The sequence below is a fragment of the Gavia stellata genome, chromosome 1 (assembly GCF_030936135.1).
Source record: "Gavia stellata isolate bGavSte3 chromosome 1, bGavSte3.hap2, whole genome shotgun sequence".
Taxonomy (NCBI): Eukaryota; Metazoa; Chordata; class Aves; order Gaviiformes; family Gaviidae; genus Gavia; species Gavia stellata.
Window position 1 is genome coordinate 23,201,446 of NC_082594.1, and position 60,948 is coordinate 23,262,393.

A 60,948-nucleotide genomic window follows, 5' to 3' on the forward strand; every position below is an offset into this window, starting at 1 on the left:
AAGAGCACTGTAAGAAGTGCTTTCTTTCCAACCCTGCCTATTATAGCTGGGTGCAGGAGCGCCGGGAGGCAAATAATGAGTCCAGATGTTATATTTGGCATCTGTCTAGTTGTCTTCAGTCCAGCTCAAGTGCTAGGGATCGGTGTCGTGGTTTAAGCACTAGTGCACTTTTGTGCCAAAACCAGCACAATCAGCAGATTGGGAATGAGCAGTTAGAAGTTTAAACTAAAGAAGGGTAGATTCAGACTAGATATAAGGAAGAAATTTTTTACAGTGAGGGTGGTGAAACACTGGAACAGGTTGCCCAGAGAGGTTGTAGATGTCCCACCCCTGGAAACATTCAATGTCAGGTTGGACGGGGCTCTGAGCAACCTGATCTAGTTGAAGATGTCCCTGGTCATTACAGGGGGTTTGGGCTATATGATCTTTAAAGGTGCCTTCTAACCCACCCCATTCTATGATTCTATGAAGCACACAAGACCTTTAAGAAAGGGTATGATGCACTTTTTTTAATTTGAGGAATTGAATCAAAACGTCTACCTTGACCAATAGGTTAGATATTACATTAGATAGATTATCTATTGTAGACAGGCAGATTACATTAGATATTACCTTAGGTTAGATATTATTATAATTAGAGGAAATTAGGAACAAAAGGAAAGTTATTCCTGTTACCTGCCATCTTACCAATGGTTAATTGGACTGGGGCCTGCTGGATGCCACAGATCTGTAACTAGACATCCATGTGAACATGAAATGAGAATCTTCCATGAGTTTTCATCCTCTCTTTTCCCGTACTTCCCATACTTCGAAAGCATCTGCAGGGGGATCCAGTGGGTATCATCCCAAAATAGATGATACTTCCGTTTAGAAATACAGGGCTAGAAAGGGATTCCCAGGTCTCTGACTCCAGTCTCCTGGCAACAAACTATTTGCTTTAGTGAATAGCTCAAATTTTTCCTGTGCTTTTGCAAGCAAGTGTTTGTCTCCATCTTTCAAGGAAGGTAAGTTTGACTTCTAAAAGTGCCAAAAACTGAGAATGGAATTGGGGGCACTGCAGAAGCTGAGACATTAGTTAGAAGAAACTGCCTGTGTTCACCTGAGTCACAGCACAGCAGAACATGCAGATGAGAAGGAAGCAGCTCCTCCTCATCAACGAGAAGGGGAATGTCCTGCTCCACCAAGGAGTTCAGCTGGAGCAAAGCCCAGAGGGCTGCTAAGGCTTCCAGGAGAGTTTGGCCCCATCTGTCCCCAGAGGTTCCTGACACTTCTCTGCTGTGGCTTTCACCCAGTAACCAGAGCTGTTTCACTAGGGAGCTTCCTGGATTGTTCCTGTGGGTCGTCCACACACCTCCCGGGCACTTGTCCTCTGCTGCATCAGGCCACCCTTCCCATGCCCTCTCATGCCAAGGTGGCCTTGTTTTCTTGCCGAGCTACCTGTGCAGCTGGACATGCCTTTGGCAGACTCGTGTCCTGCTGGCTTTCCTTACCACTTATAAGCTGTTTGTTACTGGAAGACCTCCAGCGCTGCTTCTTTCGCATCAACTCAACTTTTGCTTTCAGCTGTAACTGCTCTAAACTTCAGCACATAGCTCCATTACCAGGATGGGACCCAGGAAAAGTATTTGGTCATGAATTTTGGCTACGAAGCATTGCATCTAGCAGCATTCTGTCAAAAGAAGTGTGAACTCTGTGATTTCCTCTTCCACTCCAGCTGCTGATGGAGAAGCGGGGAGAAACCTATGGCTTCGCACAGCCCTCTGGCGCCAGGATTTAAGTTGCCCATAGCAAAACCCCCCTCAGTTTCTGAAGGACGGGCTCTGCCCCCTGTTACGTCATTGAGATGTGTGCTTCTAGCCACTTCTTCACCCACAAGTGGTAACAGCCTGCCTCATCAAAGCCACTCGCATGGGCAAAACGCAGGGGGGGTCTCTGAAGTTGTTGCTTACTGCTGATTTTAGGTATGGTTTTTTTTACTTTTTACAAAGCTTGCTGTCTTTATACTGCAGATCAGAGTGCTTAGCTATCAGGCTGAGGGTACATAATGTGCCCCTAGAAGATGCTCGAGATCAGAGAAAGCCGACATTCACTTTAGGTGCCATCCAAGTCCTCTGTCTAAGGACGTGACTGTTCTCCCCATGGTGGGCTATGACACATATGGTCATTTCTTGCCCAAAACCCAAAGAGCTTTCTTGAGAAACTCTTATATTTGGATAAGAGCTAAGCCAAGAGAAGGGATCCCAAGTGCTTTCTTATTGTACGGTGATAGGAGCAGGAAAATCTGTCAAGAGAGGGAGAACAGGGGTCTTATGTCACTCTCTGCCATCCTGCAATTTTGGGGCCAAACCTCCTGATTTCCTGGATTTTACCCAGCCTGGGCAGAGGCTCTCCAAGGACACCCGCTCCAGCCCCTGCCAGGCAGGCAAGGTGCAGAGGCTCTGACCCACCGTGCCCCACCAGTCCGGCTCGGCTCGCTGCTGCCGGACAGTGGGGAGCTCTGTGAGGGGTGAAAACACCCGTGGGTTGGGCAGGGCATCACTACAACTAGCTCACCTCTCCCAAACGGTGCTTCTGGTTCAATGTCGTGGTCCAGCCACTGGACTGATCCAGGTGCCTGTAAATATCCCCCCAAATAAACAAGATATCCAGTTTGTGCCTTTTTACACTCCTTTATGGTGCATGAGGAGTATAAAGGAAGCCGGAAGGTTGGTGGTTTATTTGTTTGGGGATGGGAGGGGGGAAATGTTTGAAATTGGGTGTGGGTATAATTTGTTTGGTCAGTTCCTTTTTACACAGAGAAATTCCAGCTCTGCATTGGCATCATCAAGAACTTGAAGAGAGCTCAGAAAATGAATGTTTGCTAGCAAAGAGGGGAAGATAGATCTGTAATGGGGATGTTTAAAATGTGTTGGGCTTGTTTATATGTCTCTAATGAACTTTTTGGAGACATGAAACCTTTGTGGACATCAAGCAGTTCACCTCAAGGGGGGCAACTCTCTTTCTTGAAAGTCCTGCAGGCAAGAGATGGAAATCTTGATACTTTCAGTATTAAAAACAACAAGGAGCACACTGCTGACAGGTTACAGGAACTATCCCAAATGCTGCCGTGCTCAGCATGATGCTGGGGATTGCTGCATGCCACCGTTGCGGTGGGGAGCCCTGGGCTCTGACAGCCCCATGCCACCCCAGCCCCACGGGCATGGAGAAATGCCAGCAAAACCATGCCAAGCAGCATCTCTTACACCCCCAGATCCTCTGTGATTAATTTACTTATTGATGGTCTTTCATAACTCCGTGGTCATCTTTTTTTGCGCTGCCATTAATTATTCCTGAAAGCAAATAAAAGGGCCCACCGATATCTCTCCCTCCCTCTTGCCGCAGCCAGCTTTTCCTTAGGGAGAAAAAACTTGTGCTCGTTTGCAGTGGGACAATGCCGACTTTTGAACCTCTAACCACTAAACAAACAAACCTTGCGCTCTGCTCCACAATCCAAACAGGGTTTATTGACAGGCGTATCGCAGCAACGCGTAGCAACTCGGGCAGCAGCCGGGCCGGGGATCAATGCTACGGGGGCGGCCCCGGGCGCCAGAGGGCATCCTCGAAGGGACGGCACCGCCCGGGGCTGTCCGCGCCCCGGCTGCCAGCACGGCCGCTGCCCCCCGAGAGCCCTCGCGCCCTCTTGGGGAGAGCGCAGAGGAAGGAGTAGGTCATGGTGCCTGCAAAGCCCCTTTCACTTGGCCATCCCCGGTGCAACTGCTCTCCTGTGGTTTAAGGCTGGTGCTGCAGAGCCGAGCCCCTCAGTTTGGGTGCTGCTCAACTTTAGGTGCCCCCAGGGAAGCAGCTTCTCCAGAAAGATCCAAGGACCATTTAGAGGCAAAGAAGAATGGATCTGGCTCCTGCCTCCCGCTGGTCCAGAGCGAACCACGGACATTGGACCCAGCAGGACATGGTGTGTGTCAAGCCCATGTGCAATGAGCATAACTGCCTGGGTGCTGCACCCATGTCTCCTGGCCAGACCTGCTTCAGCAACTATGCACGAGGCAGAAAATCAAGCAGGCTCCCTGCACTGGGGAGGTGCTGCCTCCCACCATGGTCTTCCCCCAGGTGCAGGAGCCCTGGATCAGGTTTGCACGGCCACACATCTGCTGTCAGCCTGCTAGCCAGCACCCAGCCCCTGGCCCAGCAAGCCATGGAGCTACATGCAGCCAAAACGCAGCATGGAGGCTTTGGGGCTGGTGCTCACCATTTCCCCAAGCTCTCTCAGGCAGAGAGAGCTACCTTGTCCGTGGGGCCTGGCCCTGGCAAACAAATCCTCCCCGTGCAGTCCTGCAGATTCTGCTGGCATTTGGCTTTGGCTTTCAGCAAAAAGATGAGAACAGGGACAGCAAGGAGAAAAACAAAGTGCCGCAAAGAAGGCAAATGGAATATCTTAAACAAATTTGATGAGAAAAAAGGAAAAACATGGGGCCAAATGCTGGAGAAGCCAGAAACCCGCATGACATGTTTTGGGCTGGACAGTGCTCCCACCCCTGCCGGGGCCCAGGCCCTCACAAGCTGGTCCCACACCCAGCCCCGGGTGCTGGGTGAAGCACGGCCGCCCCAGCCCCACTGCATGGCCTCACTTCTCAGTGGGGTTTCTCCTGGCCGTAAGAAGTACACACAGCAAACAGCCAGGGCAATCTGGCCAAATCAGCTAGACTTCTCTAGTTTTCATCTCCAGGTTGGTGAGTCATTTGGCATCTCTATCCTGGTCCCCACCATTTAACCAGCACGTGGAAATGGGCCACAGCCTGTGCAAGGTGGGCTTTGGTACAGCACAGGGCTCTTCTGAGGATTTCTGCTCCTGGTGGGACTGCAATGAAACCTACGTAAAGCTGATAAAACCAAGGAGACTTTGGAAAACTAACTGCAAAAAAACTCCAAACAAGCCAAGAATTGTAAGGAGGTAAGAAACAGCAAATAATTTAACCGATGGGACATTGCACACACAAGCAAGGCACTCCAGCATGACAGGACACCTTTTCAGAGGAGACTTCATTCTTCCAATTTCTCTGCACTGTGGCTAATAAATCTGGCTGGATGATTATCAGCACTGGATTTATGGGCTCTTTTACAAGTGTCTAACATTAAGCAATTCACTTCTGAACGTTTAAACAGTGCCTTATCTTGTCTGCTCTGCCCTTAGGGCAGGATGAACATTTTGCATATTTATGGTTACATGAAAAAAATAAAATAAAATATAAAATAAAAAAATGTGCTTTAATTTTTTTTTTTCCTGTTAAAATTCATCGTTAGCCCAACAACATTTCTAAGGTGTTTCGGACCGATCCCTGAGATTCAGCGGGGGTGGACTGGCAGGCAGTGCCCCCCTTTTATCTAACAGACTCCAGGGTAAAAAAACCCATCCAAACATAATAATAATAATAATAAAGCGATGGCCACGCTTCCCCCGGACGACGAGACACATACACTGTACATCTGTACACACGGCCGGCCCCGCGGGGCGGAGTAGTGCATAGGCGGGGGGCCGCTCCCACCGTGCCCCCCCGGCCCCGGCCCGGCCCCGCCGCGGCCGCGGCCTCCAGCAGTCCCTGCGCCGCGGTCCCCCGGCCGCTCTCACTGGGGGACGGCGGGGCCCAGCCCGGCGGCGGCCGCCCCGGCGGCGGGACCCTGCAGCGGGGCGCCGGGGCTGAGCGGCTCCGCGCCGCCGGGCTGGGCCTGCTGCAGCTTCTTCTTGTTGATCTTCCTCTCCTTCGCCCGCCTGTTCTGGAACCAGATTTTCACCTGCCGGGGAGGGGGGGACAGGGGAATGAGGGGGGTGGTTCCTCGGGGACGTCCCCCCTCCCGGGGGGGACGTCACGGAGAACGCATCCCTACTCCGCGCATCCCGGCCCCGCGCATCCCCACCCCGCGCATCCCGGCCCCGCGCATCCCGGCCCCGCGCATCCCGGCCACACGTGGCGGGCGTGGGCAGTGTCGCTCGTGGGACAGACCTGCCTCTCCGACAGCCCCAGGTTGGAGGCCAGCTCCGCTTTCCTCCGGATGGTGATGTAGCGGCTGTAGTGAAACTCCTTCTCCAGCTCCAGCCGCTGGTGGTCGGTGTACACGACGCGGTACTTGTCTTTCGTCCTGGTTTTAACTGCGGAGAACAAAGCCGGGGTTGGGAAAGCCGAAGCCAAAGGGCCTGGGTGAAGGGCGGCTCTCCTCTCCGCGGGTGCAGGGCGAGCAGGATCAGGCCTCCCCAGTTCCTGCTCCCCTCTCTCTGCCCGGGGCTTCAGTGCGAAGAGAGGGGAGAGGAGCAGTCCCACAGTTCCTTGGGGACGTGGGGCAGAAGCCCCCGGCGTGCCGCCTCCAAGGGCAAGCCGAGCTCTCGGCCCCGGCTGCCAGCCCCGGCCCCGCCGCACGCCCGCGCGCTGCGCTTGGGACACCCTTCTTGTGCACTTGCTGTTGGGTTTCGGTTTTGTTTCGCCTTCCCTAGCGAGAACAAACTTTTTACAAAGAGGAGGGAAAAGGGAAAAGCGAAGGGAAAAGGGAAAAGAAAGAAAAGCCCCGTTCAGGGCACGGCGGCTTCGTTTCTAAACGGGGAACACCGATCTAAGTGCGGGGAACCGGGAGCGGCCGTCGGGGGCCCCTCGGGGCCCGGCCGGGCTCCGGTCCGGCTCCCCCCGCTTCTCCCCCGGCCGCTGGCGTCGGGGCAGCGACTAAAGCGACTTCTCGGTGACTTCAGCGCTCAGAAAAAACCCCGAAAAACCAAACCCAACGAAATCCGAAGGCGAATGCCAGCGAGCGGCCGGCGAGCGTGCATCGCCGCAGCCGCTGACCTCCTTTCTCCGAGGGTTTCTCGTTTAACTGGTTGTGGTCCCGGCCCTCCCGTTCCCCAGGGAGCCGAGGCGGGGAGTCTCTGCCCCCAAGGTGCTTAATGGCTAGCAGGCTGACTTTGTTCAGGTAAACTCTCTGCAAACCACAACAAAAGCACCCTGTAAAGATACAAGCCTGATCAGAGAAAACTCCCCAGAGCCAGTGAATAGGGAACACAATCCCAAACAATGCAGGACAAGGAGATCTTATCAAAGAAAAACCCTTCTCAAAGCCTTAATGACAGCCACATTCTGTTTGAATTACCACTACTGAACAAATGGCGGCAGGCCCTTTCATCCCCCCAGCCCTGTACATTAACATAAACACTGGCTCCAAAGGCAGAATTTGAATGGAGACAAGGGACCGGCCACCACCGCACAAGCCCAAACTGTGGGAACACTACGGGCTGCTGTGGGAAGCGCGACGGGCCTGGGAGAGCTCCTCCGCCATCGCCACCCGGGGCGTAGCTGGTGCCAGCGGCCGGCACCGGGGCACCGGGGCTTCCCCCGAGGCGCGGCGGCCGCGGGCGTGGCCGGGACCCCCACCCCACGCCGCCCGGGAAGCCCCCGCCGGCCCTGCCGTCCGTGGCGCAAGGCAGGGGATAAGAGAGGAATGCCAAAAATCGTTGTTTACTGCGAAAGTCGCCACCCTTTTTTTCCAGCCACTATATACAAACATTAAAAAAGACCACAAAATAAAAGAATAAAGGAAAAAGAGGAGGCAACAGTCGCGGAAGGCGTATATCAAGGCGGGGGGAGACGCATCTCCCCTGGCAGATGCGGGGGGGGGATAAAAGAGAGGGTCTGCAGGAGTATTAACATCACAAGGGAGCTCGGCGCCGGCCACGGCCTGACGCGTCCTGCCCGCCGCAGCCGCGGCCGGCCTCCCGCCGCCGGGGGACGGGGTGGGGGGGCACGCCCTCGCACCTCCCGGCCCCACCGGCCCGGCCCGGCCCGGCCCGGCCGGGGGCGCAGCCCGCAGGGGTCGGCGGGCAGCCGCAGCCGCCGCTCGGAGGCCCGGCGGCACGGAGACCTTAATAAAGGCCAGGCGCCCAGTGACTCAGAAACAAATGCGGAGCGACACCGGCCGATGATTTATATGACTATAATTGGTTATAAAAATCTTCTAAGTGGCTATAAGCGGACGAGCGGAGCGGCGGGAGGAAGACCGAGCGTTTCCTCGGGATCCCGGGCCCTTCCGCCCTGCTCTGCCGGAGCGCACCCCGAGGCACCGGCCCTCCGGGGCCGGCTGCGGCCGCTCCCCGGCGGAGAGCCGCTCCTGCCGCTGCCCGCCCGGCGCCGCGGCGGGGCCGTCCTGAGCAGCGCGGACCGGCTGTCGGCTGAGCCCGGCAGCCCCCGTTCTTCCGAGGACCGGCCCTCGAGCGGGTTTGTTTCGGAAACCCCCCTCGCCGTCGCGTTGTCCGGCGCACGGTGACCCGGCGAGCCTGCGGCGCCCCGGGGGAGCGGTCGGCGGGACAGCCCCCCCCCCGCCCGCCCGCCCGCCTGCCCCCGGCCCGCGCTTACCCTGGCTGCTGAGCGGGGGCTGCGTCGGCTTCCTCATCCACTCGCAGAGGCCGCGGCGCTGCCCGCCGGGGGACAGCGGCTCCGGGGCGGCGGCGGCGGCGGCGTTGGCGGCGTTGAGGGGCTGCATGACCCCGGCGGAGCAGTGGGGCGCGGGGCCGGCGTGGTGGTGGGCGTGCGGGTGGTGGTGGTGGTGGTGGTAGTCGGCGGGGCTGTAGGCCATGGCGGCGGCGGGGGAGCCGCCGTTGAGGCCGTGGACGGCGCCGGCGGCCGGCGGCGCCCCTTGGCCGTAGGCGCCCCAGTCGTCGCGGAGCGGGGCGGCGTAGGGCGCGGGCCAGGCCGGGCCGGGGGACTGGGCGCTGTCGAGGTTCACATGGTAGCCGCCGTAGTCCGCGTACTGCGGGGCGCCCACGAAGTTCTGCGCCGCCAGGTTGAGCCCCCCCGAGTGTCGCACCGGGCCGGGGTACATGGGCCCGTCCTTCTCCAGGAGGTAGCTCACGTACATGCTGGCGGGGCCCCGGCGGCGGCTCTCCGCATGCTGCTCGGGGCTCTCGCAGCGGCGCGCCTGCTGCCTGGGGACGGGCTGCCCGGGGCGGGGAGGGGGCAGGCGGAGGGGCCGCGGCCCCGCGCTGCGCTCCGCGCTCCCGGCTCCCGGTCCGAACCCAATGGCCGGCAGCACTTACATGATTAACGATTGTTTACAAGGCTCTATTAGTAATGGCCCAGACACACCAAAGGCAGGTGACGTGGAGAGGCGCTGGGTATATAGCTACTACCCCTAAAAGACGATTTGCATTTAAAAAGATAAGGAGAGGGCAGCGACCTGATCACAGCTAAATATTCAAGCCTTTATTGTTTAAGAGCTTCCTCCTTCCATTGCAACCTGGTGCACTTTAACCTCCAATCACAGGTTCAAAGGATGAAATCAAGAGACTTGCAAAAGACAGAGAGGGAGATCTAAGGGCGAGGGTGGGAATATGGGAGCCGTGTATCGCGGCCGATCTGTAGGCAGCACTTTAACCAGCTCTTCTCCGTGCTTGGGGCTGGGGGGGGGGGGGGGGGGAAGGGGCGGAGGAGGAGGGAGTTTTGATTAAAAATCCACAAAGCCATTTTGTCGTGGTTGTTTTAAGCAACAAACCCCACCGCGACGGCCTACTGCTTTTTCTAACGCGCTTCCCACCCGCTCCCGCTCCCACTCGGTCACGGGCGATGAAGGAGAGGTAAGAGGAGAAATCCCCCCTTCCGAGGGCGCTGCCTCCTTCCCCCGGCGTGTGCCTGCAGAGCTTCGAGGTCAGGCGCTGCCCACCCTCCCCGTCCCAGCCTGGGCCCCGGTGCCGGGAAGGGACACGGACTGGGAGTGCCCAAAACACCCAAACACCCGCTGCCCTCGTACCCACCGCTGGAGCGAGGCCGGAGCATCTCTCTGCCCGCAGCGGCCTGGGTACCGAGCCAGGGGATGGTCCCCGCCAAGGGGGGAAGCATCCGCCTCCTCCCGGAGCCTGCCACCTCGAGGAGCGATTCCCTCGCTGTAGCGCGGCCGAGCCCCCAGGGAACCCGGCGACTTGCCCCTCCACGCACACTCGCTTTTTCCCACCCCGACGCCGTGGAAACCCGCTAGAAATGCTGGCCCTGGAAGGGCGTTCCCGGGCGAGCGGCAGCCGGCTCCCCCGGCCCAGCCAGCCCCCTTTGAAGAGGCAACCCCCTCTCAGCTTCCCCCCGCCGCTTTTATGCTTTAACTTTTCACCCTGAGCGGGGACAATGCCAGACAACGTTTGCATATTCGCATCTTTTCGCGTGACACAGCGAGGAAACCTTTCACCCGCCGAGAAAAAATGGATGGGGACGGGAGCGTGCCCCCGTTTTCCCAGCACGTTTCGCCGGAGCAGCGCAGCACCGGCCGCCCCCGCCGGCTCTCCCGGGCCTTGGGGCGGGTGTGGCTGGGTCCTGCCGGGGCTCCTCCACGGGCCCCGCGCTATCCCGGCTCCGCGTCTCCCGGGTCTTTCGTGGGCAGATCCGCGTGGCCGTGTCCCAGGGGTATTTTTCCTTCCCCGTGAGTGGCTGCTTTGCAGACCGGGGAGTGTCCCTCCCTAGGTCACTGAGACGGGGCGTTTTGCAGCCGAGGGCGGATTTCAGCTCTGCAGATGCAGATCTCCCGATCCGCACTCCCCGAAAATCTCCCTCTCCTTCCCCCCCTTCCACCGAGCCCTTTGGTGCAGAGCGTGGGGCTGCCGCGGAGCTATGCTTTAACCCGAGTGGGAATAATTCAGCGAGGTCTCCCAAAGTATCCGGGAGGGTCCCCTGACAGTAGCCCGGGGGGACCGGGACGCTGAAGGGGGGAAGGACAGAGCATCGCTCCCGGGGAAGAGGCCACGGACGGCCCCCTCGGAGCCGCTGTGGGTACCCCGGCTGCGAGGAACGTCGTCCCCCTACCCTGCACGCAGCCGGTAATGCAGTGCCTGCTCCCACACCGTCACTTGTCGTTCGCAGACTGTCGCTGACGGCCGCGGTTGCGACCCTACGGTAACAGCAGCACAACAGCAGGGATGCGGGGACGCCTGCCAGCCGCCTTCTCCGGACGGGATTTCTCTCTCCGCTGCCCACTCCCGCCATCACGCCTTACCCCTGCCCCTCCGGCGGGGTAACCGGGAGAGGGAGCGGGGCTTGCAGCCCCCAGCGCTCTCTGAGCGGGAGGCTGAAATGTAACTCTGGAAAAGAAATGCTGCGTCCCTTCAGTGCAATCGCCTCTCCCGATAAGCACCAACACAGCCGATCTATGCGGATGTGAATTTGATGATGCCATAAACGGAGGAAGGGGCCATTAAAATGACTAAACTCTGAACGTATTGTATTAAAACGCACCCAACCCCTGACGAACCCCGAGACATCCCGGTTCGGTGCCTAAGGCTCCATCCATGAATCCCTGGCAGGCAGGTGGCAGCGCTTTGGGGTGAGACCCGACGCCAGCCCGAGCTGGCGAGGCTGGGGGCCGCCGGCCGCGGGGACGGATGAGAGCCCCGGGGCTCCCGCGGAGGAGCGGGACGAGGCTCAGAGGCAGCACCGCGCCCGCCCGGACTCGCAGCGGGCGCACCGCTCCGCTCTCCCCCGGCCCGGCTCTGCCTTTGCCCGTCGGACAGTGATCCCAGCTGCACCCCGAGTGCGGGGAGGGCTAAGGAGACCGGGCCCTGCCAGCCGTCCCCCACTACCCGCGGCCCCCGCGGAGGGATGCTCCGGAGCATCCCCCGCCGCACAGCCGCCCCCCGCTCCCGGCCCGCCGCAGCGACATGCCCGGCTGCTGGGGCAGGGGATGCTCTGCCCCCGGGACCCTCCTGTCTTAAAATAAGCGGGACCCCCAGCCGCGCACACCCCGAGCCTCCGTGTCTGGGGGCTGGCCGGGCTTCCTTTCGTTGCGACTGGGGCAGGATTTGTGCCCCCTCTCGCCCCCCAGCCACATGGGCTTCCTGAGGGAATTGGGGAGAGGAGGTATCTCTCTCAGCTGGGTTTCCCCCCTTTTCTCCCTGCGGTCCTGGAAGCGGCGACCAAGGCGGGAGGTTTCCCGATCCGGCCCTGGCAGCTTCCCGCTCCTTCCCTGCCTCCGTCTCGGGGCTTTCCGCCGACTCCGTCCCAGAGCCGCAGTCCCGGGAAAGGAGCGGGGACCCCGGGACCGGACCCCGAGACCGAAGCGCGGGCGAGTCCCTGATCTCTCCCTCTTTGCTTCCTTCGTTTTTTTCCTGTGTCGTGAGATCCTGAGCGGGAAAATGCGATCCAACGCCTTTCAAGCTGACAAATGCCTGATGGGGGCTACAGTTTGCAGGGAAATACCTATTTTTCTTTTTCCCCCTCCATGCTGATCCCTGTATTTTCACCGAAGGGCCGTTTCACCCAGGACTCCGGCAGACGCCGGGCTCCCCGCCTTCCTCCTTCAACCCCAGACTTACTTCTTGAGCTGAAATAATTATTTCCGAGGGGATTTGCCTACCCCGGGGGGAGTCAGGTCAGCGGCATGATGGCGTGAGAAACGACGGGGGCAGGACGCCGCTGCCCGCTGCCCGCTGCCAGGCCCTCATCCCCCGGGGAGGCGGCGGCCGGTGCCCGGGTCTGGAGCGGACACCCGGCTCGGCGCTCACCGTCGCCTCGGGCCCCGGGGCTGGGGAGGACTGGGGGGTAACGGGGCGGGCAGCACAGCCCGGGGACCCCCGTCCCGGGCGCGAGATCTCCCCGTAAGCCCCGGGAAGGGCCGAGTGCCGCGCAGCCCCCGCGATTTCTCCTCCACCGACTGCTCCCGCCCGACGGGGCCCTTCCCGGGTTGCGGATTCACCTTCTTCTTTATTTCTAATCGTTTTCCGTTTTAAAGAATTTATTTTTCTGTCGCTTAGGAGAAGCTCGGTGTGGGTGGGGGGATCCTCCCCTCTCCCCCCACCTTAACGACACGGAACCGGGAGCTTTGTTTGCGAGGTTAAAACAAAATGCCTGCTTGAAAGCCCTTTGGTGGCCGAGGAGAGAGAAGGGAAGGAGGAATCGTGTGTTAGTTAGTCCGACCTGTGGAATTTATGACTCCCCCTAAGCACAGACATGATAAGGACTCAGAAAACATCTTGGATCTTTTCAAGCCGGCAGCCCCCGAGGCTTTGATGTAGATTACGTTGCAGAATAACCCAATACTTTTATCGTGGGGTTGATACTCGGCTTGTTTAAGCACATGCCTCTAGGAGCGGGTTAGATGCTAAACGCTCGCTCCCGAGCGGATTCGCGTTGCTGGGAAGGAAGCAGAGACGGGAGGGGGGTGGGGGTGGCACCTTGTGCCAGGCTGGGGCGAGCCCCGGCTCCGCCGCCCCGCACCGGCACCCGCCGCGGGCCCTCCCCGCTGCCCCGGCCAGCCCTGCCTCTTCGCACAGGTGCGGTGGGGCCTGAGCTCGCATCGCCCCGGCTCCCCTCCGGCAAACAGGAACGTAAGGAGAGAAGGGGGGAAAAAAGCCAAATTATGCACCAGAGACTTCGTGCAGCCACAGGCCGGTGGGGGTGTCCCCAGCCGCTCGGGTCCAGTAGCCGGACTCTCCCGGAGAGACCGGTGGGCCCGGGGGCGGACCAAAGGCTGATCCCGGTCGCGCTCCCTGGCCCTGTTTACACGGGCTGGGCGTTGTTCTGCTCCCTTAGAAGTCGCTGGTGCACCGCGACCGGAGCCCCCCCGGGACACCTCTGCTGGCCGGTGCAATCCAGCCTTGGCTGGATTTTTTTTTTAAATATCTTTTAAATGGCAAGGGGAAGGAAAGCCGCACCAGCGCGCCCCGGGCCGCGGTGCACGCCCCGGCCGCCTTTCCCGCTTGTGCCCGCACCCTGCTGTCATCTCCCGCCTGGGAAGGTCACGGGAGCCGTGAGTCAGCCGGCAGCGCGCACCCGCGGGGCGGCCCCGACGGCGCGGCTCCGACGGCGCGGCCCCGGCCTCGGCCCCGGCCCCGGCGAGCGGCGTGCGGGGGTTGCGGCGGACCCGCTCCTCGGGAGGGCGCCCAGGGCTCGGCTGTTATCTCCCCCTACCCCCCGAGGACAACCCCCCCGGCTCCCCGTACGGACGCTCCCCGGAGCACGCAGGGCCGCTGTTATCTTCCTCGGCTCGCAGCCCGGCCCCGGTGGCGCCCGGTGGGGGGAACGTGGTGGGAGCGCGGTGCTCCCCAGCCGCACGCTTTTGGTTTTGCAGCAAGGCACGGCTGGGCCGGGCTGGGGAGCCAGAGGCAGGGGTGCTCCCCGACCCCCCCAACCCTCCCCCAGAGCCACGCCGCTCCCAGGGAAGCCACAAGTCCTGGCCCAGTTGGCGGGACGGTGCCACTAACGCTCGTGTTGACTCCCATGCCAAGCAAAACATCAAATTCCAGCTGCAAAATGGTTTGCACACGTTTGCCACCAGCGAGCCCTCGGGCTATCCCCACCACGCCCCAGGGGCAATATAAAGGCCGATGTCCTCATTGCCTTCCTCACTGAATCATTTCCTACATCTCCCGGCTTTGAAATGTAACCTTGGCGGGGAGGTGATGCACACCCCATGGCCCTGTCCTTCTACGCCTCTCGGTAGTGCTAGTCCTGCCGATTTATCCCCCCCAAGAGCCTTTCACGGCAAGACACTATGGGGTGGCTGCCCCATACCGCCGTCTCCCTCAGCCCGTGTTTCACGGCAGGCCCAATCCGGCAAATCTGTTCAGTCAGCAAAGGCACGGGGTGGCTCTGGCCTGCATAGATGGTTTGTTGTTTGCAAGGTTGAAGGTTTCAAAGGCCATAACTGTACACATCCCTGCAGGGCTATGGTGTTTTGCAGATAATATTTCGTGCTAGGCAATGTGGGCGTCCAAGGCAGGGAGGTGCCAAGCTCTTCCTTGGTGTTGCAGGGAGCAGGCTGAGGCTCCCACATGGGACCTTTCTTTATTCTGGGGCTGTAAGAAGGCAGGAGACGACTTTTCTTTCTCCATGGGCAAAACTGTTCCTTCAAAAACAAGCAAAAACCCCTCAGTCTTCTCGGCTGCAAGGAGAAACTGGTGCCTGACTGCTCTCCACCACCTCCCATTTGCTCCCAGCTGTCTTATTCTAGTTCCTGGGAGGGAAGAGGAGTCTCACCCCATTTTTTTCTGGTGTGAAAAGAGGCCCCAGAAGGAGTGAAAGGTAGGGCCAGGCCCAGATCTCAGGGCCAGGCTCCTGGCTGTGGCCCACACTGCCATCCTCTGGCCGCTCCCTTCGCGGCTCACCTCCTGGGGACCTGGTTCTGCCTGGGTTTAGCTCCACAGCCCCTCCGCACCCAGGACACTCCCAGCCTGCTTCCCCTGCCGCAGGAGGCTTTTCCAAAGGACGTCCCAGTCCACATCAGGTAGGTAGTCACTTCTCCAGGAAAAATATGGTGGAAACTAGAGATAGGCACCTCCTTCTTTTTAGGATCTGAAGGGATGGCACTGGTGGGACTGGAGGGCTGTGATTAGAAGTAACATCCAGGCTTTTTTCAGCTGGAAGGCAGTGATGTCCCCAGTTAGGGCATGGAGGGAGGGGAACCCTAGTGCAGCCAGGAAGAGGCACCTCTGGGCACATATGGGCAGCCACAGCTAAGTGCCAAAGCTTAGCTGCAGTGCAATGGATCACAAGTGGGTGTAAGCAGCACATGAAAGGAGGAATGGGTCCCTGTCAGGATCTCCTCATGGGTTTCCATCTCAACTAAGCAATATCTAAACGAACTGAATCCCACGCCAGTCTGCATATGCCTTTGTGGAAGTGGCCACAGGGGCACCACCACTTTTCCGCCTCTCTCCAGAACACAGGTCTTCAAAATCCCTTCTCAGCTGAGATCTGATTCAGGCTGTACCCCAGGGCACCTACACTTCTGCTAGGAGTGTTCCTCTATCAGTTTTCCAGCACAGCCTTAAACCCCTAAATTTTAATGTGGCAGTGACCTGTAAGGCAGGATCCCTGATCTGAGCAGACACCCTGTTTTATCTCATCCACAGGAAGCATTTCAGCAAGCACGAATCCGGCCCAGGTCTCAGGCAGCCTGGCTGGAAGGGACTCCTTCCCCACCACAGCCCAGTGTTGGGATGCTCACCAAGGGTGAGAAGGAGCAGGGCTCAGGTCCCATCTCTCTCTTAAGTGATTTGTAGTCTCCTCAACCACAGGTCTGGGTGGGTCTTTTTGTACCTCTTTTTAAAGCTGGTTTTGATGGAGGAGGGAAGGAGGCAGCTACTCACTGGTGCAGCAGTGTATTTAGTTGGGAAGAAGGAGTCCTGTGCCACCGGGTACTTCATCTAGTTCAGTGTCTGGGAGAAGGGGGATGAGATGTGGTATGCCTAGCTGCATGGCTAATGCCTGTATCTTCACAGAGTCATAGAATGGTTTGGGTTGGAAGATCATCTAGTTCCAACCCCCTGCCATGGGCAGGGACAGCTTCCACTAGACCAAGTTGCTCAAAGCCCCAACCTCTTCAGGTACTGGAAGGCTGCTAGCAGGTCTCCCCAGAGCCTTCTCTTCTCCAGGCTGAACAACCTCAACTCTCTCAGCCTGTCCTCATAGGAGAGGTGCTCCACCCCTCTGATCATTTTTGTGGCCCTTCTCTGGGCTCGCTCTTACAGGTCCATGTCCTTATGTTGGAGGCCCCACAGCTGGATGCAGTACTCCAGGTGGGGTCTCACGAGAGCAGAGCAGAGGGGGAGAACCACCTCCCTTGACCTGCTGGTCACGCTTCTTTTGATGCAGCCCAGGATACGGTTGGCTTTCTGGGCTGCAAGCGTGTACTGACAGCTCCTGTTGCCAGCTCATCAACCAACATGCCCAAGTCCTCCTCAGGGCTGCTCTCAATCCATTCTCTGCCCAGCTTGTATTTGTGCTTGGGATTGCCCTGACCCACATGCAGGACCTTGCACTTGGCCTTCTTGAACTTCATGAGGTTTGCACGGGCCCACCTCTCAAGCCTGTCAAGGTCCCTCTGGATGGCATCCCTTCCCCCAGCGTGTTGATCACACCACACAGCTTGGTGTCGTCAGCAAACTTGCTGAAGGTGCACTCAATCCCACTGTCCATGTTGTCAACAAAGATGTTAAACAGTGCTGGTCCCAATACTGACCCTTGAGGAATGCCACTCGTCACTGGTCTCCACTTGGACATCGAGCCGTTGACTGCAACTCTTTGAGTGTGACCATCCAGCCAATTCCTCATCCACTGAGTGATCCATCCGTCAAATCTATATCTCTCCAATTTAGAGACAAGGATGTCGTGCAGCATAGTGTCAAATGCTTTGCACAGGTCCAGGTAGATGATGTCAGTTGCTCTTCCCATATCCACCTGTAACCCCATCGTAGAAGGCCACCAAATTTGTCAGGCACGATTTGCCTTTAGTGAAGCCATGTTGGCTGTCACCAATCACCTCCTTATTTTCCATGTGCCTTAGCATAGCTTCCAGGAGGATCTGCTGCATGATCTTGCCAGGCACAGAGGTGAGACTGATTGGCCTGTAGTTCCCTGGGTCTTCCTTTCCTTCCTTTTTAAAAATTTAAAAATATTTCCCCTTTTCCAGTTAGTGGGAACTTCACTGGACTGTTACGATTTCTCAAATATGATGGATAGTGGCTTAGCAACTTCATCTGCCGGTTCCCTCAGGACCCGTGGATGCATCTCATCAGGTCTCATGGACTTGTGCACCTTCAGCTTCCTTAGATGGTCTCGAACCTGATCTTCTCCTGCAGTGGGCAGTTCTTCATTCTCCCAGTCCCTGCCTTTGCCTTCTGCGACTTGCACTGTGTGGCTTGAGCACTTGCCAGTGAAGATAGAGACAAAAAAGTCATTGAGTACCTCAGCCTTCTCCATATGCTGGGTAACCAGGTCTCCTGTTTCCTTCTGGAGAGAGCCCACATTTTCCCTAGTCTTCCTTTTATTGCCAACGTACCTATGGAAGCTTTTCTTGTTGCCCTTGATGTCCTTGGCTAGATTTAATTCTATCAGGGCTTTAGCTTTTCTAACCGGATCCCTGACTGCTCAGACAATTTCTCTGTATTCCTCCTAGGCTACCTGTCCTTGCTTCCACCCTCTGTAGGCTTCCTTTTTGTGTCTGAGTTTGTTCAGGAGCTCCTTGTTCACCCATGCAGGCCTATTGGCATTTTTGCCTGACTTCCTCATTGTTGGGATGCATCACTCCTGAGCTTGGAGGAGGTGATCCTTAAATATTAACCAGCTTTCTTGGGCCCCTCTTCCCTCCAGGGTGTTATCCCATGGTACTCTACCAAGCAGATCCCTGAAGAGGCCAAAGTCTGCTCTCCTGAAGTCCAGGGTAGCGGGCTTGCTGTGAGCTCTTCTCGCTGCCCTAAGGATCTTGAATTCCACCATTTCATCGTCACTGCAACTAAGGCTGTCCTTGAGCTTCACATTCCGCACCAGCCCCTCCTTGTTTGTGAGAACAAGGTCCAGCACAGCACCTCTCCTCGTTAGTTCCTCTGTCACTTGGAGAAGGAAGTTATCATCAACGCATTCCATGAACCTCCCGGATTGCTTATGCCCTGCTGTGTTGTCCCTTCAACAGATGTTGGGGTGGTTGAGTACCACATGAGGACCAGGGCTTGTGAATGTGAGGCTGCTCCTATCTGTCTGTGGAGGGCCTCATCCGCTTGGTCTTCCTGGTCGGGTGGCCTGTAACAGACACCCACTGTAATGCCACCCGCCCCTGCCCTCCCTTTAATCCTGACCCATAAGTTCTCGGTCAGCTCCTTATCCATCCTCAGGCAGAGCTCCATGCACTCCAGCTGGTCATTGACATAGAGGGTGACACCCCCTCCTAGTGTCCCTTGCCTGTCCTTCCTAAAGAGCCTGTATCCTTCCATTCCTTCAGCCTGCTTTGATTTCTGCACCCCCAAAGTATTTCCCATTGGGATTGTGGACTCTTAAAAATGGCGTATCTATACATGGCTCTGTAGGAAATGTGACCTTGGATTTCTCCACCACCTTTCATATATCTCTGTGAACATGTGGACTGAAAGCCACTGCTAGCATGCATGAGGCTTCTGCTCTCCTTTTCTGGTTCAACATACGATGAGCCCCAGCTTCTCCCAGAGGGCCCTCAGAGAGCCCATCCCAGGTATCCCAAACCTGACAGTGAGACTTGTGCTGGAGAAGCACATCCAGTTTCTTTTGAGCCAGATGGAGAAAGGCCTCCTATTTTTTTAGTGTCTGCTGCCTGTGACACACAGGCACGGTTGTTTGGGAGATGCACGGAGGGAGGGAGCTGACTGGTTCGCACTGGTACCTGGCTCATTCTGCCAGTGCTGGGAGGTTTTGGCTATGGATTCCCTTTGTCCGGCACCATCACTCCCAGCCCGGCTCCCCCGGGTCTCCTGTAGCTCTGGTCCGGACACCGTGGCTGGCCTAGGCCCTTGTGCTAAGCACCAGCCGGGCTCCCTGTCCCCTCTCCCCCACCCGCTCCGGCACCAGGCTGCCCGAAAGCCGCTGGAAGCCGCCGGCCGGGCGGCGCCGCGCAGCGCGGTGGCGGAGCTCCACCTAGTGCCGGCTCCGGCAGCGGGCGGGGACGCGGCGCCCCGGGGCCACCCCGGGGCATCCCGCGGGGAGGTCTCCTCGGGACCGGGCTGCAGGCTCCCGGTGCGCTTTGGCAGGGAAAAGGGAAAGAAAACTAGGGCCGATTCCTCAGCGCGTCTTGTCTTTCTGTTTGGCTTCTCAAATTCTTTCTTTCTTGTTCTTCCTTTCTGTTACTGCTAACAAGGAGAGCGCGGCGTCCTTTGCCTTTCAGCACTTTTAACTGACCTCAACCCCTTCTGTTCCTCTTCTTCTCAGCTTAATGATTACTGAATCTTTTCCAGTTTCTGCCTGACTTAATGAATCTAGTTTAGACTAATGGCATCTCTGCTGGAGGTCTTCAAACAAGCTTAACTCTCCCCATTCGCTACAGGGGGAATTTAGCACTTTCTCTAGAGAACCTGCATCTGGAGGCACAGATTAGGGGTCTGGATCCTAACAAGAGAAATGTGGGCGTTTTCCTTCGAGAATCATGAAACTGCTCCTTAAACAGCACTGGCTGTGGCTCTGCACAAACCTCAGGAATGGACTAGGACTTTGCTCAGTCATGTTGGAAGCATCCTGGAAAGGAAACGTGCTCCTAAAAGATACTATTTTTTCACTGAATACCTCCTGTAGCTTTGGTCCCTCCCTCTCTGCAGTGTGGAGAAGCAGATGCACAAGCCTGCACGTGTCCAGCCCCTACAGTCTTTCTCCTGATTGTACTTCCTCACAGGGTGCCATGTTGCCTGAGCGGCTTTTCACGTGTGCATCAAGAGGAGTTGGCGTTAGCTCCAAGATTCTCTGTTTGCCTTTATACTCCCAAGTCTCAGCTCAGTAGTGATGATGGGGCCAGATGACCTCTGCCCACTACTTTTTTAATCTTGTGGAAAAAACACCTGACACAGCTCCCTGGCATGTTTTAAAGCACATGGGATTCCCATCTGCTCCTCTATGAGCCAAGTTTACATCTGCTTAGCTTCCAGGGCCAGCTAGGCTTGGATGCACCCAGTTCAGTGTTAAGCTCCTCTAGTTTTTAAGGCCACAGTGGCTGAAAACTCCTGTCTGCACAAGACCCTCAACTCTCGCTTTCCAGCTGGTACAAGCTGTGTGTTAACAGTGCTGAAAAGTGACATCTTGTTGCTGAGCACTTTGAAATCGTGTTATATGAGTATGTTAAGAGACATATATATTTTCCAGAAAATGCAATGTTAAAGTTTTATTTCTATCTTTATATTTTCAAATTATTCTTCAGCAGTTTATATGTGATTAAAAAAATCATTCACTGCTAATTCAATGTTAAAAAAATACACAATTAATAATCACTGCATTACAACATTAATTGTTTTCAGACAATGTTGGTAAAGAGCAGCTCAGTTTATATGAAAGCGTATTCTATCCAAACAGTTATTAATTTACAACACTTGCTACTGGAAATCCTAACTGCAGTTAGCATTTTGTAAAAAGTAAAAGAGAAGAACGCTATTAACAGATATATTCTTATCTTGGTTCACTGGGATGTGGATGAATGTATCCTGTTAGTCATTAAAAAAGCTACATTTACAAATCCCCAAATGTCAGCATGAAATAACGTGTCTTTTTATCTATATTAAAAAACCATCAAGCCTCTGGTTATTGTCCTGGGAGTCTGGGAGAAAGCTAAAGGGACATACTCTCATTTTATTGCAGCAGGGTTCATACAGCCAGGCTGACTTCTGGGAATTGGGAGGATGGTATTATTACACTCCTAAATTGATACAGAAGATAATTTCTTTAAAATTAAACATTTTTATTTGATATTAAAACACACAAAGCTGTAAGAGTGGAATTAGTTATAACTCAGTTGAAGTGAGACTTCCAGTTGGAGACTGCCACCTGGATTTTCTAGACCAGGGAAGCAGAAGGTAATCTCCAAATATCACTCCTCCTGCTTGTTTTAGATGCTTATTTTAGGTAGAAGGAATCAGTCGTTGTAAGTGCCTAGCTCTCATCAGCGAGTGCAGAATGTAGCCTGGATGACTACAGACCACCTGAGTACCTAAAGCTGGATGAAATGACCTCACCTGAACTGGACCTAATGGGAACTTCACAGCAATTGAGACGTTCAGGATAAGACAGTCATACACACTCAGATTTATAGTTCCTTGTAAAACAAAGCCCATTTTCCAACACTTGCTGACATCTGGAGATGAAGATGTGAGTAGCACTTCTGGACATCACACCAGTTCGCTTTAGATGCATAGTCTGTGCTTGTAAACATTGTCTAAAGAACCCATGGATTTTCTTATGTTTGCTTGCAACATGGCAAGAACACTCGGAATTCAATGCATTGATTAGACACCATTTACATAAAACCAGGAAAAGAGATATCCGGTTGTAGAAAGAAAGTGAAAAGACCATTGCTTCTCTCTTGTAATAGATGTGTTCGCTGAATTAAAATACATGAATTATGTTTTCTCCTCAAAGTAACATAAATATGGACTGGCCCATAACAAATGTGAATAGAGCAGCAGTTGGTAACATCTTCTTTTCTTAGTGGTGATATAAAACATATATGCTACACAGAGTTCATGAAAATCCTGAGATCAAATCCAGCACCCAGATTATTTTTCAACCTGAGAGTCTTCATGCTGGAGCACAGTCGGGGATAGCAGAGATTCCTCATCCCTTCTTACTCGTGGTTTAGTTTTAATGCTGGAATTGTGTGTAGAAACATTTTTCTTCATATTCTGGTAAACCTGGAATTGGGAAGAAGAAATAGAAGGTACCTTCTGTTATTACTTATTGTACTTGGTAAACTGCTTTTCTCCCTGTGAAGCGGGCACTTGTGAGGTACAGCCCACCTCCTCTCGAGGGAGAATCACACTCATATCTGCCCGTTACTTCCCGCTGACTCCAAAGGGAGTCCAGACAACTGCCTAAGTGAGATGGATCTTATCCAGCCAAAAAGAGCTGGGTGGAGGAAGGGCACTGGACCGCAAAGGAGGAATTTTTTTCTAGGTACAGTGCTTTGAAGTTGCTCATCAGTTTGCCTCTACGCTCGGCAGCTTCTGCCAGGCTAACAGCCTGCAGAGGCTCAAGGCTGCAAAGGCAAGAGTCATTCATAGCTCCCCACATCCCAGAAGGTTAGCAAGGACACTGCACTGGGAAATAGTGTCTAGCCCAGAGTGGATACCCAGGTAGGAATCGGTAGTTTTGACAGGAGTTACTTATTCTCCCCGAGGAAGAGATCACAGTCTGTTAAGGATGGAATATGACTTCCTCAGATCCTATTTATTATTTTGAACTTTGAGAATTATATACGGCCCTCCGTCTGTGAGGACGTGGCAGCACATACCTACGGTGCCCCCCATGAGATCCCTGGCAGGTGGCCTGGGCGCAGCTCCCCTCCCATGGTATCAGCACCACCAAAGCCAACTGCACTGGCTCCTGCACAAGGGAAGCACAGTCCCATAGCACAGGATTTCAGCCTTCCAGAGTCCCAGTGCAGGCAGTGGGAGGAAAGAAATCCTCACCAGGGAGGTCAGGATTCCTTCTGACAGCGGAAAAAACTTTCCTGAACTCTTACATAGATCCCTGGGGACCCATAACACAATGGCACACTTGAATAGAAACCAGAAGACTATTTCTCAGTTCATATGGGGCTACAAAAAAAAAAACCCAAACCAAAACATTTTTCTTCTTTCTGTGTTTACTTACTGCTCCTTCTGCCTCAGCCAGCTGACAGGCAAGAGAGGAAACCAGCCAAGAAAAAGAGGGTCTTTTTCTGGAGTCAAGGGCCCAACAGGACTGCATCACGCGATAGCTGCAGGAGCAAAGAGGTGACACAGAAAACATGTTAGCTGTTGGAGTCTCTGTAAGTGACTACATGGAAGTGCAGAATTTGGATGGGAATCATGGGGCACCAGAGTGATTTTATAGAAAGAGGCCAAATTTAGCATGTTGCATCAGAGGAAAAGATACAGAAAGATGAGGATAAAGCGTGAAATGAAGAACATGGCTTTACTGGAGTCCTTAGCAAAATCTTCCTCGTAGGATTGGGGCCAGGATTTCACCCTGGCTGGCACATACTGGCATGCTAACCTTGTTTTCCAGCTTCCATGAAGAAAATGGTAGGAAGACAATTCCTGTCTGACTCTGGGGCTGAACCTGCTCCTTGTGGACCCTGTAGTCTTGAGGACAGTTTTCACAGTGAATCTTTTTGTGGAATTTGACATCACAAAAATCTTTCTGAAGTTTAAACACCACCTTAGAGATTTTATGGTTTCATCAGGGACCAGTGAAGTGCCTAGCTGCTGAAGTCCCTTGCAAACTTACCAGGTCAATATATTCCCTGGTATTTATAATCACCACAGCAATCTTTCTTGGGTGAATCTGTCAGATTCACCTGTACCTTTAACGCCATTACAGTCTCTACACAGAGAGGATGAAAATGGTACTGTGTCGTAGGAAGGCACTGAGTCCCTAGGCCATCTATGACAATGTCTGCCAGAAGAGCTCAGACAACCTGAAGCCCTTCCCTTTCCTCCGTACTCCAGGTCTCATAGCTCCCCACCACCTTCTCTTCTCTTGTCTTCCGGGGTCCTCCTCTAGGCAGAGTCTACCCAGGCACAGAGGCACAGGCTGAAAATCATGTGCTGAGAGCACAGGCATAGCTCCCGCCAACTCTTCCTTAGCAGGATTTTTCTCTAAGAGGATCCCTAGCCTCCAGGAACTGAATCAAACATGCTACAGTTCAATTTAAAAAAGAAAAAAAAAGTTTAGAAAAAAATCACCAAAGATTTAGCTAATATCCAAAATGAATATAGTATAACATAACTTTTGCAAAAAGAAAAAGAAGTCTGTGATCTTAGAATAAGAAGTTCCCTGGGAAAGGAAGGCACAATTAAATACAGATAATAAATTAGTCCTTTCAAACACACATAACCTTTAGTCTTGATCATTTCTGCCTTAGGACAAAACCTATATGATCAAGCAGCCATTTTCAGAGTTAGAGGAATATCTCACCTTTTGTGATTTTTTGAGCAAGGTACAGTATGCAATAAATAAAAGATCATACAAACAGTGACCTGGTAAATATAAATTTCCATGCTGTGCATCACTCAGGAAATACACTTACACATCTTTTGTAGCATAATATGGTTGGTCCATTTTAAATCCACTTTGTATTAATTTGTAGAAGTTTGTATCAACCTGAATACCAGGGTAGGGATTTACACCTGTGGAAAATATTGGAGAATACATGTTAATCCAGAAGTTGCCAAAACCAAGCAGTGCTCTTTTGTTGCGTTACAGAACATACCCAAAGAGAATATTTCCCATAGTAATATTCCATAAGACCAGACATCACTCTTCATTGTGTATGTCCTCTCGAATAAGCTTTCAGGAGCCATCCATTTAACTGGCAAACGAGCCTGTACAGACAGGGGGAAAGGAGGCCAGGTCATGCTGTGGCACAGGCTTTCTAGATGACTCACTGTAGTTCTTACTGCTTGAGTAGGATCAGTTCATGTTTGCTATGTGAAAAGCTGGGCTGCTTTTAGTAGCGCCTTCAAATTTCCCTTGTAGAGAGAAATAGGCACTTCTAAGGAGCTAATTAGTCTCATCCATTTTAGATGACTATTTAAGGAAGAGGTGAGCTCAGACCTGGAAGAGCCGCCTTCCCTTCTCTGAATTCCAGAGTGAGTAGCTCAGATGGAGATATCCACCTTGTACTTCTTCATATAGCTGGAGGATCTGATGTACCCACACATATGCTATTGTCCCTATACTATTATTGTCTGTAACAGAAGACAATTCCCAACACTTCCATCAATTGTTTCAGTGTGCTTTAGAAGGGACATGGGTACCATCTCATTTACAGTACCAGTTTGATTAGGTTAATTATAAACTAAGTATCTGCATTTTCTAAGGGAAGGAAAAAGTGAGATTTCTGCACTGTCTGTACAGATATCTATAAAGCTGACAAGGAATTTGAAAATGCAAAGCTTCACTTTCTTGGCTCCTTATCATTCTTACAATGGTATGAAAAATAGAGAGATTCAGGAACTTACATTGCCCCTGACGATGTAGTTGGAGTCATTCACTACATCTCTGGCAAGGCCAAAGTCACATATTTTCACCACTTTTCCATGGGTCACTAGTATATTCCGGGCAGCGAGGTCTCTGTGAATGCACTTAAAAGGAAAGGATGGGTTAATGCTCTGCAGCATTTGGTAGCAGAAGGAGATAATTGCCTTGTCTCAGACAGAGCTCTCTGAATTGGTGCCTCCTTCCACTCAGTTTGGAGAATGAGCAAGCTGGACAGTCCCTGGTTGCTTGTGGCAAAGGACAGAGCCAGAGCAGGCAGAAGTGTGCAGTGCAGCCCCTTCTTACTCAGGACCATGCCTAAAACTGCAATCTGGTCTTTGCTGTAAAGCCAGGGAAGGAGGTATAGTTCAAGGCTGCCACTATGTGGCTCTGTTCTTCAGTCTGCCTTTTATAGACTGACCTGTTTTTACCATCTTTTCTATCTAAACAATTTGCTACCCTTCACCATACCGATTTGGACTCAAGAAACTCCATTCCTTTGGCAACTTGATAGGAGAAGCAAAGAAGGTCTTCAAAAGTGAGCACATTAAAATCCTCTTCTTCATGCATCTGTCTGCTTGCATGCTTAATTTTATCTGTAAAAAATAACCAAAATTACGAGTTTTCCATGGGCATCCTCACTCTCTGATTAATTCCACTGACTGTTGTAAGGGTTTTCACATCCTTCTACCAAGAACAACATCACAAAGAGCATCCATCTTTTGCATCCTTTGCTCAGACACAAAATAAAGGAAAGAGTATTTTCATACTCAAATACTATGTACAGCATGACCAGAAAAATAAGCCTCTGGTATTAAGTGTTGTTGAATCCTTCTCCAGCAAAATTCCTGCCAGGAGGGAAATTATACATAAGATAGAAAGGGGCCTTCTGTGTCACTGAATCTGGTCTAGTTAGATCAATAATATAATAAATACAATAATAACAGAATTACTAGAGGTAAAAGCAACTAATCTGTTACCTTCCTCAGAATACAGCACAATCCCATTTGATCCAGATGTCACATTTATCTTTTGACTTTGTGTGATTACAAATTCATCCTCTCTGCATAGAGTTGTAGTCACACCACACTTCAGGTGAGTTCCCTTCCTGCAGCGGGTGACACATTTTCAAAGGTTACACACAGTGGATCACATAATCTTCTACACATAAACTGTTTGGCAGTGAAAAAGCACGATCAGTTATTGCTATTAAAAATCCAGGCACAGACATAAGTCTTCTCAAAACTGGAAAGAGAAACAAGAGATTGCTTGTCTTTTGCAGTCCAGTGTGAAGAACATCATAAGGAGAATCAAATTTCAGTTCCTCTGAAGGCATTGCTTATTAAAGTATGTGAAGGCACATTCTCAAGAATTCAAAAATTTCACCAGTTTACAGCACAGCTGAGAATGCAGCTTAAAAAGAGACTGTAACTTTATAAAGTATTAAACTGTTGCTGAATGCTTTACCTGGAATTTTGGTCCAAATGGATATTGTGGTAAAAGCTGAAGTTGTGCTGTTTAAAAATATCTGTCAGTGTCCAGTGAAACTTTTCTCTCTTGCTCCTTAAGTAGTTCAGAAGGTCACCATAGCAACAGTATTCAAATATCAAGTAGATTGGTCCTGAAATAGTTGGAAATGTAAACGCCTCCTGCTATCTATAGCACTCTCCCCATTAAAGCCCTAATGATGTCTCATCTTCTCCCAGGACTAATCTGTGTTACATGTCCCAAGCATCTTCCCTTCCCAGGTAGATAACCTGTACTGATGGGCAGGTAATGTTTACTGACTGTAATGTCCCTTTGGAAAGTCTGTGTAGCTGATTTTTCCCTGTGGTGCATCTCCCAAGGTGGATTGCAAATCCCTACAAAGGCACAAACATCCTTCCCCATACCTATGGCACTGGGGAGGACAGAACAGGCTATAAAGATGCAACATACTGTCTAAACCATACATGGTTCAAGCAGAAGATGATCCCTGCTAATTATCTTCATGGTGTGATTTGGTATCCTTTGACCTACATCCTTTTGTTTATCTGCACTACCTTCATGCTCTAGAAATATACTTTTTTTTTCCCATGAAGGCCACCTGAAACCCAAGTGTACTTGCTGAGAGGACCTATAGGAGGGAAAGATCTTGCAAGGGGATGTGTCTGAATGGAGCACTGGTCAGGCCACTTTCTCAAGAAAGTAAAAGTACCTCCAATTCCTGATCAGGCAGGCTCGGAGGAAGCCAGCAGAAGCAGACTGAACGGCCCAGCGAGAGCTCAGAGTGGTCACACATCACCCCTGCAAAGTTTTACACTGGCATCACAGCTTCTGGCTCAGAAAGACCGAATACGAATTTGTGGATGTTTCTGCCAGAAGGCCCCTCTCAAGCAAGGTAGGGCACACTGTGAAAAGCCTGTAAAGTCTCTCAGAGGATGGATGTGAAGTCTTGAGAGCCATGTAAATGCTTCTGAACATGGGACTTGGATAAGGTTGGAAGTGTCCCTGCCCTACCCTGCCAGACTGGGCAGGTCTCCCCTGCAGCTCTCCCACCTCTACCATCACACTTGCTGAGTTTTCCAGAAGGCAGTGGCAGCCTGTATAGTTTCAAATCAGCTAAAGCTACCAACAATGATCTATTTCTCTGCTTTCCTCTTATGCCTCAATGTCTTTGCACAACAGTATTGCTGTTGATGCAAACTGGGGAAACAAGAGTTAACTGTTATCTTTGGTCTTTCTGACTGAATAAATATCCTGTCAAGTTTTTCAGTGGCAGGTGTTACAGTTCACGATATGGGCAAACACTGGGTAAACGCTGCCCTTTCCCCAACGTGATCTGTTCTTTAGCCTCTCTCCACCCGCTCCTGTTCACTGCTGGACTGGCCAGAGAGGGAGTTCTTGGGACAGGAATATCCACGTACGTTGCCTCAACGATATCACAAGTCACACAATAATTAATTAGTGATAACATCTTGCCACTTTCATCTTAGGCCATCTTTGCTTAGTTCTTTCCATCTTTAGTTTATTTTTACATTCAGTCCTTTAAAAAGTTGTCTCTTTTTTCATTATTCACTTCTCTCCTCTTCTTTCTTTGGGTGTCCCCCCTACCCCTGCTCTTTTTCAGTTTCTTTTCTTTCCTGTCCAGCCTTCAGCCATTTTTTAGCCTTAACTTTGATTTCATTTCATCTTCATCTTATTTTGGGCTGGCGCAGAACAGCAAAATCAGTTGGGCAAAGAGAGGATTCAGGGGTGAAGAGGGGAACAGCAGCCTGAAGAACAGGTGATCAATTATGGCTTGGATATTTTTAATACTGCTTTCAGTAATCCATTTTTGATACTTCTTTTCTGTTCAGAAGTCCTCATTAGCCTGAACATTTTAATTGGTACCTTTCCATGAGTTACCTGACACAGTACAAGCTCCTAGTAGGTTCACAATATTTTCATGGCTTCCAACATGAGTCATCATTTTCAGCTCAGACATTAGAGCATCTTTTTCTGAAGCATCAGGTTTTTCTGTAGAAATAGCACAGATTTGAAATCTCCAGCAAAGAAATTAAAATATAAATGGTTGTGATGCTTTGTCACAAGCAAGTCTTCATTTCAAATTAATTGGACTAAAATTACATTTGGGAACATCCTAAAAATTTTTGTACAGTATAAAAAGATTTAGCCAAAGATGGAAAATACATGTGTGTGTTAGCATGTATCATTTGAATGCTTGGGAAAGCAGTCATAGATGTTAATATTTGTCACTCTTAGGGTGGCAAGGAATGACAGCAGTGTATTAAGGTGTTCACAAGCCCAGAAAAAATGGCAGTCAACCCTGTTGGAGAGAAATGCTAAGAGAAAAAAATGTCTCAACAGCCATATGGCACATGAGTTGTGATCCAATAGCTAAGAAGGCCATCCTGTGTTTCAGTAATAGCTTTAGGCTTGGCTTTCAGCAAGCATTTGGTCTTCATGATCTCAGTGAATTGGGGACGTGAACCAAAATGATCAAGATGAACCTCCATAAAGACAGCTGCAAAGGAGTGGACTGAGGAAGCATAAAGCTGACACACATGTGCATAAAGGAGATGAAGAGGTGGATGGCAGTGCTGGCAGGAAAGGACTGTGTGGGCACACAGGGGAGCAGGGTGCTGGTGCTGCTGCCGACGTGAAGCTCATGCCATTATCTGTCACCAGGGTTGTGGTACTTGGGACCCAGTGAGGCAGGGTCTCCTCCTCTGCTTGCTGCAGGGGAGGCTTGCTTCTGGACACTGCTTTTATCAGGGGTCAAGACAGTTTGGAGAGAGGCCAGAACAAAGCAACAAGGAGGATTAGAGGTTTAAGAAGCCTGACCCATAAGGAGGGATGGAAAGAAATTGCTTTGTGTCATCAAGAAGAAAAGACTGCAGGAAGATATGCTGAAAGTTTTGCAAAAAAGCTAGCTCAGACACAGGAGGCGAAGGGAGTGCAACAGCTAGACAGTACTACAAGAAAAAGGGACCTTACACCAAAATCCACAGAGTCACCAATGTGACCAGCAGGCTAATTTGCACTATGAATTTGCATTTGTCCTCTTTAGAGCAGAGCAGCTCCATCCTTCCCCACACAACGCAGATCTACAGTGTGCAGGACAAAATGCCACATGCTGCAGGAAGAAGGCACTTCAGCAATACCTTTCCAAACTGAAACAGGATTTTGAAAGCATTTTGAAAGGATTTTGAAACCAAGAATTTGTGAGGTGTAACTGTGACAAGTCTGTATATAAAGGGATTTCCAACACCGCTTCTACTTTGGAGCCTCTAGAATACATCACTGCTTGCGAAAGGCACCCGGAGTTTATTATACCTTTTAGCATTTTGACTGCGACCTGGACTGAATCTCCTGCATTGCTAATTCCATAAGCTGTCGCATTCACCACTTTCCCAAAAGCCCCAGAACCGAGGACCTGTCCTACAAGACACAATAAGCCAATATTATTTGCAGCTGCTACAGCACAGGCTACTGCTCCAGCATTGTGTGTTGCCTTGTGGACTGCTCACCAAATTCCAGATTTTCCCTGGGAAATTCCCATTTGAGATCATATTCAAATTCTCTGAAGTCGATATAGATGTACTCGTTATCCGATGGGCCTATCATCTGAATCATTTGCAACTGGCTTTCATACCTAAATTGCTTTGGAAGAAAAAAAGAAAGTGGAATAAGCCTTAGAGTAGAAGAAACAGCCTGGTAGGAACAAAAGAAGAAGGGGCAGGTATTTATGTTTGATTTTACCTTTTTGTATTTCTGAAAAATGAATACAAACAAAAAAGCGATCAATAGGAGGAAAAATCCAACAGAGACATAGAATGCAGCATTGTCCGGGGGGGAAGAAACAGCTCCTGCAACTTTAAGAGACACATATTACTACCCACTGAGTCAGAGCTTGTGTGTACAGCTAAAGGTGCAAGGAGAACCGACGGTGGCTTGGTCAGTTCTGCCAGTTTGCAATCCTCTCATGCCTGAGCCTTCTCTGCACAGGGAATGAGGTGGAGCCATGTGCAAAGCAAGGAGCTGGGCAGGAGGCATTAAGTACTGGGTAATTCTGACATCTATTTTTAATTCAAAAAAATCCTACTCCAATTAATAAACCTAAGTGCACGGAGGTGTTGGTGTGATCCATGGATTGGACATTGTGAACATAAAAGGAATAAACAATTCCTCTTCGCATCGTGTATCCCTTCTCTCTCTGTGCCTTCCCCAAGCAATGTACGTCAGATACCGAAGCACCAGTTATCAGCAGATGTACTGTAGACAACCTGCTCGGAGCATTGCTCTGCTGCTCAGCCAGGAATTCTCTTAACAAGTCAAGACCATACCATAAGGCGCTGGTGGGTAGGTGAGTGTTACAAGAAACCTACCTTCATATTCTGGTAGTTTCTAAGAGCATAAGTATTATGCTTAATTTCTATTGTAATTTCAACATAAATGCTCAAACTCTATCAGTGGTCACAGTTTCTGCCAGCTATAGTCAAAAGCAGCAGACAGCTTGTTCATCCATGACAAAGGAAATCTCTGCACCGCAAATATCTGGGTGCTTCAAAACACTTCCCAGGTGCCACAGCATGTTCCCTGTAACTGAAATATTTTGCCCTATGGAATGTATATGGTGTTACAAGTATAAAATGCATGGGCAAATAATCATATTGACTTTCTTGTTCAACAAGGAAAGAATCTCTCATGTCCTTGACAAGAAGAGAGACTGCACAGCAGTTCCCAGACCAGGGCTTAGCCTTTTGCCACCTGCCTACAGTAGTTTAAGAAGGTCTCTCCCCTGGTACTCGCTCTTGCTTCCCAAACAGGGACTGTCCCTTGAGTTGGTTTGCTGGCTCAGTCATGCTCTTGCTTGGGCATGCAATGACCTCCATGGGGTGAGGAGGGCTCCCACGGGCAGTGACCTCCAGGAGAGGAACAAGAGCCAACACCTGCCACCAGCTACCGAAGCGGCTTCAGCTCTTCCCAAAGCTGATGCCTCCAGGTTTCAGGTAGCGTCTACTAAGATGAAATGAAAGAGCAGACCCCAACATTGCCATGGCTCCATCCTGCACTTCCTATTTGTGTGAAATTTCTGTTCATTTTAATCAGGGAGGCCCCCACTTTGGGACCAGAGAAGAGAGACCTGCGTCTCCCATTCACCCACCATTTCCCACACTGTATACACAGAGCGCTTGTGTTTTATCTGCAATGCCACTGCACGGTCAACCATTTAGCCAGGTAAAACATACTGTAAGTTCTACCATGCCAGCTTTAATTGAAAAAACCTGTGCTAAAGCACTGGCTTATTGGTACCTGACAGATTAATGAAATTCTTTTCGCAGGTTGAACCAACAGAATTGTTCGCACAGCACTCAATGGAGAAGGTTGTTGCTGTCTCCTTTACATCTAAAGTACTGCTTGAAATCCATGACCCCAGGGATCTCCTCTCTGGCAAGAAGTTGTGAATCCCCTCAGTGATTTCTTCTGTACAGCTGAAAAAGAAAGCAGATCAGTTTTGATTTTTGGCTCACTGTGGCATTTTCTAAGGGAGAACGTGGGATATTGCAAAACATGTCTTAAGTCTGTTTTGGAAGGGAAGGAGGGATAGATGGGCTTGGTTTTTATTTGTCACTGTTAGAGTGAGGCTTCAGAGCAGTTGCCAGTCTCATTTTTTGGGGATGGACAGGGCGGGGTCAGTGGCGGGTGAACTGGGCTCCCTACCTCATACAGTGGGCTCACTCCCACCCTCCACCACTGCCCTGGCAGGGCACCTGCACACCCTGACCTCCAGGACCTCCACCAATTTCATAGCTGACATGATCCCCCTGTACCGCATCTATTCCCACTGGTTTCACCTTTACCCCAAACACTGGAAACACTGAGCAGCTCCAAATGAGTTGCTACTAAAACATAAATACAAAATGAACCCACAGTAAAAGTTCTAACTCCTTTCCCTGAAGGCATGTGATTTTAACCACAAAGTTTCTCTCACTCAAGATGGAGAGTATCCACCCTGTATTAATGACTTGTTTAAGACCTGATATGTAGAAAGAGGGAACGTTATACCCGAGGGAAAGGAAGACCACACAGAGACAATTTTGACTTTTAGCTTCTCCATCATTCATCAACTTACTGCCTAATTTACTGTCCACATAAATAAATGAGGAGATAAGTAAATAAATAAAATTTATTCAGCTCTACACATAGTACTACATGTGGAAGTTCCCAAGAAAAGAAACGTCACAGCGTTTTCTTTCCAGAAAGCTGTTTTAATGAGTATTTTAAACTCACTAGCTGAATGTTTTCTTTCCTCTTCCATTTCTGCACAAACAGATTGAGGTTCGGAGGCGTTTTCAGAAGTATGGATAAGAAAATGGTCTAGATAATTTTTTTATATCTAGTTAAAATACTTACAGCTTTATCCACAATCTTCCGAAAGACAATTTGACCCAGCACTCTACTGTACCGTGGGATTATTAGGTTTTTGGCACATCTAAAATAAAAACTGCAGAGTTCATCAAACAGCTCAAAGCTGTTTTAGCATCTCTTGAAATTTTAGGACCTGACTCATTGCCCTAAATAAATAGAGGAAATGGAAACACTCTCACTAACTTTACTGGAAACACTCTCACTGACTTTACCGGCTTTGGTTACAGGTCATTGTAACAGCTATATTAACCAAAGCTTAACCAATTAATCAAGCCCATATTAACCAATGCATTCCCTGAATGCCCTCTAAGTTTGACAGGCCAAGAAAGAAACTTAGATTGGACTTTGTAACTACCTAACTGTTGATATAAACCAAGTGGGGTTAATTTCAGTGTAAAGAGCCTGAGATACAGATCTTCATAGACTTCATTTGATGCCAATAAAAAAATTGAAAACTTTCCCTAGTTTTGGTGATCTGGTTCCCCTGGAGTGGGCCACCATGTCCCCTTGTACATACGATCGAGGGTACATTTTACACTTAGTTTCTTACAGGCCAGTCATTATTTAACCAAGGATAGCTCAGATATGGTCTCTGCAATGAATCAAAACGAGGGAAAATGGTTTACTTGGATAAGTTCAGTCTGGGACAGTTTCTCCAAACCCAGGATGAGGCAGGGTAACTGTCAGCGACACAGGAGATCTGCTTGAACAATAACTGCATCGTTACTTCAGGCTTTCCTGCAACAAGATAACACAAGACAATTTCTGTCAGCACTTCAGTGACCAAAACCTTTATGTGGCAATGCTACATCTGCTGAGACCAAGATCTGCTTCTGTGTTTTCAAAATAACCCACACACATGTCACTGTGAGAGCTGGGTGCAGCCCTCAGTCCTCCTCCTTCCTCCAGCCCTGCGCCTCTGTTCTGTGGGATAGCAGTGTGGGCAAGGCAAGGGGAGAAGCCACTTCTCTGTACGGGCACAGCCAGACCAAAACAGTGGCAGAGCTGAAATTAGAAGTCTTGACTTCTGCTTTTCTGACTCAGAGCAAGCAGTCAGCCCTAGGACTCCTCTGACACCCCAGTTCTCGGTGTCTGGCTCATACAAAATGTGCACAGAGAATCCCTGTAAAAATAATATATAATAAATAATGTTCCCTGACCTAGAGCAAGGGTGAGATGCTGCAGTCACATGGCAGAACTGAGATAACTGAGAGCAGTGGGCAAGACTCTGTGTGTGTGTGAATCATGGGCAGGGGTGTACGAGGCAGCGCAGCCCTAACATATGATATGTCACACACCAAAGGGTCTCCAGACTAACTGCATTAACTCATAAATGCCATTAGGGAAAAAATGACATAAACACACCATAGAAAGCTAACGCCTGATGAGTATAAGTGTTTCCTCTCACTGTGTATCTCATGTGGTGTCTACAGCAGTCACATATATTCTAGCTCTGTAGAGTTAGAATACAGTCACGGTATTTTACTGAGCTCCTAGGTTTTGTGGTTTTCTTAAGAAGTATTAATTTTCTCAGTATATGACTAATTTCTCATATTCTGTCCTCTCTGTTTATGGCAGACTAAAGGGAAGAGAAAAAAAATTAATAACTTCCTCCTCCTTCCTTTGTTCTCCATCCCTGACCAACACAAGAAACATGACCCACAAGCAGCCAGCATCTTTCTCTGACCCAGTGCCTGGATTTCACTAGCGCAGCACAGAGAATCACATTTTTGCCTCATGCTCCTCCATTTTAAACAATAAATCTATGTAAATGAAATGGGGAATATTAAGGGAAAAGCAACATATTATCTCCATTTACATCAGTGGCAAAATCCCAGACTTTGCCAAATCCTCACAGGGAGTGTTTCCTCACTTACTTCTCACGTACAGAGTGAATTTTTTTGTCACGACCGTATCATCATTTTCAGCATAAAATACATATATCCCAGACTGGTGCTGATGGTTGCAGAACTTTGACGAAATGCTGTGAAACAAAGAAAAGACAGGAAAAGGACAAAAGACCAACTTGAAAAATATTTTAAATGTAGTCAAGACTCATATATACATTTGAAACAATTCAACATCTTCTAATAAGGAACCCAGACTAAATTATTTTTCATTAGAGAATATAAACCCCAGAATGTAGCTGTTTTGATAAGAGGATATTTTTTTCCTGCAGTATTGATTTAGTTCTGCAAGTTTCCTCATAGTTCCTGGAATGCATCTGGGCTGTCAGGCTGTGATTTTGTTACCAGTCTATTGGAAGACGAGGTATATAACACATCCTGGCACAGATGCTAAGACCTGCAAAGTATCAAACTCTCTACTCTCCAAAGGATTTTGATGGGAGTTTCTAGCTGATATGATAAACAGTAATAGGAAATAACAATGACAGCTAGGATCATACGAGATAAATCTCTCCAAATGGAAAGGTCTGACAGAAACGCAGAAATGAGATCATCATCAGAAGTTCATTATTGATGACACAAAACACCAGCCATCAAGCTAATTCTGCAGGAGGAAGGACAACCTTCTACTAACCCCTATGGCGATGGCAGCAAACCAAGACCCAAACCATGCAGGAAATGACTTGTGACAATGGAAATGGTGAGGGAGGGCTCTAAGAAGTCCCTGGGCAGAAGATAACAATGGAGAACTGCAGAGACTTAAAGATTCCTGCACTAGTGACCTGTTGAATCACTGGTTTATGGGATATGGGATGAGGCAGGGAGAAGGGAATGTATCAACTTACAGAGATGGCATCCTATTTCTGTCCTTTTGACTAGGTTATTGTTGTCAGGACAATTGTCATATTTAAATGGCAGCCATTGCAACTCACCAACATTAGAAGAGCTCTTAAGAAAATCTCTTCTTAGGTTTAGTTGCTGGCATTTTGGGGGCAGATGTTTTAGCGGACTGCTCAAGGAAAACTGGGTAGGAGGCTCCCAACTCAACTTTAGTAGTAAAGGCAAGCAGGCGTATCAGGGAGTTTGAAGCAGACAGAAAGATGACAGCATATACTGGTAATTTGCAAAGTAAGAAAAAGCACTAATGAACTTGGAAATCTAGATAATTAAACCCAGGGTGTTTCTCATTAAGCAAGATACGTGCAAATGAACTAAGACACCAAGCATCACCTTGCAATTCTAAAGCAAGAAAACTCACATTGAAGCCACTGGAAATTTTGCCTTCTGACTAAAGCAACACCTCCATATAGTTATTGACTTTTGAACGTCTTCATCTGAAATGGCCTTAAAGATGTCCCTGAACTCAGGGACTTTTTAAAATCAGACCCCTTTTAAGCTGCCTCAAAATGGATACTGAAAGCAGGAGAAATCACAAATCATTTGCTGTTTTTCAAATCCTAGGTCTGAAGGATTAAATCCTAGTGAAATAATGAGAAAATAATTAAAAAAGAGTGTCTTTGATACCTGCAAATATAAGGGGATGTGAGATAAATACTATAAATTTAACAGAGGTCATTCTGTGTATGAAAACTCATTTGCTCTTAGGAGGGAAGTGAAAATCAGCAATGTGCTGAAACAGAGAGACAACAAAAGCAAATGGAAAATGGAAGTTCTGAATGAATCTCTGAAAACACGTAAGGGCACTGACAGGAGATGAATCCTTGAGACTTGAAATTAAAAGCTAAAGAAGGGGACAGAGTTAATTAATAAAATTTAATATGATCTGTAATCAGGAGGAACAATTTGATAAGGAAATGGCAGAAACAAAAAAAAAGAGAAAAACAGGAAATGAAAAAGGATATGAAAGGAATAAAGTAGAAGTGTTGGGAGACAGGCTTACACAGAAGTCAACTAAAATATGCAAAGTTAGAGTCACAATACGTTAAGGTATGTGATGACCTTTTTTGTTTTGTTTCGAGAAACTTTCTGCTTTATAATCACATTGAAATCTGCAGTGCTATAGCTTGTAGGCAAAATCTCCTGACCTCCCTACCCCTTGCTGCTTCTGGAGACTTCAAACTGAATGAAATATCTACCCCTACTATTTTTCCTCAGGTGAGATGTGTCTATCCAACGCACGTATTCAACCAAAACTGGATAGCTGTGGGGGATGTTTGTACAGAAGAACGTACTTGTCAGATGAAATAATCACCAAATTAATGTATTTTTCCCTCAGTTATATTATTCCATAAAATAAATAGAATCATATGTAAATGCAAAGTATAGCTACGTAAAATGAATTTTTTTTTTTTTAAAAGTATTTACTCAACAGCATAGTCATATGAATGGCTGAGTTGTCTGTTTGAAGCAGCCTTCAGACCACGCTCCGGCGATGCTTGGGGTGGTGAGGCGTGGCCGTGGCCGTGGCCGTGGCCGGCGCAGGGCTGGCTGCGGCTGAGCCAGCCCGGGATGCGCTGCTCCAGGGACACAGGTTGGACTTTCCCCTGCCCGGCAGGTGGTGGTCAGCACTCAGCAACCACCACTTCTGACTGCAAAGGCTATCTGAAGTGACTCATAAATCCCAGGCCACCAGCAGCTGCACCTTACTGATTAATGAGGATTACCTAAGCTATTTCAAGAGTTCTCAAAATTGTTATTGTTGGCCCAGTCTGTAGCACCTTCTTCTTATCTGGATTGAATTTACACCAGCTGTCAATCATCCAAGCAAAACTGACTCCTGCTCTTACAAGCAGTGAGAAGAGGTCCATACCAGCTGCAAAGCAAATCAACTCGGCATTATCAGCTGGAGGGAGGTACCTATTGGACAAGGATGAGCAAATGCTCATGGTCATCCCCTGAGACCTCATTTCCAAAATCAGTCTTGACCACAAAGAACAGATCTGCCTAGCCCATGTCAGGCATTGCAGATTAGTCACCAACACCCACCCAACGCTATCAAAATTTGCTGACAGCCCTCACTTTATCAGCAGGGACAGAGTTCCTGTGGCCATTGCCAGGAGATGACAATTTACTAATCTGAACTGAGCTGTCTCTGAAGCTCGTGAGGGTCTGACTCCAATACATCATCTCAGGCAGATGAAAAGGCCAGTTTGTTGCAAAGATGACTTGACATGCTAGCGGATAAAATTGAGTGTACCAAAATACTAAGGAAAGAAATAATAAAAAGTGTAATCAAGGCTGTGACACAGTTTTATGCAGATGCTAAGAGAGGTTTTAAGAATACGAGAAGAAATCAGTGCAGCCGCATTAACTCCTGCCTAGGTCCTGATTGGCTTTAAAGCTAAAACTTTAAAAAGCAGCTTGGCCTTATTTTCATTGAGGTGAATAAGAGCTGCTACCTTGAAAACCATGGGACTACTCTGAAAGAAATGCTGAAGGAAATTAGATAATGTTATCAAGAAATTAGAAAGCCTAGGGAATGGAGAAAACATTAGCCTTAAACAGGATTCATGCCAGAACTTCATTGTAGGAAATAACAGAAAAGGTAGATAACTAACAGGTTTATTCAAAACATGTTTTGCAGCAGTGGAAGAATACATGACCTGGCTAATGAGCAGAACGGTATGTTTCTGTGGTGCAGGCAAAGCTAAACAGATCTAACAGCGGCCTGGGAAACTACGGGGCCCTGGACTTGATTTGAGCGGTTTGAAAGACACTGGGAACATCATCAAGAACAGGATGACAAAAGGGGAACATGTAGAACTTATGATCCAGTATGAAAACTGCAACAGATCTGTAACTGAGAAATTATGTCAGAGAGAAAAGGAATGGCAAAATGCATATAAACTAAAGGGTTGCTAGATGCATAACTTGTCAAAGGGTTTATCATAATGTGGAGAATAAAGTGATTCTAGAAGTTACCTGCATGAACTGCTGCTGAAAGCCAAAATAATGTTTGAGTGCCTTTTGTTAACATGGCTTCATTATGTGGCCCATCCACATTTTAAAAACACAAAGAGAATACAAAACATGGACAGTAAGCAGTCCAAATGAGATATAAAGAGGAAACATTATATCAAATTATTCCAAAATGTTCAAGTACCTGCGTCCATCCATACTGTAACTTTGTTTACATGGAAATGTTTTTTGGGAAAATAGCCACATACATTTAACTGGTGGATATGCTGTAAAGTTAACTTCGAAGCAAAACTCTTCTTCACCAATTTCAAAGTCTTCTTTAGAGTCAGTTATATTTATAAACCCCTTTTCTGACAAAAAAAGAAAAAAAGAAAAAGAAAATATTGATATTGTATTACAAAGGCTGGCCTGCTTAATGAAGGAATTTTGACATCTGTATGTTTTTCATTTTGGTTATCACAAGCGAAAAAAAGCACCATGTTACATCACAAAAGGCATCCTGTTAATCAAAATAAGATAATGCTTTGAAATAGTATTGAAATGATGTCACTGTGTTCAGCTGCAGACAAATGATCTGAGCCTGCTGAAGTTGCATATTTGATCAGCCCAGAGCCCTTCCAAACTGGTCTGACATTTCTCCCCCATCTGCCCTACAGAGCCACGGGACCAACAATGCCATTATTTATTTGGTTTGGTTTAGGTATGTGTTCTAGGTATTAACAGCTGCATCTCCTGGCTTTCCTCTAACAGGGAACAAAAGCAGGTGGCACCACCCGCATAATCAGATGTTGATAGTAGTTTTTTCTCATTCCCTGAAATGAGGTGAAGATTTTGCAAATGACTTTTGGAGCTGCTCCTTTATTTCTCCATCTAAATAAGATATATTTGATGCAAGACAACAGCAACAGGAAAAAGTGTTTTGAAGATGTGTGTGAACCATGAGCTGCTGGTACTTGCCCTGCTAGAGGGGGATTAGTTTCACCTAATGGAGCTGTCTGAAGTTCAGTGACCCACCTAAGCTATTTGTTTGGACCTCTGATAAACTCAGTGGAATGAGACAGGCATATCCAGATGTATCCCATCCTAAAACAGAAGATAACAAAGATGTACTGAACTGCTTCTGGAAATATCCATTTCTTGGCACTGATTGCTGAAGGAACCAAAGTCATTGATGGGGCTAGATGTCTCATAAAGTGAAATGAATCCCACCCAAGGAGACCAAACAGCAGACATGTGGTAAGAGGCTCTCCTAAAGGCATCAGTGGGGCTAGGATCAGCTCTGTAAAAATCACAGAATCGTATACACTGGAAAAGATGTCTGGAGATGTGTAGTCCATCCTCTGCTCAGAGCAGGTCCAACTAGATGAGGTTGCTCAGAGCCATGTCCGGTTGAGTTCAGGTATCTCCAAGGAAGTAGACTCCACAACCTCTGAGAAACTTGTGCCTCTGCTTAATTAGCCATATGGTGAAAAACTGCACTGTAGAAATATTGCTGGACTGGGTTTTTCCTTTTGAGTGTCTTTCTTCTGGTTGTAACCCTATATTCTGCTTGGCATGTTTTATCTCTGTCTAGCTTACTGGTTTAAAAAATGCTATCTGGAAACTCCCGTATAAACCACACAAATTTCAGTATTTTAAAACAAGAAGCAGTTCCTTTAATGACTGTTCTCCTACTTTTTCATATTAAAGGCTTATTGGTTTTATAAATTGGACCTTCATCTTTTGAATGATCTTTTGGACCTCATCCTTCCAGGAAGAAGGTAATCTCTGTGTGTACTGTTAACAACATAATCAACCAAGAGTAAAGGCTTTCTCCAGAGTGCACACAAGGACCTTGGAGCAGGGTATGCCATTTCTCTGGAAAACAACACAGAAAACGTATTTTCTTTCTTGCAGGAGAAAGAAAATAGCACATCATTGCTTGGCTTATAATTTTTGGGCAGGTTTAAGTGCATTTCTGCCAGAGAAACAGTGAACATGATTATTCAGTAATGACAGAGAGGTGAGATGAAATTCTTGAGAATGGAATCAAAGCTTTCAAGTCTCTGTATTTATCGTATTTGTTTATTTGTTGCTTTAAACTTAACGCGTTGCAAAATAGCATCAAAATTGTGTAATGTTAAAAATTCTTTATTCAGCACTGGTAGAAATTGAGCATAAGAACTGCAGAAACAAAAAGCCTTGCAGCTGCAGTTGTTGGCATGATCTCTGTTGTGCTTTAAAGTGGCCCAACCACCCTGCCTGACCTGACCAGCTACACAAAATGGGATAAGTTGGTGAAGTGTCAGTTAGCAAACAGCAAACCAGAGCTGTCTGGCTGCAAGACGTTATTAGAGATTAGAAGACCACCCATCAATGTAGTTACGCTAGCCAGGCTCCCCAGGCAATGCAGTATGTGCCAACCAAATCTGTTTTCTCTTGGTTATGTTGCATCACAACCATTCCCAGTGTAGCTATGGGTGCTGACTCACGCAGAGTGATGGTTTAAAGGTAGGACACTGATCATTTCAGAAACTGCTACCTTATGACAGGGACAACTGAGTGAAGTCTGTATCTGTATCACTGCCGAAACTGAACCTGGGATGCTAGCACAAATTCACACCAACAATGGTTGTCATTAACACATTAGGCTGAAGGCTGGGGTGGATCAGAAGCACAGGATGTCCCTGTATAACCTTGGAGAGAGAAGCATCGCTGTTAGCTAGCTATGACAACATCCCCCCACTTTAATCCACCATGTAAGTAAACAAACAGATTTCTTCATCAGCAAAGCCAATGAGCCCTCAGAAGCTTTGTTGGCATAAGGGGTATTAAGGAGGGTACAGATAATCATTGTAGCTTGGTGTACCCCAGTTAAAAAATACCCCACTGTGCCTTCCAGGGACAGTGACTCAAATATCCCTTGTTAGTGTGACACATACTCCTACCTGATAGCTTATGGATCCAAGAAGCCACTATTTCTGAACTGGGCACCAGTGCTGAGAAAGAAGAGGATCTTGCCCTACCTCTACACTGCCTTCTCACCCCTACCTTCCTGTTTACTAAGAAGATGTGTGTAGAAAAAATGCCCAGGTATCGTACTCGGTTATTGTAAATGACGACAGAATTTCCTGCTCAGTGGTAGGCAGAAGCTGAAAAGAGGATATTGCACTTGGAAAGTAATTTCTGAAGAGACTGGGGTAAGTATTCTCACATTCCTAGACCAGGTGTTGTAAACTCTGAGAGCAACTACATCTAAGGTCAAATGCATGGTGAGTGCTTCAGAGCACCTTGTTATCAGGGCTACAGACTCCAGCTCCAGGCACACGACTCAGAAAACTACTTCCAGCACCTACTCCATCAGCATGGTCCTAACTACAGCTTTTCTTTTTATTTCCAGACTTAGGACTATTTGTATATTATTTCCATCTGAGAAACAAAGTTTGCAGTTGAGGTTGTCCTGGACTAACTTCAACAATGCTGGCTTTTAAATCAACAAGTTGCTTAAATAGAATGTGGTTTCCTTTGCTATGCTTTCACTTTTTTAAATTTTCAGGCTTTGTGTAGCTTGGTGTTAGGAGGATGGCTCCCTTCAGTGCCTGGAAAGCAGGAGACACACAGAACAAACAATAATGCTGGAGTAGTTGTCCCTCTAGTTTCAGGTTTTCCTTCAGATCCATCACAGCTGCAGCAGCACTTCTGCATGGCAGTTTGCCAGCTCTGTCAGCACTCGCTATTCATCATCTCTCTGGGCTTACGTTCTCCGTTAACACAGAAGTTTTCATTTCTTTTCTGCTACCAGTTCCACAGCTTTCGGAGTTAAATTCTTCCCCAGATTTACTTTCCCATGAAAAACTTGGCAAACTCAAATGGCCACATGTCAGTCACCCCCCCACCATAAGAGGAAACGGTCATTTCTTGTTTGTTTTTGAGTGGGAGAGCTCACCACCAAGAACCTTCCAAATGTTCGATTCCTTCCTGGTGGACCCAGGTCAGGCCTGGTACAGATTTTCTATCAACTGCTTTTTTCTGCATAACAGCAACAAGCTCCTGAAGGGACCATGCAAAACAGCAGAGCAGAGGCCACAAGAACTTCTGCCTTACCTCCCCACCTCTGAAGGTGAAGCAAAGGTGGGGTGTAGGTGCTGTACATAAGTGGAGGGAGATGGAGTGGGAGCAAGTGGTGAGGAGGCTGAGACATGGCTGCAGCTTTTCAAAACCCATGCTGGAGTCATAGCAGGACATTTCTGTCTCACGTTAGTTGAAACCAGTCACTGATTATTCCAGACTCTGGCCAAACTAATACATGGAGCACTAATAGCTGGACATGCAGCACAGGTCATGCATTTTATATTCTCAGGCAGCTCCAGAACAGTGTTTTCTGCAGTGCTTTACCTCTAGTTGTTTGTGCCTGCTCTGCAGCTGCCTACATCTGAGTTGATGGCACAGAGAAGGGCTACATAACTACACTACTCCCCCCTGCCCAGGAAGCCCAAGGTATAGCCCCCTGAGCAGGGCTTTTAAAAGCACTGTCTTTTAATAGGAATTATTTGAAAAGCAATGTCAAGAAAAGGTTGATTATCTTCAGGTACCGGAATGACTCAGGTTCAGATTAATCTCTTGGCTTTCCTGGACTGCCAGTAAGTGCAAACAGAATTTTTCCTTGGAAAAGGAACTACAAAACATACACTGTATACCTGCAAGCAAAGAACTGCCGCATGGAAAACAAAGCAAAACAACCAACGAAGGGACAAAATTAACACAGGGGGTTGGAATTACCTAAAACTGTAACCAAAGCAGTTTGGTTCAGATGAACTGTAGAAGAACAGGTATAATGTCCACTATCACTTCTTCGTGCCGCTGAAGCAAACGCATACTGGATCCGAATTGCCGACTGATCTGTTTGATATTCTAATCCTTCAAACTGGCGATCCTAGTTTTCAACAGAGATTCCCATTTAATCAGTTGATAGTGCCCAATATTACCTATTTTAAAATATGCCCTGTCTTACCTGCTCAATTTCTTTGTTTTCAAAAGATAATTTTATTCTGAATTTATAATTACGGTAAACAGCTCTGCATCTGATCAGCAATGGTTCCCCGACTTTAAGAAGTAATTCAGGTAAAGGTGCTGCTTGTCTTTCATTTAAATCTACAAAATCAAAACATTGTCACTGAAACAACATCTGTCACTTTGCCTGGAAAAGTGCTTATTTAGATCAACATTTTTTTTCTATGCTCTATAGACATCCATTATTGTATTGTAATGATAAAGAGAATTTTGGAAAATTACTCATTAATCATGAAATCAGTAAATTTGATGGATTTAGATGTCTCAAATCAAATTTTTTCATAATTTACACGATATCTATAGGGCACAGTTCAGCACAGAGTTTAGCTCAGGTCAGGTTTATTTAAAAAAACAAAGAAACCTGAATTTATATATTTATTTATAATTATTTATAAATTTATATATTTAAGAACACTTTGAAGAGCATTTCACTGCAACACAGTCCTAAAAGCATGCAGAAAAAGAGAACAGAAGTTTAGAAAATGTAGAAGGGCAAGACATTTTTTACAGAGACCACAAATAGCTACTAGAATTTAGGGTTTAAACGTGAGACAGAGCAATCATATTCACTGTTGGATTTGTTCCAGTGAATACAAACAAGTAGCTTAGCCCAGAAAGCGTACTCAGATGAGTAGTGCAAGTAACTTCAGCAGCAGGATCCAGCTCGCATTTAAGTAATCCTTAGAGGGAAGTTACCTATTGTAAAGAGGCTGGTGCATTCTCTGCCCAGGTCATTAACTGCACAGCACCATATATAAGTTTGAAATAATTCATGTTGTGCCTTCTGTATGCCACCTATTTCCCCAGTGTCTTCATGCATTTTATCAGGGCAACTGCAATTACAAGCACAATTATTCATTGACTCATTTGGTTAACTTCAAGCAAATAAATCTGATAAATCTCCAAGCCATGACAATATGCAAACAATAGTGGGAAAACTGGATCTTACATAGCTGAATAAAAAGGAACTAGGAAAGGTGAAGATAAGAAAATAAAAATCTCACAGCCTAGGCAGAAATATGAGCTGAAATGACCTGAATATACTCAAACTGGCTCATAGACAGGTAATGCTGTGGCTAAAATCTGGACAAGAGTGAAATCATAGAGGCTGAGCTTTCACACCACATCTCTGAATTCCTGGCGGTGGGAGCTGCTGCAAATCCAGTGGCCATTATGAGAGCCAGATCCCAAACTGCCACGCTGCAGAGAAAGGCATTATTCCCGCTGTTAATAAAATCAACTTTGTATGTTAATAGAATGGAAAAAAAATCATTTAGCTTGGAAAATTATCATTCCTTGTAACATCTTCCCAGCTCTAATGCATTCACATTTCAAAAAAATGTGAAAAACTAGAGCGAAACGAGATACCTTTGATTTGCTCTGGTGACATCAAAATAGTAGATTCTGGAACAACTTTTTCCAAGCCAAGAGCTGAAAGTTTCCAAAAGAGCACAATAGTCAAAATTTCTAAGAAAAATATGCTGCAGCACTCCAAAAGTGGATCATGCAAACACAGGTTTTCAACCAGCACGTGGGTGTGCAATCCAGCAGAGCCCGTCTCCAAAAATTCTGACACAAAACCTATTCTTCAGTTATCTCCCCAGCTTGCTAGGCACAGCAAGCAGCACAAAGCCTCCTCCCTCTTCTTCAGAAGATGGTAAACTTTCAGTCTAGAGATTCAACATGCATATCAACATACACCGTACCTCTTTTCAGGTGTTTTGCAAAATATCCACTCCATAGAGGGCTGGGGGTAGCTCTTAGATATGCACTCGATAGCATCTGATTTGTCCCTTTTCCTGAAATAGGGTTTGCCTGGTTTTGCTGTTAAAAAGCATGCAAATATTTAGGAATGCTGAAATCATTTTGAAACAGTGTTTTGCTCATTTCATAGTACGTGAAGTGACAAAGCTGTAATTTGTTTCAGGAGGTTTCAACACTGAGGGAATAGAAAATTATTCTGCCCTGGGGATATTGTGGGTCGGTCTCACAATCTTTTCAGCCTTGATTGCTAAATGCACAGCTTCCCCGTATCAAAGACCTGCCTCTATACGCCAGAGGATAATCCTGAGACTGATACCGAAAGGTGTTAATTTGCTGTGGTTGCTATTCATTTCACTGGGCAGGAGCACAGATGCCTTTCGAAATCGCATCCCAAGCCCATGGCCTTTGTTGGAGTATCTGTTGACACTACAAAGTCTCTACACAAAATGGGATCGTTGCACACTACTCAGTCAGATCAGATACAAGATGGAAAAACAACGGGTGATAATGACTTCTGATAACCAGCAGACTTCTCTATCCTACATCTGCAACCCAGGGGGAAAAGGTTCCTAGACAACTCCCACCCCCCTAAACCTGTCAGGTGCAGATTTTGACTAAGCACAAAAATTTAAAATATTAAAACTGCTAAAAGGTTTGACTCAGAATGAAAAGCACCGAGTCTGCTTTTAGGTCATCTTACAATGAAATTACAGCTTCCACACAGAAGAGTGACATTTTCTTTAGTCATACTTCCATGCCTGCAAGGTGACATGCTAAGGTGAAACTAACACTTCTGACTTTTTAATTTCTTTCTTCATTTAGCTCTTATAAGCTGGGCCTAGAAGGTTTTTTTCACATAGAGATTCACATCTCAGTTGAAGGGTTCACATCTAGCCTGGAGGATTTTATGAGAGAAGTAATTATGATATTAGATTCACAGGAGCAAAAAGAATGTGATCCAAGCAACTGATATGGAAAAGATCTTTATCGAAACTGTTTCGAACTACTCTTGCTTGCATGTGTAATAATGTTTTTTACCTCTAAAGCCTAATTGATACAGTAGAGAAGGTAATTTTTAATTAAAGATTTAATAACCTGTCCTCTGAATGAAGCTGTTAAAATTATAATTGAGACATGCAATAGGCCTTCAAATAAAACAAGAAGAGACTGGAGGTGACACTTCTGACACCCGAGAGAGAAAAAATCAAACAGAAGAAATACTTTAAAAACAAATAAAGAAGGAATAAAAAATGTTGATTAGTCACAGTTTATTAAAAGCAAGACAAGTAATGATGTGTGTTATTAAACCTGTCTCTAGAAGGCTTTGGTCCTAATTTTGCCAGTCTTAGCTGTTTGGATTGATGTTTTGCTTTCTTTTCTTTGAAATTTCTTTTACACTTTTTAATTTTATCTTTAAATTTGACCCTTTCCAGGCAAAATAATACGGTATTTCTCTTCTGTTAAAAAAAAAAAAAATCACGTCAACGTGGGTCTTTTTGGTTTTTTAGATGTTCTTGGACATCCCTACTTAGAAACAGAAGCAAGCTCAAACTTTGTTGCAGCAGTTGCCTTTGCATCAGAGTTGTCTTTTGTGTGGTCCTTGAGAAAATTCCATCATCAAATCTCCTCCCACTGTGAGCCTTTCAAAAAAGTCACACCTCGCACGTGCTCTGTCACGAGCATTTAACAGCAGTTAAAATTTCAGCTTCGCCGGCACCCTTATGCTGACCAGCTGCAGTACTGATGTGTTTTACCCTAAAACCCAATAAACAAGTAAAGGCTGGCACTGAGAAGAGGACCTTGTCTTTCCCCTTCCCTCAGTGGTGCCTCTTGCCGCCCACAGAATTGCGAAAGGAAAAGCTGTGTGAGAAGTGCAGAGACCCAGCGGCAGGTGCAGGCGGAGAACTGGCAGAGGGGAACAAGGCGTGACTTTGGAGTGCCAGAGACCAGAATATAAAAGGGACATCCTGATCTGGTCCAGATAACAGCCCAGCAGGCAACACCAAGAATAAATAGATTAAGATGCAAGCAAACAAATCTAGCCCACGAGCTTTGAGAGCATGCAAACCGTCACCTTCCATTTGTCCCTCTTGGCACAGAGGGGAATCTCTTATAGGGGAGAAGAGGGCTGCCATGCATTTACATCTTTATTTGTTCATTTGCATGGTTTATTGACTAGCAAAAGCTGACTCTCACACAGTCTGTGGTTCTGACTTCAGTCTCTGAAGACAGCCCCAAGTCCTATGCAAATCTACAAGATACTTGAAATGCAGCACGCGAGAGCTTCATTGCTTTGACTGAACTTGATCCTCTCCCCTTGAACCTATTAATGGAGTGACCCCTTTCTTCTGGGCTATACTTACTTCGGATGAGAACAGGCACAACTACTGTGTAATTGCCAGTTTTACTTATGACTGAGAGGGTGTATTTTCCAGCTTCTGTTTCTTTTATTTGGGAAAAAGCCAAAGATGTAACATATCTATAAAATGGAAAATAAAGCTGTATTTGTTATCTAGAAGGTGATATGCGGCAGACACAATAAAATGTTAGCTCTTTAGCTCTTGCAAAAACCCCTCAGAGATACTAGTATTCATTATTTATATAGTGCCCTTCAACCTGAAGTGATTTCATTATGTATCTTCCTACACAAGCAGCACGTAGGAACTTATAACCACAGGTACCCAAGCACATGCTTAACACCAAGCATCGGGAAGGGTGGACTTCCTGAGCTTAGGACAGCTGGGGAGGTCCACAGGGAAATGCTTTACCTACAGTGCCATCCTACATGTTTTGCAGGGGGAGGCAATAATCCAGCCTCAGGTTGAGAATGAGGCTGCTGTTGCTGGTGCTCTTCCTCATCTGCAGCGTGACCCCATCAAGTCATATAATTCTCCATGGCTCAGTTTCTTTGTCTATAAAATCATGGTATTTGCCTCATATGAGCACTGCAAAGCTCAAATTGATCAATGTCAGAAAGTCCCTGGAGACCCCCATCCATGATGCTATACAAATTAAAAGAATGAGCTGATTTCAAACTCTTCTTGGTTTTAAGACTTATATGTGTATAGGTGTCTAGATGACAATCAGCAATATGCTGCCAGGTGACAACAGTTAAGAAAGACTAGAAGATTGTAAAAGATAATGCATAACATGAAATTAAACGCAAACACAGTCACAGAAGATATTCCATCTGCATGCTAAAAGAAATGATCTCTTAAAGGTTCTTTGATCCAGTACATCCCTTGACTTACCGATTCTCTGAGTCCAATGAAGGTTTACAAGCTTTGCTCTCTTTAAAGAGCCAAAAGCATGAAATGATCTCTGAAATGTTCATTATCACTCTTAATTCAATATCTTCAAACACATTGACCTCCACATTTTTAGTTGGTTCATAGATGTTCTCTGTTCCTTGAGAATTCAAATAACACCCAACATCTTCCAAAATGTTAGAAATCTGCAATGCAAGAGGACAGATTGTTATGATTTATTAGCTATTAGCTTTATTTGGGTTTTTTTTTTTTTGCATTCAAGTATTTTTAAAGGATGATCTTCTGGAAAAGCTTCCATAAATTAACAACGCCTCGTAATACCCAAATACAAATTGTACTGAAATAATACCTTCACAATACCTTCGTTTTGTTTGGTTTTGTTTTGGTTTGGGTTTTTTTTTCATTTCTACTGTTGAACTTATTCATAAATATGTTGAATTCTACTGCATGAGGAAACATTATAGGATTCCTGTTGATTAGTTAATTCAGTTCTCTAGACAGACAACACAGAACAATTTTAGCCAGAAACGGTAATTTCCCTTAGTGATATAGGCTATTCTTTACTCTCATTTTTGTTTCCTTTCGTGTGGAACCATAGGAAGACAGAGAACTATCATACAAACTTTCTGTTTGTGACCTCAAGGCAAAGGCAGGGCCAGAATGTTTTTTTTTTTTTGCATCCCACTGCTTGTCATTGCAGCATCTGGCTAGACTGCTCCTCAACTCCTTGGAGGCTTTACTAGGTAGAGAACATTTGGGCTGGGTGTATTCACACCTTTCATTTCCTCACCATTGCATACAGCTAAAGGAGAATCGCAAACAGAAAGCGAATATTCCACAGTCATTCTGAAAGCCACCCACAAATTAATGAGTCTCTAAGCTTAGCTGCAGCAAAGGGCGGCAAGTAAATACTCCATGTGAAGAGTAGCCCTAAATGTCTCCCTTACTCTGGTGGGTGAAACTTATTCGGTGTAAGTTTATGAAAGGACAGTTCATTGCATTCCCCACCCCACACTGAGCTTTGCCAGTTGGTTCTTCTCATTCCTTGCTCCTTCTTTATTTCTTCCCTTGATCTGAGAAGTATCTAGAGATAACAGCCATATTCTGCTTTGTCTGATATGAGGACAGCACAGCTTTGACTGGTATACCTTCATTTATTATGCAAATTATTGATTTAGGTGTCCAGGAATGAAGAAGATTTCATGAGATTGTCTTGAAAACAGAATTCTCAGGAAATATTTTAATTGTAGGTCTTAGCTTCTTTATAATTTAGTTGCACCACCTCTGCCATTTCAAGACTTGGAGTCAGAAGAGAAGAAAAAAATTCCATGTTTGATTCCCTATCCAGCTTTGGCGTCTCAGTCAAAGTTTAGACGAGGCAGGGATTTATGGGCTTTGGTGGTGGGAATAGAAGGCGGTGCAGCTTTCCCATCAGTCCCAGCAGCCGTGGCACACACACACGGTGGCAGGTGTTCAGCTGTGGCTGTGTCTGGCCACTGTTTCACATCACAGCCTTGTCAATCCCCTTAGGGGCACATAGCTTTTTACATTGATACAATTCCAGCAACATTCAGCAATATTCAGACATGTTGATGTGAGACAGTATCAAAGCAGCAATTAAAAAAAACAGTTTTAGAGAAAACTAGTGCTTATCTATTTATAGCTTCAAAGTATGAATTGTGATGCGTATTTCCCTCTAACCTTCTGTAGTCATATTTGGCCTAACCCTGGTTATTTTGACTGTGACTTCCCCACAGCCTAAAGGTTTAGGGTGTTGTAAGCTTCTGAGAAGGTATTTCTGGAATGGACAGGAATATTTTATAAGCAAGTCCTTCTCTGTTAGATCACCTTAGGAGATACCGATGCCTCTGGTGTTCCTGAACCTTCACCATTCTGGCTGATAAACACACACATAATCTCAGATGTATTTTGATTCGTTGCAGAAGTGAAAGTAACTGCTGTCATAACAAGAACTGTAAAATAAAAATAGAAAACAAATGTAATCATGTCTGTCTCTCTGGTCAGGGATAATAATTTTAATAAAAATAAAATACAGCAAAATTGTAGAAAGATTACATCTTTTTTTTTTAAAAAGGCAAAAGGAATATACAGATATATCATGTGCATTTGCAAACTCTGCATTTGTGTATTGGAAGTGAGTGAAAGCACTATTCAGAGAAACTTTAAAAAGCACAGATACATCATACATTATAAGTATGCCCCATAATATCACAGAAAATATCTAAAGACAAAAGCCTCTATGTGTTATGGAGGCTCCTTCAGAAACCATGTTACAAAACACAGGCTCCCTCTTGCAGCTCTTTTCTGCATCAGTGTCTCTGAAAGGGCCCTGCAGCACCAAACCCTGCAGCCACAGGCCAGCATTTGCCCATCATGAGCTGGAGGATGATAATGCACCATCCCTCCCACTGGCACTAAGGAGATGTCCAGGGCAGAAATAGTGCCCAAGCACTCCTCACTCCTGCTTAGAGCAATGGCAAAATAAAGTCCTCCAACTTGCAAAAGCAAAACAAAGTCCTCCAACTTGCCTTTAAAAGCCCACACTCAGCTCACCCAAGGGCTCAAGATCTAGTCCTCCCTTTCCCTTCTCTCCAGGACAGGCTGTATTTGGCCTGACATACTGGACACTCTCCTGAGCCTTCCTGGTGTGTGGATTTGTGCACCCCAGCAGCTTGCAAGAGAGGTCCAGGTTAGATGCTTCTTCCCTTGAGCTGCCATTCACAGCCTTGTGCTCTTCCCCTTCTGTGAAGCAAAGAAGGCAGCAATTCCCACTATTTTGAGGAAAGCAGATGAAGAAAGTGGAGGGCAAGGAAGAGTAAGCCCATGGCTTTCTCCTGCCTTCTCCTTCCTCCATACCTCCCCAGTTCCGTCACGCCCCGGGAGCCGATACAGCCAGGGCAGCTCACTTGCCAGCTCCCAGCCCTGGCAGGAGTAACAAATGTCATTCTCCTTATGCATAAGGAGCAGTGTGGGAAAGCTTCTGGTGCCTCAAAGGCATCATCTCTCCAGAATGCTTCATATGAGCCTTTCTGCAGGGACTGCAGCTTGAAAAGTTGCCTTTTATCCTTAAAGGAGTTATATAGTAACCATGCCCCCACTGTTGCACATAAACAAGAAAAACAGAAGTAAGAATGCACAATTGGCAGGGTGAAACGTGTCTGATTTCCATTAAGTCCCTAAAGCCAGCTCTCAACAGTACAAATAAGCACTGAATCATAAAATAACATCTTTCTCCTGGCGACCTGGACAATTTCTACCCTCGGGTCTTGTTTTTTTGCTTTTCTTTTTTTCCCCCCCTCAGCTCCTGAGATGGTTGGACATAAAGCAAGGTGCAGAGTTGAAAGGAGGAAAAAAGGTAAATATATCAGGAAGCATTTGAGGGATGAAAGTAATGAGACTCTTTCTGCTGGTGATGGAGGGAGCAAAACTGGAAGAATGAAGAAACGAGTAAGAGTTGCTGCCATCTCCTCTTTGACATTTGTGCCTCCTGGAGCTGCCTGAAATGTAAGCTAGCCACACTTTGATGACCTCTTCTCAGCCCTCTTGGCAAATGTGGCTTAAGACTGAGCCCTCATTCAGGCACCTAACATACACATCATTTTGAGTGCCACCTTTCCACAGTATACACAGGGAACGGTCTGCTTTTGTAGACCTCTGAGGAAGATCCTGTCCGTCTGTCTGTGATCCCTAAGAAAGGTGAACAGGACTTCTTTGTGGAGACATGTATCTCCCTCCATTGGCTATAAAGATAATGTTAGCAATTTTTGAGACAGTGAGTGTCAGAGGGCAGCTGTAAGGCAGGTATGCGCTAGGTTATCTATACCAAGCATGCTGAATTCCTCCCCACTGATGCAACCTAGGTTTCCACCCTTCCCACCTGAAAATACAGCCTCAAAAGTTCAATTCATTTGGCCTGCTGAGCATTCCCTTGCTTCAGCTTTCTAATCTGCAAATAGTTTTAGCTTCTGATTGTACAAGCCAAGCCAATTTATCCCTGGCATTACTCCACCTCTCTCATATTGCCTTATTAGCAGGATGCCTAATGCTGCAGTAGGAAAGGGAAAGATGTATTTAAACACCAACAGGGAAAAGATTTGCAGCCAAAAGTTAGGCAGAAGCAGGCAGATGTAATAACCAGACTGTGAGCAAGACATGCAAACAGGTGTCTGATGAGCTGGAACTGCATCTGTAAAGGATTGTATGTGGGAGTATATGCTGGAAGAGCGAGTAGTGAGACCCTCATGTATAAGAGAAAATGGGACTTCTTGACCTGTTAACTGCTATAGTTTGTCACTGCTGTCCTCTACCTTTATTCCTCTGAAATCCAGGAAGGTTTTTAGGATAAGGAAGGATATTTTGAACCTGAGATGGTTCCAGCTGCTTTACCGCGAGAAAAAATGCGTAATGTGATGGTCAGAAGTATATTACGACATGGAGTGGCCAAAACTTGTGTAGGTCTTAGAGAAATACATTACATTGACAAAATAGAAAATGAGAGCATGAATGAGCCTTTCAGAAGAAGCAGAATCAAGAAAAGAAATACTGGGAAAATGGTAATGCTCTGATTCACTGTCTTGATCTTTCATCTTCCAGCTGGCCTGTTCAGGGACTGCTGTTGTGGTCTGCATGTCAGTCATCCTCCCGAAAGCCCAAAGTAAGAACTGCAGAGACTGAAAGCACTGGGTAAGGAACATAAAATATGTAGCATGCATAATTATATTGTGTATTGCTGAGCTGTAGTGAAGCTGGAATGGAAATAATTTGCTGCCTCTGAATAATGTTTGTTTATGCCTGCTTTCCATCCTCATTATCTTTTTATAGGTTATACAAAAATAAATGCAGTAGGAGAAATCTTGTTCTCGTTGAAGTCAGACAAACCTCTAGTTGCCATAAACTGAGCCAGGATTTCATCAAGATGTGGAGGGACATACATGGGGAATGCCAGCACAAGTCAAAAAGTGGGCTTACATGTTACAGTGCTGAGAAGAAAGGCCTGAATCTACTGGAGAGATATAAATCCAAGAAGCTATGTTTAAGCTACTTCAGCTATCAGATGGTTCACCTGATGGAACTGCTTACAAAATTTTATTTTCAAATGGGGGATGACTAGAGTAGCCTTTGGAAAACTGGGAAAGCCACTCCAAAATGTGTTGAAAGTCTGAGTTTATCAGGAGAATAGCTGAGGAACTGGAGCACTGTGAAGGATGAAGAGAAAACCTTTCTCTTTGTACCAAGGGATGCATCTTGTGTGTGTTTGTGTTCAGCTCAGGGCGCTTAGTATTTTACATAGCAGTCAGGACTTTCCTAGACATAGAACAGTCTTCCATTCTGCTTTACAGCTCAGGAGACTTACATAAAACAAACTATGTTTTGCTTCTTATTTGGCTTCTGACTGTTTTCTCTGGGTCAGACTCTTTGGATCAACTTTTCAAAATTTTCTTCCTGATCAGGGAAGGTAGAAGGACCATTTTTCCAGAAAAGCTATAGTTCTCCCACAGTCATGTGCTGCCAGAAACAAATCTGTAAAAGTGGTGACATGGATGAGCCTAATACGCATGCATTAACTCTTAAAAACTGCACACCTTTGCATGTGGCTGCCTTTTTCTCAAATCACCCCCAAAGTGATGGATCCTATATTTACTCAATATAAACATGATAAAAATCAGAGGGAGGCAGGATAGGTCAAAAGAACTGATCTTAAATTAATTCCTTTTACTCATATGTTATTTATCTCCCATCAAACCTAGCTCTTCTTGTTCCTCATCTTTTAGCACACCTTCCTTCCTTGGTGTCTTCACCCTTTCAGCTTAAACCAACTTCCAAAAAAAATGCAACCTGTGAGTTCATTCTCACGTGATAATGGGGCCAGAGGTGTTGCTCTGTGTTGCAGAATAGTAACTGTGTTAGAACAAGGTTTAACAAGCAAGGTGGGTGACAAGATGTCTCTGTTGCAGCTCATGCTAATTGTGACTAGTTGTTGTAACACTGATGGGGTATGTCTAGGTCAGGACCAGTCATTTATCTGGTCTTAACAGTTAATTACAACAAACATCATGTGAACTGATTTAATTATTTACAGTGATGGTCAAGCATGATTGAGATTTGAGATGGAAAAAAATGCCTATAGAGTGTGGTAGCTCTTCCGGAGGGTTTAGTGGAAGGGAACCAAGAATACCAAGAATCTCTAGAGCTGAATCACTGAGCAGGAAAAGAGTGAGAAGAGGGGAGTAGGGGAGGCTGTGCGGTTTCGGGAAGTGCTTGATTAGGCTCTGTGTACTGAGTCAAAAACTAATAATGAGAAATGACACTGATATTATATAGCGTCCTGGAATGCTGCTGTCACCTGCCAGTCTTGTTTGCCATTGCCTGCAACCCCCCACCTGGATTATTTGTCCACCTGGATCGGCTCCGCGCCCCCCGTTTTTACCACCTGAAGCCGTTCAGGGTGTGGCATTACACGTTGTTTCTTCCCGGGGCTCTTCTGCCCGCGAGAGGAGCCCCCGTGCAGAGGGACCGAGCGCTGCGAACACCAACGCACCGGCGGGGAGGCCGCCCGGGGAGGGGGCAGGCGGCGGCCGCCAGGGGGAGCTGCCGCCCCGCGGAGCCGCGCGCAGCCCCGCCGCCCGCCCGCGGGCGCCCGCGGCTCGGTGCTCCGCCGAGCCGGCGATAGGCAGCAGAGGCAGCGGCCCTTTCAAGTGCAGGGGTATTTTCCCGGCTGGTAACTAACTCGACCAGTTCGGCTCCTGCTTGCTTGCGAAGGAGCTGCCCCGCATTTTTTTATTCTGAGGAAATGAAACGTGAAAGGGGGGACGAGTGGCTGGAAAGCTCCCCCGCAGAAAAGGACCTGGGGGTGTTGATTGACAGCCGGCTGAAGATGAGCCAGCAGTGTGCCCAGGTGGCCAAGAAGGCCAACGGCATCCTGGCTTGTATCAGAAACAGAGTGGCCAGCAGGAGTAGGGAGGTGATCGTGCCCCTGTACTCGGCGCTGGTGAGGCCGCACCTCGAATCCTGTGTTCAGTTTTGGGCCCCTCACTACAAGAAGGACATTGAGGTGCTGGAGCACGTCCAGAGAAGGGCGACGAAGCTGGTGAGGGGTCTGGAGCACAAGTCTGATGAGGAGCGGCTGAGGGAGCTGGGGTTGTTCAGTCTGGAGAAGAGGAGGCTGAGGGGAGACCTCATCGCTCTCTACAACTACCTGAAAGGGGGTTGCAGAGAGGTGGGTGTTGGTCTCTTCTCCCAAGTGACTAGTGACAGGACAAGAGGAAATGGCCTCAAGTTGTGCCAGGGGAGGTTCAGGCTGGATATTAGGAAAAAGTTCTTTACTGAAAGAGTAGTGAAACATTGGAATAGGCTGCCCAGGGAGGTGGTGGAGTCACCCTCCCTGGAGGTATTCAAAGAGCGTGTGGATGTGGCATTGTGGGATGTGGCTTGATGGGCATGGTGCTGTGTGGTGTTGGTGGGTTGGTTTTTGGTGTGTTGTGTGTTTTTTTTGGTTGTGTGGGGTTTTTTGTTTGTTTTTTTTTTTTTTTTTTTTTAGGTTGGACTTGATGATCTTACAGGTCTTTTCCAACCTTAGTGATTCTGTGATTCTGTGAAAATCCTTGTCAATTCTTTCATACAGTAATTAAATCTTTGATGACAGATAATGGATTTTTTTTCTTCTTTTCTTCCACAGGGTCTCCAGCAAACATTTTCTGATTTTCTATTAAAAGACAGAAAGCTTAAAAATACTGACCCTTTCCGGGGAGATCCCACGGCCATCCTTGCATGGCTCAGATAGGATTCTGACTCAGTACTATCATTTTGAAAAAAATTTTTAAAAAAAGGTATTTTTTGCACAAGAACACTCACGCATATACAGTAAAAGCTTCCTACTCAGCAGAACTTCTTCAAATAACTTGTGCCCCTCTTTATGATAGTGGTCTCAAAAGCGTTTCTTTTGCAGAGATACTAAACCAGAACTTGTTGTCACAGTAAATAACCATTTCTAATTCATCCAGTGCCAGTGCCAGCAAAGGGTTCTGCGGCTTGATAACTTATCCACTTCATGTCAGCTTCTGTAGTGAAACTACTTCTAGGCCTCTGCCTAAGAAGTTCACTTCCCTAGTCCTTCCAAATTTAATCTATGCCTGAATCGAAAAGATCTCCTTTCAGCGTATGAGAAAGAAGAAGCTTGCTCAGTCTGTCTCAGGAACATCACTGCCAAGACCCGCCTACTCCAACATAATTTGCCATGTGCAGCAGGGAAGACTCTGTCCACAAATGAATTTTCTGTATTTTTCATTTTCCTCATCTTTGCCTCAACCTCCATTTTCAGGTCCCAGATCAAAACAGCTGCAAGGAATTAATTCTTTCACCTTTTTTTACATATCTAATGACATGGCCATAATTTCCAAGAATTTGTTCTCTGTCTTGTTATGTCCTAACATATTTTTGGTACAGATTTCAACAAACTTCATCTTTTGGATAAAATTATGCTAGTACCTTTCTTCTTAGAGGAGGACAGTCAGCAGCCCTGCCTATGGCTCATCACAGCCAGCTTATAACTTACATAGAGATTTTAAGACAGAATAATTGAGATGGCTGAAGATTTCCATCAGGAATCACACTGGGGATGTATTTTACACTCCTCTGTCACAGAATCAAACAAAACCTTCTCCAACAGAACAAGTAGCTGGGAGTCAGCAGGACTACTCCTGCTTTTTTACTGATTGCTTACAGATAAGTTTGCTTCATGCCTTGCGTAGTAAAAGTAAGCTAATGATGACATGAAGCGCAGGCACATTCTTCACAGGATACTATTACATATCCAACTTGTTTGGCTTCTTTTGCCATTGACTTTATCGCAGACTGATGGCTAGATAACGCTCTGTGATTCATATTGTGATTTCAGCATTCATTTAAGCCAGGATGAATAACAATCCAGTTTGACTTATTTATACATTTCTATAATTTTTTAGACTTTCTAATCATATACCTGAGAACATGAGACTTGCTCTTCCTTCGGGAATGAGTTGCTGTTAGTGAGGGATTGTGTATGTTTATGAGCAGCCCAACTCCTTTTGCTGCTGCAGGCTTCTTTGCTAAATACCAACTGACCCAAGCACTGTGTTGCTCCTTAATTTATAGATTTGCTTTGAAATCACTTTTTTGATTTCACAGTCTGTGCCAGTAACTCATGGTTTTTATCTGAAAAAAACCCCATTATCTCTTTAGCACAAAGCAAATGCTGAAGGCTGAAGCAAGCAAGACATTTAGCTTTGTTTTATCTCTCTGTCCTGCCTCTTCTGTTTTTTGTTTACCTGGGCTTGGGAGAGGAAGGACTGCAGGGTTGTATTCAAACCCTTATTTGCCTTTCATTTCACTAAGATAACTTCCCATCTACCTTCCCTGTGAGTCTGAGATAAAGGCACCGCTCAAACAGCTGAACTGTTATTTTGCTTGTTATTATTAATTTTGTCTGCTTTGCATGGGACCAGCTGAATGAATGACAGCCCTTCCACAGGTCCCCTAGACTGTGATCCCACGATGACTTCTCTGCTCAGGCTGGAGCTCACAAGGAGCTCACTGAAATCCCTGCTGCTCTACCCACAGTTTGTGCCGTTCCAGCCACTTGTGATCCAGTTTACAAAGAATAACCGGGACTGCTGAGGACACCCCTTTTTTGGGAAGTGGCTGAAAAGTGGCTGAAAAAGCAGTGAACCTCAGCTACTATGGCAACCTCCCTTTCTGAGGAAGAGCCTACATTGTGGCTGGTTCTTCTTCTGCTTCTCACCCACATCTTCTGTCCTCTCAGGGGAGCTGCTTCTTGGCTCCCACATCACCCAGACCTTTCCACTCCACTAAGGGCGGTGAACAATGCTGTCCTGGGATGCATTAGGAGTATTGCCAGCAGGTCGAGGTCCTTCCCCTGTGCTCAGCACTGGTGAGGCCACACCTGGAGTGCTGTGTCCAGTCTGGGCTCCTCAGTACAAGAGAGACAGGGACATAATGGAGAGAGTCCAATGAAGGGCCACAAAAATGACTAAGGGACTGGAGCATTTATCCTGTGAGGAAAGGCTGAAAGAGCTGGGACAGTTCAGCCTGGAGAAGAGAAGGCTTGGGGAATCTCACCCATGCACACAAATACGTGAAGGGAGGGTGCAAAGAGGATGGAGCCAGGCTGTTTTCAATGGTGCCCAGTGACAGGACCAGAGGCAACGGGCACAAACTTTTTCACCATGTGGGTGACCGAGCACTGGCACAGGTTGCCCAGAAGGTGGTCTCCATCCTTGGAGATATTCAAAAGCCATCTGGACAGGGTCCTGGGCAGGACCAGGGCTCTAGGTTGCCCTGCTTGAGCAAGGAGTCTGGACCAGATGACCTCCAGAGGTCTCCTCCCACCTCAACCCCTCCGTGATTCTGTGAACAAAGGGGTAATTCTGTGGGTAAAGAAGCGCTGGTGTGATGCTACCACAGGAGTCTCTCACTAATCAGAAAGTGGCATTGGGCTGTCCTTGTTCTTGACTGTCCTCTAGAGGATGTTTGCTCAGGGGATGGCACGTTTGTGCCATTAAAAAGCTGGATAGACAACCCTGAAGTAAAGCAAACAGATACATCTCATCTAATGACATTAGTAAGTTTGCTTTAACTACTTTTTTTTTTTTTAAACTGCTCTATGTTTAAGTACTCCAGTCTCATTACCTGACACGCTCTAGCACTTCTACTGACACTAGTGGAATTACTGACTTCTTGCAAGCAAGGGCTACTTTATGTAAGTACCTAGAGGTAAAGGTATGAGATTCCTGGCACCTCATCAACAAGGAGAAAAGGATCTGCCCAAAAGAGAAATGAAAACAGAGGATGGCTGATAATGAAATGATACTACTTGTCATCCTAGTCTTGCAGAACTTCCCTTTTAAATTAAAACAACGGTTTTCACAACTGACTATAGTATATTGTCCTTCCTTTCCTGGAAAAGGGGGTGAGGAGGGAACACAGAAGGCCTGAACTGTGGGGAAGAATGGACAGAATGAGAGAGAGCGGGACAGAACGGTTTTGCTACAAAATATGGAAAGATAAAAATGAATCCAAGGTATTTGATAAAAATGGTAGTTGGTATTTAGTACCAAATTTGGTAAAAATGAACAAAAAATAAATACTAGTTGTTCTTGTTTGTCTCATTATGAGGTTAGGGTTAAAAAAAAATTGCAATACCCAAGCAGCTGTACAAATGTAAAATCCAACATACTCCTTAAAGAGCATATTGTAACAATAAAACACTTTTCAAACTAGCCCTTGTATCTCACCCATTAGTAATCTTATCTACACAATTAAGCCTAGACTACAAAGAAAGGAGTAAACAATGTCTTACTTTTACAACAGTAACAGAGCTAAATGTCCAGGCGATAAGCTAGCTTTTCTGTTTACCCTGTTCAGTTTTTCCAGCAGTTTTTAAGGAAACACCTTAGAAAAATCAGGGAGCCATTCTTTCCTTTGGATGAGAAATAGGCACACAACATTTATCCAGCTATCTGTCTAGCTTTGTTCTCATCTTATCTCTCATGAAATATCGAGGAGAAAAGAAGAGCCTATCCTTCAAACACACCAGCAATTTTTAAGGTATTATCTGTGTTTGAAGGGTTACAGATTTCTTAAGAAAGCATTTTGCATCACGTTTCAGTTTAGAGTCCTATAGCATCTTCT

General features: G+C 47.2%; 2 protein-coding genes across 2 annotated transcripts; both read right to left on the minus strand.

Annotated features, from left to right (window-relative positions):
• Positions 1–5,616: 5,616 nt before the first annotated feature.
• CDX2 (caudal type homeobox 2) lies at positions 5,617–8,883 on the minus strand. The gene is made up of 3 exons (XM_059825767.1): positions 8,382–8,883; positions 5,994–6,139; positions 5,617–5,784 (listed from the first exon to the last, which is right to left on the minus strand). The coding sequence occupies exons 1-3, from the start codon at positions 8,881–8,883 to the stop codon at positions 5,617–5,619; spliced, it is 816 nt and encodes a 271-aa protein (XP_059681750.1).
• Positions 8,884–21,994: 13,111 nt separating this feature from the next.
• On the minus strand, positions 21,995–54,196 carry FLT3 (fms related receptor tyrosine kinase 3). Its single transcript, XM_059825857.1, has 24 exons — positions 54,142–54,196; positions 51,091–51,215; positions 49,225–49,427; positions 48,337–48,452; positions 45,916–46,033; positions 44,906–45,042; positions 44,151–44,290; positions 43,919–44,072; positions 39,345–39,510; positions 35,252–35,358; positions 34,001–34,112; positions 32,259–32,437; positions 30,705–30,817; positions 30,473–30,605; positions 30,279–30,383; positions 28,848–28,958; positions 26,928–27,081; positions 26,441–26,568; positions 25,932–26,056; positions 25,445–25,567; positions 24,694–24,805; positions 24,511–24,610; positions 23,091–23,196; positions 21,995–22,129 (listed from the first exon to the last, which is right to left on the minus strand). The coding sequence occupies exons 1-24, from the start codon at positions 54,194–54,196 to the stop codon at positions 21,995–21,997; spliced, it is 3,057 nt and encodes a 1,018-aa protein (XP_059681840.1).
• Positions 54,197–60,948: the final 6,752 nt, after the last annotated feature.

Coding starts and splice junctions, on each gene's coding strand:
- CDX2 (XM_059825767.1), bottom strand. CDS start 8,883: ATGTACGTGAGCTACCTCCTGGAGAAGGACGGGCCCATGTACCCCGGC. Junction 6,140..8,381: donor GCCCCCGCTCAGCAGCCAGG/GTAAGCGCGGGC, acceptor TGTTCTCCGCAG/TTAAAACCAGGACGAAAGAC. Junction 5,785..5,993: donor TGGGGCTGTCGGAGAGGCAG/GTCTGTCCCACG, acceptor CCTCCCCGGCAG/GTGAAAATCTGGTTCCAGAA.
- FLT3 (XM_059825857.1), bottom strand. CDS start 54,196: ATGTATGTCCCTCCACATCTTGATGAAATCCTGGCTCAGTTTATGGCA. Junction 34,113..35,251: donor ATTCACTCTGTACGTGAGAA/GTAAGTGAGGAA, acceptor ATCTTGTTGCAG/GAAAGCCTGAAGTAACGATG. Junction 23,197..24,510: donor TATTATGCTACAAAAGATGT/GTAAGTGTATTT, acceptor TTGCTCCTGCAG/CTATCGCGTGATGCAGTCCT.